We start from the raw sequence: 72,089 nt of genomic DNA on the forward strand, positions 1-72,089 counted from the left end.
TGTGAAAATAGCCAATTCCATACTTGGAATCCTTAGGAAGAGGACTGGAAATAAAACTGTTAATATTATAATTCCCTTATACAAATATATGGTGTAGCCAATTTCTTTCTTTGTTTGTTTATTACATTTTGTACCACCCCATCCCAAGGCTCTAGATGGTACTGTGTACATTTCTGGTCACCGTACCTCAGAAAGGACATTATAGAACTGGAGAAGGTGCAAAAGAGGGCAACCAAGATTATCAAGGGCCTAGAGCCATTTTGGAAGGGCGGTATATAAATCAAATAAATAAAAATAAATAAATAATAATAATAATAGATGCCTTATAAGGATGTGCGAAATGTTTCGGGTACAGAACGATCTGTACCCGAAAAAGCGAATTTCGGGTGATTCGGAGCCGAACCGAATCACCCTCTAAGAAATCCGAATAATTTCGGATTCGAAAAGAATCACCCCTGTTTCGGATCCAAAATATTTGGATGTTTCGGAGCTCAATTTAGTAGCCTTCTTCCCCCCCCCTCCATTTTGAGCAATGACGTCTATTTGAATTTCCTGCCTTTTTGCATCCCATTGACTTCAATGCAAAAAGGTCTGATGTGACATCTGCTCAAATTTCGGGTACCAGGGGCAAATTAGTGGGGTGGGGTGGTAGTGCCTAATGAGTGGAGGCTACCACCCCAATTGCAGAGTGATTGGGCAGAGGGCTGATTTTTGGTGAATTTCTGAAGTTTACGCATTTTATGGTTTTCCCCCTTTAGGTATAATGGAGGGTGTATCGCTTCACGTCGGGGGGAAAGGGGTGGCCTAGAGCAGTGTGGGGTTGGTGGTAGTGCCGGGTAGGGGCACGGAAGCTGCCTGAATTTTTTCAAAGGATTTGGGCAGAGGGTTGATTTTTGGTGAATTGTTGAAGCTTACACGTCTTTAAGGTTTTTCCTCATAATGTATAATGAAGCTTTCAGCAGGCCCATAGGTGAACTTCGGGGGTGCTGGGGTGGCCCAGAGCAAGTGATGGTGTAGTTCACATAGGGTGCCAACCACCCCCATGGGTTTCTAACCCATGGCGTACAGGGTTCTGTTGTTTCTGAGGTATTTTGAGTGTGGACTCTATGATAGCAAATGATTTTCAATGAGACACCATGAATCCACTCTAAATTGGCCATTTTGGGCGTTCCTGTGTGATAGGGCTCTGCAGTCTGCATGGCCCGGAATCAGAATGGAGTGGAATGGATTGCTATTTGCTACGAACAAGCCCCAAACAGAACTTAGCTCATTTGACTGTAGAGCTTCCTTTGGTATCTAGGCACCCAACAGGTTCATGTAGGGACACTGGTGATAACTCATTCTTTAAAACAACCAAGAGGTGAAGGAACTGGCTCCCCTTCTTCCCCCACAATTAATATGATTTCTCCCCTTCCTGATTTGAATTACGATTTGAAATTGACAGCCGCCTCCCACCCCACTGGCCCTTCAGTTTAGAACCAAAATCTATCCAAAGGAGGCATCCCTCCCCTGCTCCAACCAAGAGAATTTGCTAAAACAGTGAAACCACCTGGGTCCAAAAAGAGAGGCTGAGGCAGCAGGAGTCCCTGAATGCAATGGAGTCTTCCCTTCCTCCACCTGCCCACCCGCACAGAGGCAGATGTAAAGAACCTCTGCAGAAGAATAGCCCAGAGGGAATGGGTGGCACAGATCCTGTTTCCATCCCAGTAACATTTCCCAGCCCAGGGTGGATGTTCTGAGCACATTCAATGCCTTATGGTTCCAGCAAAAGTGCCCTCCCCAACCCTGGACCTCCATGCAAAGGGCTGCAGGAAATTCTGGTGAAGAAGGTGGGAGAGCCGCTGCTGTTGTGGGATCCCATTCCATGTATTTCTCAAACGTAAGACCCATCCTCTCTCCTCGGAACACACCAGTGGGGAAAAGAAACCTTCCCAGGCCACCAGGACCTTCCTGAACTCCAGTGCCTCCACAGCCTTTCCTTTGCCTCCTTTCCCAGCACATCTGGGGTGGGGAAGATAAAATTTCTATCTCTGTGATGGCAAAAGTTCCTGTTCACAGACAGGCATGGGCACACACTTCGCTCCTCTCTGGTTGCCTCTGATCCAGTTTTGTTTCTTTGTTGGGGGCAGAGAGAGGGTAGAGAGACAGGGCTGGCATGACTGGGGATTTGCCATTTCTAAATCTTCCCGTTCACTGGTCATCGGTACCAAACTTTCTTCTACCCCCCAAAATAGTGGTCAGTTTACAACTGGAGCAGATTTTATGTCAGAAGCGTATGTCTTTTGATGGGCGGGGAAGGGGCTTTGAAATGTGTATGTGTCTTTTTCCTTTCCTTTCAGCCGCTGTTTGGAATGCAAATTATGGGGGGCTTCAAACTAATTTGGCTATGAACAAAATCCAGGCTTTCTAAGATGCTGCTCTTAGAATTCCAGACATTTTTATCCACAGCTGCCTTTTAGGTGGGATTGTGCTTCTTCTTGGATCTATGTGATGTGCTGTGTTGAATCCAGTCTCACGATGAGACTCAGTCATGACAAGCCCCAGAATGTGGGGGCTACAGCTTTTCTCTTGGGTTGTGTCTTCTTTGCGCTCCAGAGAGCGGGTGCCACCTTCTATACTTTCCTCCTTTGCTCGCTGGTTTCAAGGATTGCTGATTTGTACCAGCCAGGTTTCTCTCTCTCTCTCTCTCTCTTTCTCTCTCTCTCTCCCTCTCTCTCTCTCTCTCTCTGTGGACCTGTCCATCTAAAAATTCTTCCTCCCGTTATTTGAGACTAAGTAATTTGCTTTTGAGTGAAATAATTGGCAGCTCCATTTGGAGTATTTTAGAAATAAACAAAACAAGATTTCTTCCTTAAATTAAACATAGATTTGGAGTCCCCCCCCCGCACACACACACCCCGCCTGATGTTTTGACATCCCTCCCTGTCCCTAATTCCTCTGCATTCTAATTTCCTTTAGCTTTAGCCTCTGCTTCTAGATGGAAAGAATTAGCCAGGGAAAAGGTGATCAATGAAGAAAAACAAGTTTCTGACCCCTTCTGAAATCTGTCTTAATCTTTACTTAGTATTTCTGTCCAGCACATTAAAAGAAATCACGTTTATGATAAACTTTTTTTAAAATGAAAAGTGTATATTCTTAGCAGGGAAGGGGGGGACATCGTGCAATCCAAGCCTATGGATGTTTACTCGGACATAAATCATGAGTTTGAATAGGGCTACTCCCAAGTAAGTGTGGGTAGGGCTTGAGCCAAAATCAGCCTTGCGGTAGCAATTGGGGCTCCAGCGGCAATTCTTCTGATAACACTGACTGCTTCGCTGCGCAGGACCCTCGCGTCTTCCTCCTCACCCTTCCCCAAACCTTCACCTCTTGGTGGTTTTAAAGAATGAGTTATCACCAGTGTCCCTACATGAACCTATTGGGTGTCTAGACACCAAAGGAAGCTCTATGCTCAAATGCACTAAGTTCTGGCTGGGGCTTGTTCGTAGCAAATAGCAATCCATTCCATTCCATTCTAATTCTGGGCCATGTAGACTGCAGAGCCCAATCACACAGGCATGCCCAAAATGGCCAACTGCTGCCAGGAGAAGGGTGAAAAGCAGCTTAATAGCTGGCAAGCTGGCCTGAGGGGGGCATAAGTAAAGCTGTTGGGGGCAAAGGGAAACCTCCGCGGACCCCACCCCCACCCCCGCCGCCTCCAGGAACTCCCCCGAGGGGACTACAAGGTTAAAAAAAATTAAAAAACTTTTTAAAAAAATTGTCGGTTCGGCAGGGATCCGCAAACTTTGGGGTGGTTCGGTCTGGGTTAGGATCAACGGCAGTGAGGTTCAGTTCAACGTCGAACCATCGAACCCCCCCAAACCAAAACCACGAACCCATGAACCGGTTTGCACATCCCTAAGGAACACCATCAAAGCTGAGTGAGGCTGAGGGTGTTGGAATAAAGACTTATTAATACCAAGGTGCTCCACAAGTCCTGAGCAAGAAAAAGTTTAGGGAAAAGTCTCCAAGCTTTTCTTACTGGAAAATAAAGCAAAGGGGACGCCAAAGGAGAAAAGGTGGGGAAGGAGAGAAAATGTCAAACGAGCGGAATTTGGAAGCTGATACCGATGAGTCAAAAAATAACTGTCTTAATATTTTAGGTTGGGAAAAGAAAAGTACCAGGTGTTTGTGTGGCGTTGGGTTTTTTTTTTAATGGAAAGAGAGGAGAAGGCAGAAACTGGGGCAGTAACATGGGTGTTGCAGCTTGATGGTTCTTCTCCCCACACCCTGCAAATCCTTGGAAGTTAGAAAGCTGAGGAGAGGTGCAGAAGGAGGAGGCAAGGGGTGAGATGAAGGGCTGGATGATGAGCAGGAATGGGGGGCAGCAGCACAAAGGCCAGGCTTGGCCAAGACATGCTGGGCACCGGAGACGGGGACGCCTCCCCACTGCGGCTGTGCCCCCCCGCCCCCGCCGCCACTGCCTCACCACCTGGCCGAAGGCAAAGTCATGTTCCTGCTGCTTTTCAACCCCTTAATCCTTAAGGAACAGAGGTTTCAGATCAAGACAACTTCACACAGAACATTAAAAGAAGTCTCAGTGAGCCGCTCCAGAAACTCCCTGCTTCCTGTCCAGCCCTGCTTTTGCCTGCCAATCTGCAGGCCTGATGGGCAGGAAATTTAAACAGATGTCATAGCTCAAAATGGAGACTGAGGAGAAAGACTTTGCTCAATCACAAAGTGGAGGTACGAAATGTTTTCCGAATAACAAATCTTTCGGCTCCGAAATAACGTAATTTCAGTTCGGAAACAAAACACTTCGGTTTTTAATTCTTTATTTTGTTTCATGCACAAAACACCCAAAAATGGCATTTTCAAGCACAAAACATTTTATTGCTGAAACGTTTCGCACATCCCATCTTTTTAGTTTACAAGAAAGACAACTGAAGGGAAACATGATACAGGTCTATACAATTATGCATGGTGAGAAAGTTTATTTATTTATTTATTTATTTATTTATTTATTTATTTATTACATTTTTATTCTACCCCATCCAAAGGCTCTGGCACAACAAGTAAAAGGCACAAGTAAAAAGACAAAAACAAACAACAATTAAAGCAAACTGCTTAAAACAATATAAAAACAAATTTAAAACAGTTCAGCACCATTTAAAACCAATTAAATATATTTAAGAACAATGTAAGTTCTTAAGTTGATAGAAATTTTCCCCCCTCTCACATAACACTAGAACCAGGGGTCACCCCATGAAACTGATTCCCAAGAAATTTAGGACTGGCAAAAGGCAGTATATTTTCACTCCACCGGTAATTAACCTATAGAATTCTCTGCCACAAGATAATTTGTGCTTCTGCTCATGAACTCTCGCGAGATCTGCCATGCATGGGATTAGCCACGGGTATGCCTTAGTGCATTATATATAGAGTTATGTACATACATTGTACACAAAGCATATAGGCATTGAACATAAGGTGTGAATAGGGCTTTAGCTGCACATAAGTTGAATGCAAAAGATTCAAATTATGTATCATAGAAAGCAAACTTCTACACTCAGCATTTCTAATTCTGGGCCATGTAGACTGCAGAGCCCATCCTTCTGCCCTCGTCCACCACTACTTCTCCACCCACAGGACCTCTGGACAGTTCGGCTGATGCTTTGAAGACCCCTCAGGCTGATGAGGTGAGGGGGTGACAGAGCAGATGAAGGGGGGACTGAGCAGTGAGGAGGTGGTGGCCAGACAGTTTGTGTAATCACAAACTTATCCCCCTTACCCTTCCACTTTTGCCTTTTTCCACTGTTCTACTTTTTTCCACTGCTGCCTCCCCTTGATTGAGTTAGAGGGAGTGGCAGGAACCTTCTGTATTGTATAAAATGCTATCTGCATTGATGACATCATTAGATAGACAGACAGACAGACAGATAGATAGATAGATAGATAGATAATCTCTCAACAGCCATGGTAAAACCAGGAATCAGGAATAAATTTCCATTTGTGGCTGGGTCTGTAATTGCTAGCAGGTAAAGTGTGTGCAATGCTTAATATAATGCATGGGTTGCTTTTGGAATATACAAAACATCGCATAAAGATGAGACAACTCTCATGGATAATATTACATCAGAACCATCTTTCATGCACTCACTCAGCACTAGACAGTATTGAGCTTGCCCAAAGGTACAAAAATCCCGGAATGAACTTTGCACAGAAACTCTTCCAGCCCAGAAAGCTGCTGAGTTAAACACCTGTGATGGGTCTATTAGCATAGTAAGTAACAGGGTTGCCAATGCCCTTTGTGCTACACTTTGGGATCCTTTGAATAGGAGCCTCTTTAGTAAACCTGCTCAGCCTGCATATATTAGCATTGAAAGGAGACCCCAGTGCCAAGGAGAGCACAGATGCTTCAGGAACAGAATCCTGGAACTGGAAGGGGAGGGGATGACTTTGAGAAGCTCTGCTCTCTGCTGTCACTCCAGCTTGATTTTTCTTTTGCAGTTGGCTTCTAGGAATTGGCGGGCGATTATAATGAAAGATGACGCACAGTTGCTGACAGTTCCTTTGAAGACAGTGCAAAGTCTTGATTCAGCAGATAACTTTTGGGCTGGCTGTAAAGAGTCAGAGACCATTGTGGAATTTATGAAGCAGGAAAGGGGAGAATTTCTAACATGCATAACTTAATGAAAATAATTCTTCACTATTGACCTGGGTGAGAAGGGGAAGAGGGAGAGAACACCAACAGTGATCACGTAAATAGCACTGTTCATTTCTCTCTCTCTCTCTCCCAGCACTTTTCATCTCTCTCTCTCTCTCTCTCTCAATCTCTCTCTCTCTCTCTCACACACACACACACGCGTCTTTCTGCTGCAGTCACAATCCATTGCATCTTGAACCTCCTCTGCCAGGAACTATAGCTCAGTGGTACCCTACATGTTTTGCAGAGGGGACATAGCTTAGCGTTAGCAGCCATACCTGCATATTGCAGGTCCCAGGCTCAATACCTGGCATCTTCATTTAAAAGGTCTCCAGTAGCAAGACTGGGAAATCCAAACTGGAAAGGTTCGGTGCACATTCTTTGACCACCACCCCCTCCTTACTATCTAACCATCTTCCTTGCTGTTCCATCAATGGTAGTGGAAGGGAGGACAGGAGGAAGATCTCTCTCTTTTTCCTCTCCCTGGCACCCAACTTACTGTGACTATTGCAAGCCAGGTGCAGATGCTTGCATCAGTATTCCCAGAGCTACTGACACTGTTTTTCATTTTCCAAAAAAGTTGGGTTGCACACATTTACCATGAAACATCATTTGACCCTAACTGAAAATTCCCTGCATCTGTTACAATGGGGTTGGGGAGGTGTTGCTCAAAGGGTGAAATAAAAGTATTGTGCCATATTCAGAGGTGTTATTAATATTTATTTATTTATTTATTTACACAGTCAGACAGGTGCAAACTCTAGGCCGCGCTTCCACCCCTGGCCTTCTCCTTGCACCAGCCGCCCGATTGCGGGGACAAGAGGGAGCGCCCGAGCTGGGCAAAGGAGGAGCGAGGCCTCTGTCGGGGAGGAGGAAGAAAGGCCTCAGAGCACACTCTGTGGAGCAGGAGGTGGTCCAGTCCAGCCGGGTTGTGTCCCGAGGCAAAACCAGGCAGACCCGCTTCGACCGAGCAGCAGCTTTGCAGGTTGTGGCTACGAGAGGGGAGGGGGTGTGGTGTCGGGAGATGAGCGGAAGAGCTTCGTGTGTAAAAAGACAGGAGGTGTTAGAGAGCTAGGCTGAATGTGCTAGGTTGAATATGTAAATACATGAGAAATGCTTAGTGAATGGAAGTATGGGATTATCCCAAGGTGTGTTTGTGTTAAAAAGGGGCAAAGGGCATGAATGTGGGGTGTGGTGGAATGCCATTTTCTCAGGTTCTTTGCATACATGGGGAGTAAGTATTTATGAGAAACAAATCTATATTGCCATTACTTAGTTCTGAACATACCTATAAGAACTCTCTTTCCAGGTTACCAGTGTACCTGACTCTGGAGAAGCATAGCCTAGCATCTCTTTATTAAGAAAAATATTTTTAAAAATCAAGCCCCACGGCCAGAGGAGGCGGTGGGCCCAGCCGGGTGGAGGCGGCGGCGGAGGTATGGAGGATGAGGAGACTGGCCCCAAAGGTCTACTTAACTTACTAAGTTACTAAACTTGCACCCCCCCACTAGAGCCCATTATTTAAACGGGCTTAAAAATACTAGTAAATAAAAAAATAAAATATGAAAGTTAAAACAATGCAACAATTTAAAAACAGCCATAAAATTAAAAACACAGTTTTAAAAAGCTGGGAAAGCTTGGATGAAAAGATGGGTTTTCAGGTTGTTGTTTTTTAATTGCCAGAGATGGGGAGGATCGCATCTCAGCAGGGAGCGCATTCCACAATCTCGGGGCAGCGACTGAGAAGGCTTGTCTCTGTGTAGCCACCAGATGAGTTGGTGGTAACTGGAGATGGACTTCCTCAGATGACCTCAATGGGCGTTGTGGGTCATAATGAAGAAGACACTCTCTTAAATACCCAGGGCCTAAGCCATTTAGGGCTTTATAAGTTACATCCAGCACTTTGTATTTTGCCCAGAAACCGATTGGCAGCCAGTGAAGCTCCATCAGCAGAGGAGTAATGTGGTCTCTCCGAGATTATTATTATTAATAATATTATTATTATTATTATTTATTTTACACAGTCAGACAGGTGTTATTGACTGGTTTGTTTTATCCAGACATCGAGTCCTTCCCAAAAACCTGGGATGCCAGAATTTTATTGTCAATGTTGTTGCTGTTATAGGTATCGTCGCGGAATATAGGCTTTTCCCAGTAAAGCTGCTTTTTGTAATTGGCTGATGGTGATTTCTGTGGCCCCTATGGTGTTGAGGTGCTCTTCAAGGTCTTTTGGAACTGCACCCAGGGCGCCAATTACCACTGGGATTATTTGGGTCTTTTTCTGCCACAGCCTTTCACTTTCAATTTGTAGATCTTTGTATTTGGTGATTTTTTCTATTTCTTTTTCTTCTATTCTGCTATCCCCTGGTATTGATATGTCGATTATTTTGACTTGTTTTTCTTTCTTTTTGACTACAGTTATATCTGGTGTATTGTGTGGCAGATGTTTGTCTGTTTGTAGTTGGAAGTCCCATAATATTTTTACATCTTCATTTTCTTCAACTTTTTCAATTTTATGGTCCCACCAATTTTTGGCTACAGGTAGCTTGTATTTTTTGCAGATGTTCCAGTGTATCATCCCTGCTACCTTGTCATGCCTTTGTTTGTAGTCAGTCTGTGCGATCTTTTTACAACAGCTGATTAGATGGTCCACGGTTTCATCTGCTTCTTGACAAAGGCGGCACTTGCTGTCTGTTGTGGATTTTTCGACTTTTGCTCTTATTGCATTTGTTCTTAGTGCCTGTTCTTGTGCAGCCAGTATTAAACCCTCTGTTTCTTTCTTCAAGTTGCCATTCTTAAGCCATTGCCAGGTCTTGGTGATGTCTGATTTTCCACTTATATTGTGCAAATATTGACCATGCAGTGGCTTATTTATCCATTTTTCTGCTCGGTTCTTGACTTTTTCTTTCTTTTAGGCCTGCTTTGTTTCATTGGTGTTGAATAGTTTCTCGCTATTGACCATCTGAAGTGCATCTTCTTCACTGTCCTTGATATATTTTTCAAGGCCTCTTTTCTCCTCCTCTACTGTTTGATGGACTTGCAGCATTCCTCTTCCACCTGAGCTGCAAGGGAGGTATAGCCTATTTATATCACTGCAGGGGTGCAGAGCATGATTGATGGTCATGATTTTCCTGGTCTTACGATCTAGCGTCTCTAGCTCTGCCTGGGTCCAGTCTATTATTCCTGCAGTGTATCTGATAACAGGTATAGCCCAGGTGTTTATGGCTTGTATGGTGTTCCCGCCATTGAATTTGGACTTGAGGATTTTTTGAACTCTCCTAATGTATTCACTTCCAGTTTTTCTTTTAACTTCAGTCCGTGCAATGTTATCAGCCTGGAGAATGCCCAAGTATTTGTAATGTTCTTTCTCTTCCAGGTTCTTGATCTTGCTTCCATTGGGCAGTTCTATTCCTCCTGTTTTTGTTATTTTTCCTCTGTTCATTATTAATGCAACACACTTGTCTAGTCCAGGCTTCATTGGTATATCGCTACTGAATATACGGACAGTGTTTTGCACTGATTCGATTTCTGACTGGGACTTTCCATACAAGTTCAGATCATCCATGTACAGCAGATGGTTTATTTTACTTGATGTTTTAGATGTTTGATATCCGAGGCCTGTTTTGTTTAGTATTTGTGAAAGTGGGGTCATGGCGATTACAAACAACAGAGGGGATAGTGTGTCCCCTTGGAAAATGCCTCTTCTAATGCTAACCTGTCCAAGTGTCTCGCCATTGATTGTTAACTGTGTACTCCACATGCTCATTGCTTTTTAAATAAATATCTGAATGTTTTTTCTGACACCAGTTGTTTCTAAACATTTTAGTATCCATTTGTGAGGCAATGAATCGAAGGCTTTCTTGTAGTTAATCCATGCAACACTTAGATTGGTTTTTCTTCTCTTGCAATTTTCTAAAATCATTTTGTCAATCAGCAGCTGGTCTTTTGTGCCTCTGGTGTTCGGGCAATTTCCTTTCTGTTCAACTGGAAGCTGTTTGTTAGTTAATAAGTGTTGCATCACTTCATCTGCTATTATTCCAGTTAATAATTTGAACATGGTTGGCAGGCAGGTGATCGGTCTATAATTACTTGGAACTGCACCTTTTGCTGGGTCTTTCATTGTGAGATGAGTTTCCCCAGTTGTTAGCCATTGTTCAGTATCACCTCCTTGCAAAATGTGATTCAACTGTTCTGATAGTTGTTTATGAAGGCTTGTTAGGTGTTTAAGCCAAAAGCCATGCAGTTCATCGTCTCCTGGTGCAGTCCAATTTTTAATTTTCTTTGCTCTTTCACTTATTAATTCTGGTGTTATTATTAGATCTTGCATTTGTTGGTTACATTTTTGACCTCTTTCATCCAGCCTGCTTTTTTACTATAATCTATTGGATTGTCCCATAATTTCCCCCAGAATTGCACTGTTTCTTCTTTATTTGGTGTTTCTACATTTCTCGCAGTTTCTGCATCTATGCTTTGGTAGAAACGTCTCTGATTCGACTGGAATTGGAGATTCTGCCTGTGTTGTGTAATTCTGGCTTTGTATCTGCTAATCTTCTTTGACACTGCTGTTATTTGCTTCTTCATTATTTCCAGGACTTCTCTAATTTTCCTTGAATCTAGGTGGTATTTTTGGATCAGATACTGTTTGGTGTTTTCATTCTTCAGCTTCTTGTCTTTCATATCTTTCAATTTACTAGCATCTGATCTGAGCCTGGAGATTTTATTTTCTAATCTAATCTTCCATTTAGGTGATGTACTGCTTTCTTTTTTTACAGGTCCATTGATCTTATATCCGAGCTCTTGTGTTGTTATTGTTGCTGCACTGTACATTATTTGGTTTGTTTCTTGTAAATTCTTGGTTGTTATTTCTGTAAGTGCAGCATTTATAGCTTTTAATGCCTGAGCAAGTTGTTTTTTGGCAACTGTTTTTAGAGCTGGAAGTCGAACCCTGGTGGTTGTTTGGTTCACGTGCTCAGTTATTTTTTGCTTTAATTCTTGTTGCTTTTCTGTCAAACAGTATTCGGGTTTTTGAGGTGAAGGCAAACGGGAGGTTGTTGTTGTTGTTGTTGTTGTTGTGCTATTTACACATTGTCTACCAGATATTATTAGCAATAGCAATAGCACTTACATTTATATACCGCTTTATAGCCGGAGCTCTCTAAGCGGTTTACAATGATTTAGCATATTGCTTCTTTAATTATCGGGCCCTTTCCAAGTGTCTAGGATAACTAAAGAAACTTTGAAGATAGTGTCATAGTATTCGTGCTGTCCCAGGTAATGTGGCCTTCTGTAGCCTTCTAAAGCACTTTGGAGTGCCATACCTGGTTTCCTCCTGTTCTCTGTATAAATCTTACCTTTGGCGTGGCAACTGGGCTTGTTGGCATTCTTGTCCTCCAACTCCATTGATATATTTGCTTTAAAATCAGAACCATCAATCTGATGTCGTTGATGTTCTTGCTGATATTCACTAAGTAATCCAAATGTAGACTTCCTTGGAAATTTAACACTTGTTTCCGGCAGGATCTCCTCCTTCCCACTGCTGCTGCCAACTTTAATTAGGGAGGCTGGAGAGGCATCCAGGCCCTGTTGCACTCCCAATGACATAGTTTAAGAGCACTAGTAGGACCAAATTCTTAAAATAGGCTTGTAAAAAAAAATACCCCAAGAATACATACACCTTGGTTTGCCAAAATGAATTTTGAATCAAACCATGGGGACTTCACCCCATCAGTAATTAAGATATAATGAGGCTATTCTCATGCCTGGCTAAAATCGGGCAAGGGAAGCCCAGCCCAGTTTTAGCCATGCATGTGTACCAATGGGAACCGCACAGCTCCCAGCGTTGGCTCGGCGGCAAACCCTCCTGGGTAGCCCGCCTCTTAACTCAGGTTTTGGGCATGAGCATGCCTGAAAAGTGGGTTCAGTGATCATGTGTCATTGTGGCACAGCTTAGCACCACACCAACTCACAAGTAGCCCACTGATGGGGAGGCTACAAGCCTCCTGTGATCGGGAGGCTCCCCAGAAGGCACCGCACACTCACGCGGCTCTTTCAGGAATTTCCGGGGGCTGAGAGGCCCCCAAACCCCACCAATCACACCGGCTACATGATGGAGCCAGTAGCCATCTAGGCAGCCAATCTGGCAACTCAGGGACAACTGAGTGATCGTCTGTGGGGAGAGCGGGTCAAACCCACTCTCCCCACAGACCCCCTTTAGGCTCTTCGCACTGCTCGTGTGGAGTGCCTCAATGCAAGTTTCATTCAAGAATAAATTTCCACAGAAGGCAAACCACAGAAACTTTCCAACACCCAATTTAGCTTAGCAATTGCTCTTTTTCTTGTTTACTATCACTAAAACACAGTGCAAGAATTCATTGCAATGGAAGTGGTAGTCTAGGCTTAGAGACAGCACCATACATTTATGAGAGGAGTCACAGAGCATGTATTTCATGTGCAGAAGGTCTCGTTTTCAATCCTGGACATTTCCTGGGAAAGACTTGAGAATGTGGGGAGTGACCAGTTGAGCAGTCTTGGTTTAGACAATACTGAACTAGATGTACCAGAAGTCAGCTTAAAAAGTATAATTCCTTGTTGTAGCCTTTGTAATATTAGGGCTGTAATACTTGCTTTCTTCTTGTGGTTCCCACTAGGGAGCCTTTTCTGCAATCAAGGTTAGAAAGCCCAAGTGGTTGTTTCACACCCTTCACGTCTGCAACAACATATGTTACACTATGCCAATTAGCTAATTGGCTGCTATGCATGGTCTGTACAAATTTGCATATTAAACGATAAGGCAGATTTCTGTCACATATGGACACTTTCCCAAAATAACTGGGTTGAAGCACTTGAAAAAATGGGATAAACTCTGTTACCACATTCTCTTCAAACTAGTGTGGCACTCTGCAGTGCTGGAGTGTGTGTGTATGTGTGTTTGTGTGTGTTAGTCTGAGGTCATATGGGGTGTAACAGATACACTTTGTAACATACAAAGGCCATTTGCTCATCCTAAGGTTGTTTACATGACTAAACTTACCCGGCCTGGGGAGAGCTGGAGGGAAGGCAGGAGCCTTCCTGCTTGCCCCCCACCCCCCACCCCATGACCAGTGCCACTCCTGGGCTTCCGAGTGCTGCGTGCCCACATGGCAGTAGAGCGAGCACTTCAGGAGCAGCAAGAGTGAGAGGGAAATGCAGGTTGGTTCCTCCTGCACCCCACAATGCACTGTGTGATGAGTGTGGTGCATTGTGGGATTTTCCAACTGCTGAGTGCTCCTTACGCCTGGCTCTATGGATTCTCAAGCTGCAGGCAGCCCGAGCATCCACACAATCAGGAGGGATAGAAAACCCAGGCTACTTGATCAAAGAGCACTGGGATTGGGACCAATCTCAGTGCACCACATGACCAGCCCTACCTAAGTAAGGCTGTGCAAGCTCAGGTAGGGCTGATCATGTGAATGACCTTCCTGTGTGTAGACCTTCTGGATGCCTGAGATCCTAACCAGATTGACAAACTATATGAAAGATCAGCTGTCTGTGCTTTGGGATACCAGTGTACTGGTTCTCACAGGCTGAAGAGGGGATAAAGCTGTGCTTGGACTGTACCGCATCAGGTCACATGGCTGACTTTCCCCATGATGCTCCTGGAGAAGTAATTAGAGGCCTTCTACCACCCTGGCAAGACTGATGGTGTGAGTCTCCCTCATGAAATTGGTGCATCCTCCTATTGGGGGTTAACCCTAGACATCTGCTTGTGGAACTTTAAATATTGCTGTACCACCAGAGGATGAACCCATGAAACCTTCCACTGTTGTGATCTTATTAACAACTGAAGAACACCTCATTTGTGTCCTAAAAGAATACACCTTTGTAAACTTCCTTGCCTGGTTCCTTAGAAGTGATTTTTAAAACTTTCCATAGGTGACCAGTGTGCAAACTTGCCTTTAACATTCTTCATTGAGTAGATGAAAAAACACCACACATCTCTAGTATTTTCAAAGCAAGAAGTAGTAGTACTGGCACAAACCACTATTTTTCTCATGCTCTTACTTTTGTATAAAATCTCAATATTCAATTAGTAGGGCTGTAGTCGCAATCGCAACAGAGTAGGGAAGCCTCCTACCTTCGATCAGGAGCTGGGCACGCTCCTGAGATTTGATCAGGTGTTAGAGAAAAGCAAGGTAAGAGGCAGGTGGGAGCTTGCTTTTATCTGTCAAGCCCCAGCTGGACATCCTCAACCACATCCTACCTGGATTCCATCCCCAGGTTCTGAATGGCATAGGTGGAAAAATCATGCTACCCAGCTGGGGCTTCAGAGATGAGTATGCTCTACCTCCAACCCTGCTTTTATCTAACACACTATCAAATATCAGGTGCTCACACAGCTCCCAAACTAGGGTGGACAGCTTCTCCCACCCTAATAATAATCATAAGAACAGCCCTAGCCTTTTGATCTCTTCAGGCATTCATTCTGAACCAAAGTCCAGAGGGAAGGAGAGCAACCAGGTAGCCATGTCCCTCATGCCTGTGTGCTCTGTGGCCATGCAGAGACAAGCACTGAAGCCAGGGAGAGTTTCTTTCTACATTCTAGAACTCCAACCATCCAGGATTCTATAATGCAGGGATTAACTCTCCTGGGTTTCTTTCAACACTTGCCTCTGCAGACAAGTGCTAAACACTAGAAGAGCAGGGGGCATGGCTATCAGCTTGGCGGTCATGGCAGTGTTCCCCCATTCCCCCTCTACTTGAATGCCTGATCAGGGCTCCACTCACTCTCTTTTTTAAAGCATGATACTCTATTGAATAATTCAAGAAAAGGCTAAAGAATTAGTGTGTAAATGAGATTTTTCTTTTTGTAGGATTTATATATCAGACAATAGTACATGTTCATCTAGCATACATGCTGGTAGTCAAATGGTCCTCTTCAGATGGGATTAATGCTGGTCTTCAAGCTGTGCCTTATTTTTTAACAGATGTGCTGCTAGGAATTCAATCGGATTTGGTGGTCTTTCTTTTGCCAGCACTGCTAGTCCTTCTAGTAAGATAGGCACAACTGTCTGATCCAGATAGGCGCGTGTAGGCAATGACTGAAGATCCACTGTCTGCTCTGATGTCTCCTCTATGCCAGCTTTCTCATTTTCTTTTTGCCCCTCTGTATTTCCTGTAAGGCTATCTTCTGCATGAGGATTTTTTGGAACCTGTGGCTGCCATTCCATAATCGTGTCCATTATTTGATGCGTAGAAGTAACCAGATACAAACTGGAAGAAGAGCCAGAACAACTGGGAGGGAATTAGGATAAGCCACGTCAAATGTTCTTAAAGGTTACCCAAACATGTATTGACTGGCTACTGTTTGATCTGCCCTTCCTCCCACCTGGGGGTGCCACAAGAAGGACACACAGTAACTGTGCTGCTTTCAGCTCCAATTACTCTTACAGTCGAGTCAGTTGCCATCTGTGACATCAGAGAGCATGTTAAGTTAATATTGTTAGCAGCTTGATGTAACCACTTGTGATGTCATAGAGAGTTTTGACCTAGATAGTTGACTCCTTGGGCAATGGGGAAAGCTTTGAATCAATGTTCTGTGGGTCATAAGTAGCTATTGCTAAAATAAGCAGCAAAATGTATGTATATATACTTATGCTGGATCAAAAGTACCTGCTTATTTTTGCTACCAAATTTGCTGATGGAAAAAATGGGGAGGACATTTTTAGGGTATTTTTGGCCAATGTTCTTACATGGGCTTGGTGGTTTGCTTCCATCAGCTACCTTTTTCTAACCTGGAATAAACCAGGGAATATGTGATCACGAGCACTAACATTCAGTAGCAAGAACCAGATTAAATTTGCAATGATTAAGCAACATTGAGATAAATCAGGCAAGTTAGTACTGACTAATTGAAGTCTGATTAATTTAAATGGGAGTCACTAACTTAGTCTGCCCAGTGTATTTGAAAAATGACCCAAAATGCCCCATTTTACCACTTCCCCTGAACTCCATTCATTCCTCTTTTCATCAAAAGCATTCACTCAAATGAATTCCAGTGAAAATGTTCAGCCCACCACTAATTCATATCAAGGGCTTTTGAATGACAGTTTCCTGGTGCTGATCAGTGGACTGCCTGGGAACTTTTGCTAGAAAGATGCAGACTTCACAGAGTGGCTCAGTCAAAAGGGAAGGACTAATGCTACCTTCATGCTTTACTTTTTAAATGCTCTTTACATATTTAAGGCTCAATGTCAAAGGTTATCTTCTTGTTACTCTACAATGCCTGCTGTCTCTGTGTGTATGCACACATAGAGATTCCAGTCTGTTGGAATGTTATCCTGTTGTTGGTTTGTCTAGGTAATTCACAGCACACTGAATTTCTGTATCAAATGTTAAACTCCATCCATCAGAGAAAACCTTGCTATTGCTCCCATCATCACTCATCCCATGAATCCCTGCCCTGATCTCAACAAGAGAGTCTTTCAACTCGCTTTGACCTCTAATCCATCCCTTGGAAGTGTAAACCAGGAATCCATAACTTACAACCTACCAAGCCCTGTATTTGCAGACTGTCAGATACCAGACAACCTCTCCGTTTTTCTTGCCCCAAGTAAGCAGCAAAAACAGGAGGTGCCACCTAGCCCTCATGGACTACCTTACATGGCTAGTGAGTTGTGTTTGGCTGTGGATCACAAGCCTCACAGATGTGGTCCAAACAAATCAGAGGCTGAAGAGAGTTCAATGGTTATTGTCTCAGTATATTTGCATGAGTAAGTAGCCTCTGTCTATGAACACAACTGGCTGCCTAACACTAAGTTGAAATATTGGTACATCTAGTTTGGTACTGTCTGCACTGACTGGCAGCTGCTCTTAAGAGTTTTAGAATTCGGTTTTCCCCAGACCTACCTGGAGATGCCAGGATCTGAAGCTAGGACCTCCTGCACCCCAAGTTTGTGCTCTTCTACTGTGCAACAACCCTTCCTCTGTGATAATTAGCAGATGACAATTTCTCCCCAGATATTATATGAAGACATGGACTGGGGAGAGTGAAGGTTCATGTGTGCTCAAGCTCCATATATTAATTACAAGGGTGTGAAGGGTTCTCTCCATGAAACTGGGGACACTGAAAAAGCAGATTTCCTGATTGCATGCGGAGAGCCTTCCATGTGTACAGCTGTACATGTGGAGGCTCTTTCACACCTTATAGTGAATGTATGGAAGTCAGATGCACATGATCCCACTCTCCCCTTCCACATATTAATTTACTGTCTGAATAGGTCTAAAATATATATCACCGTATGAGAAGCTCAGAACTTTCACCCAAAAGTCATCCCTGTGTTGAGATATCCTCCTTTGTAATTTATAGTCAGACTTACCCCATGTCCTGACCTCACTGAGCTGTGTGTTTCCCTATCCAGCCCCCTTCACAAAATGATTGGCTGCCACTGGTAAAGGGAGGGAAGTGCACAATGTAATGACATCAGAATATGGGGTAAGTTTTACTAGACATTACATTACAGAGGGCAAAAAGTGATCATGCAGATGCCATTTTAAGTGTAATGTGTAGTCCCACATGTGTCTTGTAGCAACAGCAACTTGCTACAATTTGCTACAAGAAAACAAACTTTTCTTTCTTAAAGAGAACAATACCCTATGTAGATTACACAGAACTCTTGAGGAGTTTTACGTTTGTCTTTTGCACTTGAACAGTTTGGGTATCTAAGCACTTTTATGCAGCACTGGGAAAGTTTCCTCTTTCAAAAAAACTGCTTCTATTTAAATTTTAGTACCCAATAAACAGCCTGACCTGCAGCTCAGCTCTTTAATGCAGCAGATGGAAGTCATTCAGAGTGTCAGCCCTTTGAAATTTGTGACTGTGAGAGTGAGAGGAGTGGGTCCCTCTTACTGAATTTCTTGCTTTGGGAGAGAAAGGAGGGTGAGTATCTGAGACTGTGCCACATGAACATTGTGGATGAGTGATTTTAGAATCAGACAGGGTGTGAGTGATGGCTTACTGTGAGCTAATCTTGAAAGCATGAATGAGTTTTTGAAGATCGAGCATTGTGGGTAGGTGTGTGTGTGTTTTTTTTAAATGGAGTCAACATGGTGGGGGGAGGGTATAAGAATTCCCATGATAAAAATTCCCAGCCTCTTCTGTGACTGAGCAATCAATTTCCCCAACAATACAATCAGTCAACACAGTTGGCGATGGGTCTGTATGTAGCTCAGCTCGTGGAGTACATGTGCTTTGCATGCAGAAGGTCCCTGGTTCAATCCCTGGTGTTTTTAGATAAGATGGGGAAATACTCTTGTTTGAAACCCTGTAGAGCTCATTCCCTTTAGTGAAGACAGTACTGAGCTAGATAAATGAGGGGTTCTGTGGAAAAGAGAATGAACCAGTTCTGGATGGGGATGTCAGAGTTAATTTTGGAGGGATGAGCCAATGGCTCCTAGACACATCTGAGAACAAGAAGCTGCTGTGGACAGAACTGTAAGACAGCTACTGTGGTTGTTTTATTTAGTGGCTCTGGGAGCCATTACTATGGTTACCCTGAAAAATAATCGGTTAGTTTTCTCCACATACAGCAGTGATGTTCCTGTGGAAGTTTGGGACATCTCCACACATTTTACAACAGACATAAGGAAGCTTCATATGTTTATCAGGGAAAGGCAATTCTTTCTCAGAGATCCTTAGGAGTGGACTCTGATTATCTGCTGAGATCTGTGGTAATAGCCTTCTTGAATGTCTAGCTAATAAGTTATTTTTCTGGTTCTGTCATTTCTTTTATTTTTTGTGTTTTATAATGTTTGATTCTTGTTTTAACATACCATATGGGTTTTTAAAATTGATTTTAGGTTTCTGAGCCATCTTGGTCAATGTTTAGATCCCAAGGTATGATTAATATGGTTTAATAAATAAAATATTATAGAAACACACTAATAATAATAAGAACAATGTATTATGATGCATCTTTCACAAGAGATTCAATGTCCAACATTGAAAAGGAGCATTGGTCACTCACCATGAAGGCTTCTTCTTGCTGCTGGTGTTGAGGACATCTCATGTGGGTTTGAAACCCTCCCCAGCATGCTCCAGAGAACAGGACATATTCAAAGTAGGCAGAGCCTTTAAGAGGCCCGGGAGGATAGCCCCTCCCAGTTTAGTTAGGTAAGCCAATCTTCTAGGAAGGAAAAGGACTCTTTGCAGGAGACAACAGTAAGCAAAGATAAAACACAAGTTAAACAGGTACAGAACAGTAGCTGTGGATGCTCTGGATGGGTTGAGATGTCCTCAATACCAGCAGCAAGAAGAAGCCTTCACGGTGAGTGACCAATGCTCCTTTCCCAGTTGCTGGTTGAAGACATCTCATGTGGGACATGCCACAGCTAACGAGACCCTGGGATGGAGCGCGACCATGGCTACTGAGGAGGGAGGACATGCTGAAGGACATGCCTGCTGAAGGCAGCCTCAGAAGAATGCATTAGGTCTAGCTTGTAATGTCTTGTAAAGGGGGGTGGAGAAGACCACATTGCTGCTCTGCAGATGTGGAGAGTTCATGGAGAAAGCTGCTGAGGTGGCCGCCGAGTGGGTGGAGTGGGCCATAAGTTTCAATTGAGTAGGAAGGTTTTGTATTTCATATTCCAAGGAAATACAGGCTTTGATCGACCTGGACAAGGTAGACAACGAAACTTGTTACTCCCATAGTGGATGGTAGGAAGGATATGAACAGTGCTTCGGTGGAACAGAATGACGCAGTCCAGGATAGGTAAACCTTCAGGCAACAACATATGTCAAGCTTGTGCCAGTCCCTTTCTCTCAGATGAGAGAGTTTAGGGCAAAACGATGGCAAAACCAGGTTTTGAGATCTGTGGAATACTAAAGCCACTTTTGGTAGTACCGAGGGGTCTGGGCTCTGGGTCACCATGTCCGAGGAAATTATACATAACTTGAGGTTGCCAGGTAAGGATCTGAATTCAGAAACCTGTCTAGCTGAGGTTATAGCTATTAGGAAGGCTAGCTTCATTGATAGGATGAGAAGAGGAATTGAACGTAGAGGTTCAAATGGAGGAACATGTAGGACCCTGAGAACCTTGTGGAGATCCTAAGAATGGAACCTGTGAACTACTGGTGAGGATGATAAAGTGGCCCCTCTCAGGACGCATTTCAGGTGTGGGTGTGAGGTCAGGACTTTCCCCTTGAAATGCAAAAGAAGTGATCCCAGAGCAGCTACATGCCATTTGATGGTGTTGGCTCGCAGTCCTTTGTCTAGACCCTCTTGGAGAAATAGCAAAAGCTCAAGTAGGCCAGATGTCATAGGTGAGAGGTTGCATTGTCTACACCATCTAAGAAAAACGTACGGGGTAGATGGATAAATCTGGTAGATAGATGACCTTCTGGATGCCAATATCATATCTAGAACACTCCTGTCATACCCAAGGCAGCCGAGTATGTTGCATTCAGTTGCCAGGTGGCAAGCTTGAACCAAGTGGGGTCATGGTGAAGGATTGGGCCCTGGCTTAGGAGGTCGTTCCTCTGTGGAAGGAACCATGAGCCATCTACAGGCATGTAAAGAATTTCTGTGAACTAAGGGTGGCGAGGCCAGTAGGGAGCCATGAGGATGGCCTGTGCTTTCATCAGGCAGCAAAGTAGCCTGCCAAGAAGGGCAACCGGTGGGAATGCATATAGTAGTTCCCGGGGTGTTGGTGCTGCCCCGTTGTAGCATGGCATCCACCACTTCTGCCTGGTGACATGGGAATCTGGAGAAGAAGCGAGGTAGCTGAGTGTTGAGGTGAGATGCAAAGAGGTCCACTGACAGCTGCCCCAGAGTCTTTGAGAGGAGATGGAAGACCTGCGAGTGGAGTTTCCATTCTGCTGGATGTAATTCCTGTCAGCTCAGCCAGTCCACTTGGGTGTTGAGGGAACTGCTGATATGGTGTGCTATGATGGAAGACAGGTACGTCTCCACCCATTGCATCAGGAGATTTGATTCCTGGTAAAGGGATTGGGAATGGGTTCCTCCCTGGTGGTTTACATGAGCCTTTGCTGTTATGTTGTCCGTGCGTATCAAGACGTCCTTGAAGCAGATTTGGTCCTTGAAAGCCTTGAGTGCTAAGTCCAGCAGCCCTGGGCTGAAAGCAACAAGGCAATGTGCTCCCCAGCCATGAAGGCTGGCGTCTGTCATGACAAGTATCCTGGGTGGATCTAGAAAGGGTCTGCCCTGGCCCAGGTGGGATGTGTTCATCCACCAGAGTAGAGATTCCTTGACTGACTGAGATAATGTGAGTCTTATATGGCGTTTCCATGCGATCACCCCCTAATGCGGTAGAAGAAACCATTGTAGGAGGCGGAGATGGAAGCGTGCCCAGGGTAAAGCTTCTAAGGTGGATCCCATGAGACCCAGTAGTCTGGCTAAGGTAATGACTGAGACCTTCTTGGAAGACAGTACAGATCGAGTCAAGAGAATTATCTTGTCTATCTGCTCCCTTGGGAGGAAGAGTCTGTCTTGTGTTGTATCTATGAGCACTCCAAGGTGTTGGATTTGTGTGGAGGGATTCAGGTGACTCTTGGTGGCATTGACCAGAAATCCATGAGAGCATAACGCAGTAAGGGTGGTGTTTTTATCCTGTGTTGCAGACTCTCTGGATTGAATGAGGAGATTGTCAAGATAAGCAAAGAGTCTGACCTTTTGAAGTCTGAGGTGGGCTACTAGGGGAGCCATCACTTTCATAAAGATGCATGGGGCTGACGAGAGTCCAAATGGGAGTGCTGTGTATTGATCGTGGCATCCCTCATAGGAGAAGAGTAGGAGTTGGCAGAAATGTGATAAGCCCAAAGATAAGCCTCTGTGAGATCGACTGATGCCAGAAGATCTCCATGATGCAGAGTTTCTGCGGCAGAGTGGAGCGTTTCCATTCAGAATTTTCTGTATTTGACCCACCTGCTGAGGTATTTGAAATCCAATACTGCTCTGAAGGAACCGGGTTTTTTTTGACACCGTAAACAATATAGAGTAAATGCCTCTTCAAAGCCGGTGACCAAGAATTGGTTCTATTGCTGAGATGTTGAGGAGGTGAGTAATCACTTGTTGCAGGGCTACATGTTTTAGCTGAGATTTGGAGCAGGGTGAGAATAGGAATCTGTCCTGGGGATGGGCTATCAACTCTATCTTGCAGCCATGGAAAATGGTGTCTAAGACCCATTTGTTGGAAGTGGAGGCCTCCCAGGAGTAGAAGAAGTGAAATAGGCAGCCTCCCACGCTCAGTGAGTCAGGAGGATTGTTGACAGAGTGTTGTTGTCCAAAGGGTTGCTTCGTGGTGTTGGGCTTGGAATTGGAGTGAGGTCTGTTCCAGTAACCCCATTGTGGCCTTGCATCCCTGTCTCTGGGACAAAAGTGGGTTAAAAGGACCGAAAGGACTTGTTAAACCTCCGATTAGGTTGCCTGTTGTCCTTGTGGGTGGAGGAAGGGAGCTACTTCTTCTTATCCTTTTTCTCGACCAATATCGCTTGTAAGGCCTCATTGCTGAAAAGTTTAGTCACTGTAAAGGTGGCTGATGATAGATTAGAACGTGAAGCCATGTCTACTTGCCAGTGTTTTAGCTGCAGAGTACATCTGGCCTCTTCATTGTTGGCCATGGGCTCCAAAATGTACAGTCAAGTGTTGTGTCTGCGATGAAAGCTTGGGCTTTTTGAATTTTTAAGATAATTTGTCTCTGTCTAGTTCGGTCAGGTGGAGGCGATTGGAGAAGCTCATCCATCCAGAGTAAGGAAGCTCTGGAAATGATAGAGGCTGTTATAGATGCCCTTATGGATAATGCAATGAATTTGTTCTTCCTGTGTTGGAATTCAAGTTTCTTTTCAGTGGGGTCTTTGAGCATGGATTCTTCATCTCGGGGGAGGATGGCCCCAGATGTGAGAGCGACCACGTGAGTGTCGACAGGAGGTGTTTGGAGTAAGGCTGTTGCTGTAGGAACAAAGGCATAATGTTTGTTAGCCAGTGTAGTCATTTTCTTCTGTACAGATGGAGCCTGCCATTCCTGTCACATCACTTCTGCAGAGGTTTCTGGGAGTGGAAACAACAGGTTTGGTGAAGAGGTGGTGGGAAGGACTAATGATTCCCTATAAGGGGCAGTAGTTCCTTGTAAGCCCTCAGTTTGCAGCCCCAAAGTACGTAAAGCCTTTACAAACTGATTAGAAAAGTCTTCTGATGGAAAGAGCTTCCATGAATGGGAAGAGGGCTCTACCTGTTGACCATCTGACCATTCCCCGTCAAGTTCCGTAAGAGTCTTCTCTGATCCTGAGGGGGTGTTCCTGAGGAAGCAGAGGCCCCTGAGGAAGCAGGGGGTCTACCGGTCTCCTTGGGTGAGGGTCAGGAGAGTCAAATTCAGAGATCAGGGAGGAATATTCAGAAGAAAACAGCTTATGTTTTTGATTGGATTTTTTGTATTTTTTCCCCTGTTGACATGTGGGGAAGTTTGTGCTTATGACTTCTCTTTCTCTTTTTAAGAGATGTCTCTGAGGATGTGGAAGAGGAATCCAAGTCCCATGAAGAGGAGGTGGAGTGATCCCTGCACCTGCTGTGCTTTTTACCTGGGCGTTTTGGCTGTTGGTTTGCAAGGGTCTGCGTTATCAGGGAGGAAAACCAAAGATGCCAGGGCTCTGGTACTTTTTTGGTGGGAGGAGGGGCTGGAAGGGTGGGTCCCGCAGGTGCTTGGGAAGGCACTGGACCTCCCAGGGCTAAAAGCCCACTCGGTTCAGGACTCACTGGAATCGCCAGCATAGGGCTGGTCAGCACTGTCAGTGGCTCTCTCGGGTTGCTCTCAGGCAGCACGGCTGGTGGCTGGAGAGGTATGGCATTTGGAGCTCCTCTGCCCCTCCCTTCCTCAATGAGTTGAGGGGAAAGCAGTAGATTGTGCAGCAGCAACTCCGGGGACAAGGCAGGGCTCATCGGCAAGGAGGAGATCATGGCCGCATCATACCTCCGATCTTCAGGATTTGGATTTGCTTTTTGCAGTGTGGGCATCCCGGCATCCTTTCCAAGGAGAATGGGCGGCTTGGAGGAGGGAGGCATGGGCCGTGGAAGATCATGAGAGCCCACCTGAGAAATGGGAATGTCCTCCTCCAAAATGACCAGGTTGGGGCCTTCGGGCCTGATAAGGGGGCAGACTGAGCGGTTGCGCTTTCTGGCGCATTGAATCGCCGTTAGGTGGGCGCTGTGGTGTCCCTAAGGTGTGTTGTGGCTCTTTCATCCCCCCGATGCACCTGACGAAGATGCTGTGGTCTGAGTAAGGCCAAAATGGTAGTGGAAGCAAGGCAGTGTCGTCCTCTCTGGAGCTCTACAGGACAAACTAAACTGGGAGGGGCTATCCTCCCAGGCCTCTTAAAGGCTCTGACTAATTTGAATATGTCCTGCCCTCTGGAGCATGCTGTGGAGGATAACCCACGTGAGATGTCCTCACCCAGGAGCTGAGAACTAAGGTTTCTGCATGTGCTATGTGAGATATTTATTTATTTATTTACATTTTATATCCCGCTCTTCCTCCAAAGAGCCCAGAGTGGTGTACTACATACTGAAGTTTCTCCTCACAACAACCCTGTGAAGTAAGTTAGGGTGAGAGAGAAGTGACTGACCCAGAGTCACCCAGCAAGTATCGTGGCTAAATGGGGATTTGAACTCAGGTCTCCTTGGTCCTAGTCCAGCACTCTAACCACTACATCACACTGGCTCACCTGTGTGCCCATGTAGAAGATGTGCCCATGTAGCAGAAGAATTCCACTAACTCAGCTATGGCGATAAAGTGTGCAGGGGTTAATTTTGCCAATCTCCCCTTCCCCCAGAAGTGCCCTATGCCACCCAAAAATATGTCCATGAGAATTGCACAGCTTTCAGGGACATATTTTTGGGTGGCACAGGGCCCTTCAAGGGTAAGCAGAGAGTGCTGTGATAGTTGTGAAGCCTTGCACAGCATGGGTGCTTCTTTGTACAGTGTGCACATAACCTTAGTCAGGATGTCAGCCATTTAAATAAACAAGCAGTAGCTGCAAAATCCATGACAGAATATCTTTGAAGGATACTTCAAATTTTCCCAATATAGTAGGTCAGTTTAACATCATTAAAGCTGGAAGAACTGAATTGCACTGAAAATGCTGCACACATTTTGACCAAAGTCTTCCCCAGCAGCTATTCTTAAAGACACTACATACCTATTTTTATTATTTATCTATTACATTTATATCCCACTCTTCCTCCAAGGAGCTCAGAGCAGTGAACATGGTTAGGTTTATCCATATATAACTATGGATTTTAATCACATATATGGTTTTTAACCATATATTATCTGTATAACTATATGGATTTTAACCATATATAACTACTGTATATGGTTATATAGTCTCTTGACAACTGATCGATTAAGTGCCGTCAAGTTGGTGTCGACCCTTAGGAACTACATAGATAGATTCTCTCCAGGATGATCTGTCCTCAACTTGGCCTTTAAGGTTTCTCATGGGTGTATTCATTGCTGTCATAATCGAGTCCATCCACCTTGCTGCTGGTCGACTTCTTCTTCTCTTTCCTTCAACTTTTCCCAGCATTATGAACTTCTCAAGGGAGCTGGGTCTTCGCATAATGTGTCCGAAGAATGATAGATGAGCCTGGTCATTTATGCCTCGAGTGAAAATTCTGGATTGATTTGTTCTATGATCCATTTGTTTGTTTTCCTGGAGGTCCATGGTATCCTCAAAAGCCTTCTCCAGCACCAAAGTTCAAAAGCGTCAATACTTTTCCTATCCTGCTTCTTCAAAGTCCAGCTTTCGTATCCATAGTGTGTCATGGGGAAAACCATTGTCCGAAAGATACTGATCTTTGTAGGTATCGACACATCATGGCATCTAAATGTTCTTTCCAAGGCCTTCATTGCAATTCTACCAAGTGCTAGTCTATGATGTATTTCTTGACTACTGGATCCTTTTTACTGTTGATGGTTGGTCCTAAAAGGCAGAAGCTTCAATGTCTTCATTATCAATTCTGAGGCTGGTTGCTGTACCTGTTGTCATTACTCTATTCTTCTTTATGTTTAGTCACAGTCCCATTTTTTGACCATGCTTCTTGACTTTCATTACTAAAACTTGCAGATTGCCCCTCCCCTTGGCCTTGTGCGGAGGGGAGGACGATTTGTCCCAGCCTCACTCTGCACGAGGCTCAAAAGCAGAGCCCATTGGCTGGGGGTAGAGTCGGGGGCAGGGCCTTGGGCCGTTAGTAGGCTGGCTCCCGCCCAGATTTCTCAGTTCAGTCCAGGCATCATGGTTGATAGGAGCTCCTTTACGGTACACCTACTTGGGCCTTACTAAGGGCCCACTGGACTGTGGTGGCGGCGCAGCACTTGGGGCTGCGGCGGTGACTTTCTTTGGGGGCATCGGCCCCTTGGTTGCAGCGTCGGTGGTGCTCCTGGCAGTGAGGTGGCGGTGCCTTTCTTTCAGGGCATCGGCCCCTTGGCTAGTGCCAGTGGTTCAATTGTTACAGTTTCTAGTCCAGTTATGGGGAGAGGGCCGGGCTGTTTTCACTTTAGGCAGTTATCTGTCAGCTCTATCTTTTGAGGCTCAGGCCAGAGGGGTGAGGGATTGTACAGGTGACCAGAGGGTTAGGAGCATGCTGGAGGGTTGGTCCCCTGGACTTCCTCCAGCCAGGGATTGCAGGTGGCCGTTTACCTTGGACCTGTTGGTGGCCCTGGGTGGGCAGTTCCAGGGATGCTATGGGTCCCTGTGGGACGTCATCCTTTTTCAAGCAGCTTCACTTGTGGCCTTTTCTGGGGCCTTCCGGCCCGGGGAGCTGTTACCTAGGAGCAGGCTTTCCCCCAGGGGCTGTTGTTTCAATTCTCCGACCTGTCTTTGGGGAATGGGGAGGTGCGTTTTTTCCTGTGCTTCTCCAAGACAGACCAGCGTGGTAAGGGGCACATCATCAGGCTCGTTGCGGCTGGCAACTCCACACTTTGCCCTGTAGTTGCCTTGTGGCGCTATGTGGATCTGGGGCCCTTTGTGAGGGGAACCCTTTATGTTCATGAGAATGGGGATCCCTTGACACAATAACAGTTCTTGACAATTTTGCAGAAGGCTTTGGCTACAGCAGGAGTCCTGACCACGGGTCTGACTCTGCACTCCTTCTGCATTGGGGCTGCCACCATGACTAGCCGTCTGGGATTTCAGGAGGATGAGGTTCGAAGAATTGGTTGCTGGAAGTCCAAGGCTGTGCGGCGTTATGTGTGCTAATTGGGAGAAGTGATGGCGATCGCTGACGTGTTTGTTTTCTTGGCAGGTGCTGGTGGAGCAGCAGCTCCAGTTCGGGTCCTTGTCTGTGACCATTCGTTGGTCTTCTGGGCATTCAAGAGAGCCAGCACCTCCCAGTGGGGCACACAATTTGGCCTGGGAAAGTGGGCCTCGGTTTACTGGTTGTGTATGCAGGGTATTGTATAGAGCCAGCTGCTTCCAGCCATTTGGGATCACTTAGCTAGGTTCCCTAGGCCAGATGTTCTTGTTATCCACTTAGGTGAGAATTATTTAGGCAAGTGAACTGGCCTCTCTCTCATCCAACAAGCCTCCTCCGACTTTTCGGAACTGAAGGGCTGGCTCCCTGGCCTACGCATCATGTGGGTCAGCTGGCTGCAGCATAGGGTTTGGTGGGGGGTGCAGTGCGTGCATGGAATAGAAAGAACACAGCACAAAACCTCGGCTGCCATCGGCAGGTTGGTGTCGGCTGATGGGGGGTAGTGTTGTGTCAACCCGGGCTCTGTCCCCGTTCCCCCCCAACTGCTTTGACCTGATGGGGTACATTTGTCAGAGGCTGGATGCAACCTCTATCTTCAAAAAATTCAGAGGGGGCTTGTGGAGGTTTTGGAGAGGTGTGGGGCAGGGAGGTCAAGCTAGGCTAACCTCCCTGTGTGGCAGGAACAGTGCGGGCTGGGTGGTATCTTGAGGGAAAGACATTGGTGAGCACCTTTGGATATTTAAGAAGTGAACTGGTCAATCACTCCCTTGTGGTTTGTGAGGCCCAGGAAGAATTGGTTGGCCAGGAAACCAACTTCACGACTTCGCTAAGCCTTGGGCTGAGCGGCGTGAGCAGAAGCCTAGAAGTATCCAGGCCCTCTTACTAAGGGGGTTGGCTTTGAAGGGGATGGGCAGACTCCACCTACCTGTTTCCTGAGCCAGGGTGTGTCACCCTGAAAGGTGCGGGTAGAATAGTGGACTCCTTACCCAGCCTTAATAGGCCCGCACTGTTGTTGATTGGTGATTAATCACCTGTTTTACAGTTCGCTATGCCTTTGTTTGGTTAATAAAAGTTGTGGCCCTTTTCACCCAAAACTATGTCTCTGTGTCTCTTTTGGGTCAGGATCTGGGGACATCATCCACATTCTCAGCTATCAGAGTAGTGTCATCAACATAGCACAGGTTATTGAAGTTTCTTCCTCCAACTTTAAAACCGCACTCCATCTTCTTACAATCTAGCTTCTTTCAGTATATGGATTGGATTGTATGTTTAATTTTGGATTTTCAGTATATGTTCATCATATAAATTGAATAAATAAGGAGAAAGTAAACAGCTTTTTCTTACTCCTTTGCTGATCTGGAACCAGTCAGTTTCACTGTGTTCCATCTGGACTGTGGCTTCCTGTCCTGTGTATAGGTTTCTTAAAAGAACCATGGGATGTTCTCATAAGAGCAATGAGGTGCCCATTTTCCTATTCCACAACTTGACATGGTCGACACAATCTAAGACTTTTATGTAGGCAAGAAGCACATATTGACTTCTTTTTGGTATTCTTTGGCTTTCTCAATTATCCAGCATGCATAAGCAATAATATCTCGTGTTCCTCGGTCTTTTCTGAAACTAGCTTGAACATCTGGCATTTCCCTTTCCATGTAGTGCTCTAATCTGCATTAGAGGAGCCTGAACATTATTTTGCTAGCATGTGAAATTAAGGATAGTGTGCGATGGTTTACTCAAGTCTTCTTTCTTTGGTATGGGTATGTAGACTGACCACTTCCAATCTGTTGGCCAATGTGTTGTTCTCCAAATTTGCTGGCATAGTTTGCTTAGAGCTTTGACTGATTCTTCTTCTGTTGCCTGCCATATTTCTGTAGCTATGCCATCAGTTCCTCAGCTTTCTGACTTGGTAATGTCCAGAGTGCTGATCTAACTTCATCTTCCCTCATGGAGGAGAGGTCTATCAATGGCTACTAGTCAGAGGGCTATAGGCCACCTTCAGCCTCAGAGTACCAGCTGCAGGGGATGCCTCACAGTTGCAGGGGATTAACAGTAAGAGAGAGGGCAAGCCCTCAACTCCTGCCTGTAGGCTCCCAGTGACATCTGGTGGGTCACTGTGTGAAACAGGATGCTGGACTAGATGGGCCTTGGGCCTGATTCAGCAGGGCTGTTCTTATGTTCTCGTACTAGAGATAGGTACTGCAGATAGGGAATATCTTCTAGGGTGTCTTGGATGCTGACATCCCTGCTGTACAGATTTTCAGTATACTCCTTCCATCTCTGTGTGATCTTCTCTGAATCAATTACTATCTATCCTTTAACATACCAATTTGAGGTTGGGACTTCCCTCTGAGTTCTGAGATCTTTTGGAAAACCTTCCTCATTTTTCTGTGTCTATTTCCCTTCTCAAGATCTTTACAGATCTCATTGTAGTACTGTTCCTTGTCTCTCCTAGCAGCTTTCTGAAATTCCCTGTTAAGTTCCTTCATGAGGTCTTTGTCTTTCTTGACTTTGGCTTCTCTCCTCTTCTTGCCAATTTCCACCATCTGTTCTACCATCCATTTCGCTTTTTTCTGTTTCTTGGTCTAAGGCAGTCTCTTTTCACGTTCATCCTTAACAACTTCTTTGATCTCATTCCACAGTCCTCTGGTTCCCTATCAATGAGGTTCAGAACTTCGAAGCAGTTCCTGATGTTTTCCTTTAAAATGGTGGGTACATTCTCAGGGTCATATTGTGGAAGCTGGATCGCTTTGTTTTTCCACTTTAGCTTGACTTGGAACTTGCACATGAGCAGTTCATGATCTGTTCCACAGTCGGCCCCAGGCCACATTTTTGCTGTTATGACTGAGCTCTTCCACCTCCTTGCACCAACAATGTGATCATTTTTATTTCTGTGTACTCCATCTGGTGATGTCCATGTGTATAGGTGCCGTTTTGGTTGTTTGAAGAATGTGGTAGCAATGAAGAGATCATTGACTTGGCAGAAACTAATAAGTCATTCTCCTGCTTCATTTCTGTTTCCTAGGCTGACTGTGTTTTCCTCCTTACCATTTCCAACTTTGGCATTCCAGTCTCCAACCACCACCAGCACATTTCAGACTAAACTTGAGCATAAAACTCATCAACTTCCTCTTCTTCTGCATCAGTCGTTGGGGCATAGACTTGAGGAACTGTCATGTTAAAAGGTTGTCTTCTATATCTAATTGATATTAGTCAGTCACTGACCTCATTGTACCCAAGTGCTGTCATTGCTATACCCTTCCTGACTATGAAAGCAACACCGTTCCTTCTTTGTCCTTGGGGTCCTGAGTAGTAAACGGTATCATTTTCTGACTGAAAGTGTCCCATTCCAGTCCATTTTAATTTGCTGATGCCCAAGATGTCAATCTGTAGTCGATTCATTTCATCTTTCACTATGTTGAGCTTCCCATATGCATGCTTCTTATGTTCCACATTCCCACTGTAATTCTGTCTCTGCAGCTTCTGATTTTCTTTTCCCACATGGCAACACCAGCAGCTAGATATCCAAAAGGCTTTAACCTAACTGCATCATAAACACCATTGGTACTCTAAGAGATCCTCAGCTCTTCCTGAGTGGCATGTTGAGTGCCATTCGACCTGAGGGGCCCATCATCCGGCACTATATCAACAATCATTCTATCTTGCCTGTCCATTTGGTTTTATTGGTAAAATACAGGAGTAGTTTACCATTGCCTTCTCCTGTGCAGTATGTCATTGTCACTGAAGTGATTGTCCACCTCCAACACCTTTGTATATCGCTGCTGTCCAATATAGGTGCCTGCATGTTTTAGCTGGACAGCTGGATGACCTTTGCACCTTGGGTGACTCCACTGGGTGTATAGCTCTTAGCATACTTTGCTCATCCCTCCCAGGAACACCCCCCCACACCACGATGAGGCAGCATAGCAAGACTTGGGGCGGGGGGTCTCTTGACAATACCAAGGCTGAATATGGTACAGGTATTTTGTTGTGAATATTGCCAAGATACATGGGCCCAGTTTAGACAATGCAAAACCATGGGTCCATGGGACCCATGGTTCCATGCCCCTCTCCCCCACTCTCCTGTCCACATTTGGAAACTGTCCAGCGAGACTGCAGAGAGGCATGGGAGCTGGCTGTGCTGGTGGCTTCCTTCTTTACAGAAGGACAGCCCGCATAGCCAATCAGGCTGGAGGGAGGGAGGAGCTTCCTCCATCAACTCCGGTTCCATGGGGCCCAAACTGTGGTGCCAGCATTAGGATATAATGCTGGCACCACAAAACCAGGGTTAAGGGTGGTGAACCTCCACTCTGGCTGAAGGTTCAGAGTTGAATTTGGCAAGGGAAACTTTAGGTCCCTTTTCACTCTTAACTCCATTTTGCCAAATTCAGATGTATGGCTTCGGAAACCAGAGGTGAAGGGACCTCCGATTTCCAATTTCATCTGAATTCGGCCTTTGCATTGCCTTTCGAAATGACGATTGTCATTATGACTTTGGCCAAATCACTTTTGCACATTTCTAGTTGAATTCAGTGTTTGCAGTTGTATGTATGTCCTATATGGGACAAATTTGGATTTTTCCTTCTGGGCAGTTCTAGGATGGGTATGGCAACTACAGTTTCTTAATTTCACTGGAAGTATTGCATGCTATTTTTCACAAGGGCCATAAGCCATACTTCTTCCCTCACACTTTTAGCTGATTTTGTTCACTGTTTTTTTGTTGGTGGTGTCATGCTAATGTTATATTGTTGCATTAAATATTGTTATATTAAATGGTATGTTTGTGACTGTAACCTCTGTATATATAGATCTTAATAAGGAAGTAAAAGTAACAAGGTGTTTGGACAATAATAAGAGTCTACATCAGATGTTCAGGCTAACTTTTTGTTGTCTTTCTTCTATGAATTTGTAAATTGTAATACACTGTCTGTGTTTTTAAGGTTCTGTCTGCAACAACAAATGGCAGAAGGAAAGAAAAAGCATCTAGAATCAAGATTCTACAAGCAGTCAACACATCCCACAACAATGCCTGTGTTATACTTAATGTTATGCAGTGCTTTCCTTCATTTCCCTGTCCTAACAAACTGTGCTGCTAGGGTGCTTTTCAACAGATGCTGGGTTTCACTCTTGGTGTGTGTCTGCTGTTCAGTAGAGAGTATGAATTCCATATTCATCATTTCTACTTGGAGCCTGCTGCAAAGACCAAGGCAAGTGTGGAGAATTCTGATCAAAAACAAACTTCCTTTCTGAAACTTCCTTTCTGCCTGCCATGCAACTGTTGAGAAGGGAGCTGGTCTTGTGGCAGCAAGCATGACTTGTCCCCTTAGTTAAGCAGATAAGCCCCCATGTGCAGATAAGCTCCCTGTTGATTAATACCAAGCACTCAGTTCCAATATTGGTTCTCCAGCCATCCATGCCTCCTCCCACAAGCCTATGGAGCTAGCTCATAGATAGGCTTGTGATAATAATCCCTCTTATTTCCCTGTAACGATATCCCTGTGACATAATTGTCACAGTGAGTGACATCATCACTGACAACCCAGTCAGTTCCTCTGACAAAAAGGCTATTCTGCTATTAGGGAGTCAAACTTCTGCTTCTAAGTTAGGATACTTCCCACTTAAAGTAATGAGCCATAGCAGTTGTGAATACTTTCAGGCAGCACGGTTGTGCATTGTTTAGTTGAAGGGGGAATGACATCTCCAATGTCTTCCCTCCTTTGCCACTTGCTGATTGGCTCTTTAAATGTATTGGTAGTATGGGGTGTTGTTGTAAATGATGTCATGAATTGTGAGTGCCAATGGTATTGTGTGGGATAGCAGTCACCATTGCTATGCTTTTTTAACTTTTAAAAATGATTCATATTTGATGAGAGCATAGAATGACAACCCATTACACCAGGGTAAATTCATGCTTAGTGGTGGCCATTTTGAATTGGACCATCAGATCAACCTGCCCATAATCGGATTAATCAACAAATTTTTCTTCAATTGTTTGACAGTTCAAATAAGAAAGAAGAGAGAGCTGCTTTCTCCCTAGCCTTGCAGCAGTCAGGGTCACTTGGATTATAAAGTTGCTAGAAGAATGGAGATGAAGAAAATTATTGAAGCTGATCCTGGTGATACTTGAAGAATTGGCCACTTATCTATTTAGCACAATTGCTTTTAAACCTGTCTAAAAAGATTCTTGTTGCTTTGCTTTTATTTCTGTTTTTAATTTCATTTTAAAATATTGCAACTATGTTGACTGACCCTGGTGTCCCAGGATAACAGTGAAAGGGAAGATTGTTCAGCTGATGTTTGCATTTATAGAAAACTTACTTCACATTATTATAAGTCATTAACATTTCTATATAAGTTAATGTCATTATTCCACAATAACAGCTAATTTGTTTTTATAGTTGGCATAATTTGTTGGTCGTTTTGTCTTTTGAGATATTCTAGTAAATGCTTTAAAAAAATACTTGAACAATATTTGACCAAATCTTTTTTTCTGATTGGCCCAATACCCAACTCTGCATGAAATTGAGAAGAATTGCCAGGGTAGAAGTGACCAGTCTGAGGCTCTCCAACTTGTGGCAGAGGATGATGGGAGTTGTAGTCCAACAACAACTGGAGAACCTCAAATTGGCCACCTCTGTTCTAAGGGAAATAATGCTCAAATTGTAATACATGCAAGGATAACAAACTGATTAAATTCATATTCTGAACCAATGAATTATGAACTTTGGTGGCATCATTAGACACAAATAAGGAAAAGTAACATCTAGAGCAGGGTTTCTCAACGTGTGGGTCCCCAGATGTTATTGGACTTCACTCCCATAATCCCCAGCCCCAGTGGCCTTTGGTTGGGAATTATGGGAGTTGAAGTCCAATTACATCTGGGGACCCACACGTTGAGAATCCCTGATCTAGAGCATCCCTTACTGGGAAGAAAAGGTGCCCACCTAATAAATGATTACATGTGACAGATTTGCCCCTCCTAGCTTTCAATGAGTCACAAGGCTGGTGGGGTTCAATGACTGGATAAGGAGTCTGGGTGGGCAGAGTAAGACAGCCATTGTGATGTAAGTCCACCCATCCCCTACCTTGGCTTTTGAGTGATATCCCTCCCTCTCACCCTAAAATGCAATGTGGGCTTTGCTGGACATTCTTTTGGGGGCCTGGTAGGAATTTTTTTTAACCTTTCTTACAGTTGGCCTTAACTGGGGAGGGGAGAGGTTGCCTACCTCACACTGCTCTCCTTAGTTAGTTAGGTCTTCCTGCTTACAACAAACAGGTACACTGTGGGCCTGAGGATGCATAGCACAATTTAATGGTGAATGCACCCTAAGGGACAAGTTGGGTGTAATGAAGAGTTCTAGTAGGGATGTGCAGAACAGTTTGTGGTCGGAATATTTCAACTGTGAACCAGGCCATTTCAGGGCACAGAATGCTCTTCAAGTGAAGGGCCTGTTTTATACTCAGAATGGAATTACTCCATTCCAACTCAGAAGTTCCGAGTGTCGTTTTGAACTCCAAAAATGGGGCTCTTCTGGCCTCTGTGCACATGTGGCACCCACTTGTGTGGTCAGCACCACCACACAAATGGCTTCTGCACATGCACAGAGGCCAAAAGAGTGCCATTTTGGAGACCAAAATGGCACTCAGAACATTCAAATTGAGAACGAGGTCATTCCGTTGGAACAACCAGCTTGACCGGTTGTTCTGATGGAATGGTCCGGGGCATTCACATTCCGTTCCAAGCTCAGAACGAAATGCAAAAGCTATCCCGTGCACATCCCTGAGTTCTAGTCATTCTCTAGAAGCTGTCTGGCTCAAAAAGACATGGCTGGGACTTTTCTATTTGGGGGAAACTTCACCAAGCTTAAATGCTGCCCAGCTTGGCCAGGGGAGAGGCTTCCTCCAATACTTTGACCTTATTGGTTCAGCTAAGAAGAGCACCAAGTGGTCTTGATCAAAATTCAGGCTAGAGACTAGCAACTGTGCCAGTTCATTAGGTGAGATCTTGCACTGTAGTGGGGGATGGAGCACCAATCCCCTTCTTTGCTAATAACTGGCTTGTTATTTAATCAAGTTGTGGCCCATTTCTTCCAACTTTCACTTCATGACTCATGGTGAGGGGGCAATAGCTCTTCTCTTAAAAAGTTTACTCTTTCCTCCACATCAGTAGATGGAACCAAAAGCAGACCTTAGCAGAGACTTGTATGACTCATGAATCTTGTTTCCTTGCTTCCAGATTTTGCATGAACTTATGAACTTGGGAAAGGAGTTCTCCCTTTACATGATTCACTGTATGTGTAAACAAATGTGCAAGTCATCCACATACATTATTTCAGTGTCAGTGCCACATGCAAGACCACTCTCAGAGACCTTCCTGAAAATTACACAAGAGGCCAGGGCCTCACAGAGTCCATTGCACATGAGTAGTGGCAGCCCAAATAGCCGCTGTGCTGTGCTACGGAAGTCCAGCCGAACCGGCTGTGGCAGTGATTATTAAGACCTGTGGGGGGAGGGGGAATCTCTGTGGAAACCCCCCCCCCCCCACACACACACACACACACCACCACCACCTTCGGCAACCCTCCAGAAGGAGTTTAAGGTTAAAAAAAGTTTGTTTAAAAAAGTTTTAAGGCAGTAAAAGGCTCGCGGAACCAACCCACCCCCCCGGACCGCTGGGTGTGTGGGTGGGTGTGTGTATTTAGCTCAAAGTCGAGCCTTCAAACAAAACCAGCTCAACAGCGAACCATCAAGCTGGTTTGCACATACCTATTTAGGATCTGGGACCTCATATCATTTTGTAATAGGCAAAAGATTTGATTGGCCTTTGAAATTCTCCCCAATTTCTAACAAGAAAATTAAGGGACTAACTGCCTGATTCAATGCATCTCTACTAAAAGATAATACAGTAAATCTCACTAGTTGTTAGGGATGTGCATGAATCAATTTGGTGTGGCCCACTGAATTGTTTTTGGCACAGCAGGGAGCGGTACCTTTAAGCAGGAATAAAGCGGGTCCTTACCTGCTCCTCCACCACCCTGCTGCTTTTGTGGGTGTGGCGCCACTCAGGTGTCCACATGTGGCCACAGGGCTTCACCTAGCAGCTGTGCACGGTGGTGGGATACCCATGGCTGCTGTGCATGCGTGGCGGCCATGTGCATCCTGCCACCCAGTGCAGGCTGCTGGATGAAGTCCCGCATTTGCATGTGACTTCTGAGCAGTGCAGCGCTGTGCTGGGAAAGCGGCAGGGCAGCGAAGGAGCAGTAAGGACCTGCTTTGTTCAGGCTTAAAGATACTACTCCCCACCCCGCTGAAACATTTGAGCACACCCTTACGAGCTGAGAGAGGCTTACTCCCAGATAATTGTGCACAGGATCACAGCCAACTTATTAAACATTTTCAGGCGCATTGTAAGTATCATGGATTTGTTTTAAATTTGAATGTGTTTCTTTATAAGATTTTGCATATTATTTTTGCATATTATTCACACTCTGGTTTAGTTTTTGTTTTCCTCCTGCTGAATAATTTACTGTGAATTATTAAGGTTACTTCTAGCCAACTTCCTTGGTTTTTTTACTTCATTTCTCAGGACCTTGAATTGTCAACACAGTTTTAAATGACTCATCATTTTTAGAACAATTTTCTCTTTAGGAATTGCTTCCTTTTAGTTGCTGTAGAACAGGCAGAGCATTATTTCAATGGAATTTCATTCTCTGTCTGTGCTGATATTGCTAATCAGGGCAAAAGAAATTTTTATGGGTTGTTTTCCCCCCCCCAGGCATTCAGTCTTTTTTCAGGCTGCATGATAAACTCTCAGGAAGGTAGTATACTATTAAAAACTCCAGTCTGTAAATCTTCTGAGCCTGGTTTGAAGACACTGGCCGACATACTGCACAGGGAGTTGCTTGTGCAAGATGGATGTGGGCTCACTGCTTCTGCGTCAGCCAAAAGCCCATCCATGTAGCTTGTGAAGGCAGCGGCTGCTCCATGTCCCTGAAGCTGTGCGTCATCACTGCTACACTGCTACTGCTATTGAGAATAATGACAGTGGGGTGCAGCAGCGATGACATCATTCCAGCCACTGTATGTATAACCTGGTGAATACCAGCCCATGCACCTTGGGTTAATGCCTCAGCAGGCTGAGCAAACAGACAAAGAGGCAGCCAGGACAGGGAGAGACAAGTGCGAATGAGTCACACATGTGGCTCATTTTCCACACACCCACTCCCAGCCTCACCCTTACCGCCCACCACTGGATGGGTGACATCAATATATAGTATATGTCTCAAAACACCTGGCACTCCACACAGGTCAACATAGGAACATAGGAAGCTGCCAAATACTGAGTCAGACCCTTGGTCTATCTAGTTCAGTATTGTCTTCAGAGACTGGCAGCGGCTTCTCCAAGGTTGAAGGCAGGAATCTCTCTCAGCTCTATCTTGGAGAAGCCAGGGAGGGAACTTGGAACCTTCTGCTCTTCCCAGAGCGGGTCCATCCCCTGAGGGCACTATCTTACAGTGCTCAAACTTCTAGTCTCCCATTCATATGCAACCAGGGCAGACCCTGCTTAGCTAAGGGGACTAGTCATGCTTGTTACCACAAAACCAGCTCTCCTCTCCCTCCAGTGTTGGGACCAGATCCCAGCACTGCAATGTGTAAAAGTTACTGAAGAGGCCATAACCATAAAGTTACTGAAGAGGCCATATGTGACAGAGCACATATGTTACATTTTTACATTTTATATCCTGCTCTTCCTCCATGGAGCCCAGAGCGGTGTACTACATACGTAGGTTTCTCCTCACAAGAACCCTGTGAAGTAGGTTAGGCTGAGAGAGAAGTGACTGGCCCAGAGTCACCCAGCAAGTCTCATGGCTGAATTTTGCATGCGGAAGGTCCCAGGTTCAGTCCCTCGCATCTTTGGGAAGGATTGGGAAAGATCCACCTAAAACCTTGGAGAGCTGCTCCAAGTTACAGTACACCAGCAGTAGGCAACCCTTGGCATGTTAGCAGTTGTTGAACTACAACTCCCATCATCCCCAGCCACAATAAATTGTGGATAAGGATAATGGGAGCTGTAGTTCAACAACACCTGGAATGCCAGATTGCCTACCCTGGAATAGACAATACTGAGCTAGATGGATTAACGATCTGACTTGGTATGAAGAAGCTTCCTCATGTGGTCAACATGCAGGAATATACTGAGGCACTTCACACAACTAGTGCTAACCCCTGCTAAATGGGCAAAGAGGCACCTTTTAAATGTGGTGATTCTCTTTATTTAGCAGAGGGAGAGTAACTGGCTCTATCCACACCCAGCACAGTACCTCCAGTGGCTGGTCTATATTATGTTTCTCATTAGATTGTGAGCCCTTCCGGGACAGGGATCTATCTTATTTATTTTTTATTTCTCTATGTAAACTGCTTTGGAAACCTTTGTTGAAAAGCGGAATATAAATAGTTGTTGTTGTTAGATGGGGTTTGTGTGGGGAGAGTTAACCCGCTCTCCCTGCACATGAGCAGTTGCTGCATCGGGCACCCAGAAGACTGGCTGCTCCAGTCGGGAGCTCCAGGGGAAGGGGGATGGGAAGCACCGCGTGAGTGCATGGTGCCTTCCTGGGGTCTGCCCTCCCATCTCCCCCCCACCCCAAGTGTGTCACCCTGAGTGTGTCAAATGAGGTTAACACTCACTCCGTTAACCTCGTTTAGGGGTAGGGGTTTTTAGGCGGGCTAGCCACCAGAGAACCACCAGGCTCACCCATGAGCCTGGTAGTTCTCAGGATTGCTCAAAACCAGGCTGGACTCCCGTAGTTCGTTTTTGAGCAATTGCGTAAATAGCTTCATTAAGTTATTGCAGGTACCTGGGTAGGAGTTGTTGATCTTTTAACATCAACAACCTTTATCACCCAGTGATGCCACTGGGAAGAAGCAATGACAATTCACATTTGGATTTAATCATGTCAGGCACGCGGCCAAGCATAAAAGTGCAATGGCGAGCTTCATTTGCAGCATGAAGAAAAGCCAAAGTGCTTTATTCAGGCTAATCCTCATCCATCTTAAATCTCTCTGCCTGAGCACTGCTTGTAGTGTACAGCCAACAAATCCTTCTCACGGGATGGGCTGATCACAGACAGTCCTTGGTATGCAAATGAGACAAGGCCTTCGAGCACATAAAGCTCGCAGGAGGAAAACAAGCAGAGCCTGAACAGCTGAAGAATCTGTGCGGATTCTGGTTTTAACCTTCTCTGTATTGTAAAAATGCTCTCTGGGGTCCTGAATCACCTCATCTGCACATTACTTGCTGTTCTTCCATTCACCCTGCAAATTTGACAGTTGGGGGACATTCACAAACCACTTAATGCATATTAGTCAACACACCCCTTAATGCATTTTCATTGCTTGCTTTGTTCACTGATGCTTTTCAGGGTGGTAGAATTCTTCCAGAGGCCTTTGGGGTGTGAATTGGAGGCACATTTGCAGTCATGAGGAAATTCCATGCTAATTATTCCTTAATGAAGCACACAGATTAGCATGCTCTGGTAAGAATGTTCCCATGAAGATGTTCTAAAGGGAGGAGGAAAGAAATCCTTGTGAGTGTGTGTATCGAAAGGAAGTTAAAGCATGCTAAACAGGGCTTGCTTGGAGCCAGTGCTCAGCCTGGGGACCTGCTTTCAAATGCCTGGCACATGTGAAGTAATTAAAAGAAAAGTGAACGGGTGCATGCTGCATTTCCCTCAACATGAAGCAGTTCTTCAGCCACACACACCCGGAGACTGTGATCCTAGACCTTGGAATGTGTGTGACTCCATGGAATAGCAGTTTGAGGCAATATGAAAGTACTATCTGTGATGTTGAACCTGTGATGGTGTATTCACATCTGCAAGTCATAACTGAGAATCAGAGAGCTGGAAGGGGTCTTACAGGTCATCTGGTCCAATTTCCTGCTTGATGCGGGAAATCTAGAGCTGCAACATCCCTAACAGATGGCTATCCAGTCTTTGCTTAAAGACTGCCAGCAAGGGAGAGGCCACCTTCCGCAATTAACCCTCAATTAATTCCTTCACATTCATATTCATTCATTCATTCATTGAATTTATATACCGCCTAATATAGAAATCTCTAGGCGATGTACAGAGTTAAAACATAATATAAAATATAAAACATTTAAAATTCATAGAAAGATTAAAAGTCATAATAGGTAAAAACACATTAAAATTTTAAAAATTGGTCTCAGTTGAAGGCCTAGGAAAATAAGTATGTCTTCAGGGTCCTCCTAAAAAATAAACAGAGAAGGAGATGCTCTTATTTCAGCGGGGAGCACATTCCAAAACCCTTGGGGCAGCCACAGAGAAGGCCCAGTACCGAGTTGCCACCAAATGAGTTGACGGCAACTATAACTGACCTCTCCAGAAGATCTTAATAGGCAACAGGGTTCATGACAGGGAAGGTGCTCTCTTACCTGAGCCATTAAGGGCTTCATTAGTAATAACCCATACTTGTTATTTTGTTCCGAAACATATTGGCAGCCAGTGCAGTTCTTTTAGAATCGGTGTTATATGGTCCCTTCGGGTAAACCCAGAGACCAATCTGGCCTCTAATTGAGAGGCCACAATTAATTGAACACATTAATTATGTTCAATTAATGGTAATTGAACACAATTAGTTCAACTGCCATGAAGAAGTTACTACTGCATTGCTACAAATATTTATATTTTGCTGTTCAACAGATATTCTTAAATTGGTTTTCAGAGAGAAAGAGAGACAGACAGACAGACAGACAGACAGAAATAATAGGGTTGTGCAATGTTGGGTTGGGAACATTTGAAATGGCCTGACAGGAGGTCAGAGAAGTTCCCAATTGAAACTAGGGAAACCCATTTCAGACTGGACTTCTCTGACCTCATTCAGGAAAAATCGGAACTTTCTAAAGCTCCAAATGGTGGTGGGAGAATTCTCTCTCTCTCTCTCTCTCTCTCTCTCTCTCTCTCTCTCTCTCTCTCTCTCTCGGATGGCAACCCCCCCCCCAAAAAAACCCAACAACAACCCAACTTCTGCCATCTATCTGCCAGCCTGCCTGTGCATTTATCTCCTTTTAAAAAGGTTTTAAGCCTATATTTAACTCATGCTTTACCAAATAAAGTGGTCAATTTCCAGGTTTCCCTCTGAGATTCTCTGAAGTTATATCACTTCACCTGGGATTCTCTGGTGTTACTTTTCTTTTCTTCTGGGTTTCACAGTGAGTACAATCTCTCGGTTACATTTAAAAACTAATTTAAGATCAAAAGATGGTTGGGATCATTTGTAATTAAATACACTGATTCTGGCCATTCTTACCTATTCACGGGGCAGCTTTTAGTAGGGGTGTGTGTGTGTGTGTGTGTGTGTGTTTTAAAAAACTTTTGCCATAGACTTCTATGAGGATTTTCACTGGGGGGAAACCAGTCTCGACCCCCATCCTGACCATGACATTTTGAAGGGTCCAAAGGACCCCGAACCAACATTTGTTGGATCAGATCAAATCGGGTCAGACCCAATCCCAACATTTACAAATGCACACAGGCGTAATAGATAAGATGGTGTCCTGTCTCAAAAGGGGCTCAGAATCTGCAAAGGAACATGATAGACCCCAGCAATAGCCATTGGAGGGATGCTGTGCTTAGATAGGGACAGTGCCTTCCTCTCTGCTAAATATGAGAATTACCACTTTCAAAGATATTTTTATGCTCAGTTAGCAGGGAAGTTTCTCCTGATGTTCAAGTAAAATCTACCTTCCTGTAACTTAAGCCCACTAGAGCACTAGGCCATTAGTGCCCTCTGCATTAGAGCAGCAGAAAACAAATGGAGAACAAATTGACACTGCAGTGATCAAATGAAGAACAAGCATGTGCAAAGCCTCTCAAAATGACACTGTTCTCTAGTGAACTGGACCTTGATTGGCTCAATGAATGGAGACGGAGAAAGTTTTCTGAGCACAGACACATTATTGGCCTGACCTGCAGGAGGGGAAAAAATTAAATGGAAACATCCATTCCTCATTACTTTCTTCTGTCTGGGGACTCATGTAGCAGTTAAAATGACACTATCACTGGTAAAGGGATCGTTCTTACTGGAAGTCCTCGATGGCTATCTGGGGAGATATCATCAACCCATGAAACCAAAATTCCTATTCTAAGCAGTTCATAAATCATCTAATCACCTCCTCCGTTTTCATTAAAGCTATCCTGATCATTTCAGTATTTTAATGAAGATGAAGGATAACAATTCTCCAGGCTGAAGCTTGCCCTAGTTTTTAATCATTCTGCAAATAAAGGTGGGGGGAGGGTTAGAGGGGGACACCATCTGAAAAAGAAGCAAAGGGGGTAAAATACCAGACATTTACCTTCCCTGTTATTAGTTCTTCCACTGAGCTTGTTTTAACTTTGTAAAAGTTTTCCACTGAACACTGCAGATAGAGAATACATCTTCTTAGACAGGAATCTTGGTCAAGCTTAACTCCCATAACCATAATGCTTGAATCAGGGCTGTCCTTAGGGCATGGTAAGCAGGGCAAGTGCCCAGGGCCCCACTCTTTTAACCTCCATTCGAATTAACTGGAAGGGGGCCCCACACTGGCTGATTTGCCGTGGGCCCTGCACCCCGCTATGGGGTCTCTAAGGACAGCCCTGGCTTGAATTATGGGGGAAGAGAAGAACCTAAGTTCTTTAATGAAATCCACAAACCCCACCTCCTTCACTCCCTCCAACTTTAGCCAAATCATGTCCCCTCATAACCTCATAACCCAGTACCTATGGGGGCACACCACCCAAGTCCTGCTATGCTGCCTTATCATGGGGGGGTGTTCCTGGGAGGGATGAGCAAGGTTTGCCAGGAGGTATACTCCCAGTAGGGTCACCCAAAGTGCTAAGGTCATCCCAGCTGCCCAGCTAAAGCATGCAAACACCTATATTGGGCAGCAGCAATATAGCAAGGTGCTGGAGGCAGACGATCACTTCAGTGACAACAAAGGCATCATTTGATACTGTGTGGGAGAAGGCAGTGGTAAACCACTCCTGTATTTTACCAAGAAAACCACATGGATAGACAAAACAGAATGATTGTTGATGTAGTGCCAGATGATGTGCCCCTCAGGTCGGATGGTACTCAACATGCTACTGAAGAAGAGCTGAGGATCTCTCAGAATACCAGTGATGTTTATGACATGATTAGACTAAAGCCTTTTGCACATCTAGCAGCTGTTGTCGTGCAGGAAAAGAAAATTCAAAGCTGCAAAGACAGAATTACAATGGGGACGTGGAATGTAAGAAGCATGAATATGGGAAAGCGCAACACAGTGAGAGATGAAATGAATCGACCACAGATTGACATCTTGGGCATCAATTAATTAAAATAGACTAGAATGGGACTCTTTCAGTTGGGAAATCATACTGTTTTTACTACTCAGGAAACGAAAAACAAAGAAGGAACGGTGTTGCTTTCATAGTCAGGAAGACAAATATGAATACGACAAGTATTTATATACCGCTTTTCAACAAAAGTTCCCCAAGCAGTTTAGATAGATAGATAGATATCATTCCCTATTCCCAAAGGGCTCACAATTTTTTTTTTAAAAAAAGATAGACACCAGCAACAGTCACTGGAAGTACTGTGCTTGGGGTAGATAGGGCCAGTTACTCTCCCCCTGCCCAATAAAGAGAATCACCATGCCTTTTTGCCCAGTTAGCAGGGGTAATTTCATACTGCTATATATAGGATATAGCAATGACAGTACTTGGGTACAATGCGGTCAGTGACTGACTAATATGAATTAAATTTCATGGACAACCCTTTAACATGACAGTTCTTCAAGTCTATGCCCCAATGACCCATACCAAAGAAAGGAGACTTGCACAAATCACCGCACAATATCCTTAATTTCACAATATCCTTAATTTCACATGCTAGCAAAATAATGCTCAGGGTCATCTAAAGCAGTTTAGAGCCTTATGTGGAAAGGGAAATGCTGGATATTCAAGCTGGTTTCAGAAAAGGCAGAGGAACAAAAGACATCATTGCTGATGCACGCTGGATAATTGAGAAAGCCAAAGAATACCAGAAAGAAGTCAATATGTGCTTTATTGACTACAGAAAAACCTTTGATTTCATTGACCATGTCAAATTGTGGAATATCCTTAGGAAAATGAGCACCCCAGAACCTCATTGGTCTCATGAGAAACCTATACACAGGGCAGGAAGCCACAGTCCAGATGGAACATGGTGAAACATACTGGTTCCAGATCTCCAAAGGAGTAAGACAAGGCTGTATACTTTCTCCTTATTTATTCAACTTATCTGCTGAACATATACTGAGAGAAGTGGGATTTGAAGAAGATTAGTGTGGTTTTAAAGTTGGAGGAAGAAACATCAATAACCTACGCTACACTGATAACACCACTCTGATAGTTGAGAATGTGGATGATCTGCAAGCTCTAGTAATGAAAGTCAAGGAGTACAGTGAAAAATGGGGCTAAATGACTTGAAGTCATTTCTTCTTGACTAAATGTCAAGAAGGTACAACAATCAGCCTCAGAATTGATAATGAAGACATTGAAGTGGTGGATAGCTTCTGCCTTTTAGGATTGTCCAACAACAGTCAAGGATCCAGCAGTCAAGAAATACGCCACAGACTAGCACTTTGTAGAGTTGCAATGAAAGCCTTGGAAAGGATATTTAGATGCGTGATGTTTCTATACCTACCAAGATTAGAATTGTTTGGACAATGGTTTTTCCCATGATACTCTAGGGATGCAAAAGCTGGACTTTGAAGAAGCATGATAGAAAAAGCATGGACGCTTTTGAGCTATGGTGCTGGAGAAAACATTTGAGGATAACATGAACAGCCAGAAAAACAAACAAATGGATCATGGAACAAATCAATCCAGAAATTTCACTCAAAGCACAAATGAACAGGCTCAAACTATCATACTTCAGATACATTATGCAAAAGCCCAGCTCCCTCAAGAAGTCCATAATGCTGGGAAAAGTTAAAGGAAAGAGAATAATATGACATCCAGCAGCAAGGTGGTTGAACTCAATTATGACAGCAATTACTGCACCACTGAGATACCTTAAAAGCCAAGCTGAGGACAGATCATCCTGGAGAAAATCTATATATGTGGCTGCTAAGAGTTGACACTAACTTGACGGCACTTAATCAATCAATCAATCAATCAATCAATCAATGGGGGCACCTGTAAAGGCATGCAGCTGGGCCATTTCTGGTCCCTCTGTAATTCAAGCACTATAATTCAAACAGCCCCTTTTAGGCTTCAGCCTTCCCTGTTCCTTACCACCACTTCCATTTCATTCCATCTTTATGTGTGTGTTGTCAAATGGACAGCCAAATGCAGGCTGTGCATTTGCAAGAGTTGGAGTTATGGGATGGGGCTGGAGTTCACTTGTAGTTCATGGGCTTTGCATGCAGAAGGTCCTAAGTTTCTAGGTACCCTAGCAACTCCAGGTAAGGCCAAGAAATGCCTCATTCATATGTAATGGGAAACCAGAGTTAAATGGGGCTGAGGTTGGATTTTGTGTACATCTGAATGCATGCAACCTCGGCCCTTTGAAAAAGTGACCCAAGGTTTCCCTCCCCAAACTCCAATTTGAACCCTCTGTCTGTAGTGGGTTTAGTGGCTCCTACCTGAGTTTTGCAGCCGGCTGTGGTATGTGTGAAGTCTGAATTGCAGGCTGCTCTTGCTGAAACCGGAGTTAAGGGTGGAAACTGCTCCCTAACTCTCGCTGTAATTGGCTGCCAGGGCTGACCTTCATGGCAGAAAGAAGCCCACACAATCAATTCCCCCTCCTCTCTGCAGCCCCACAGACTGTTGTTCAGATCCTGCCCATTACCTTTGAAGATGGATAAGTCAGCATGCGGGGGGAACTGTGGGTCTGATGGACCTCTGGTCCCACGTTACGTGTGAATACAGCCCCAAACTCCTTTTTGAAACCTTGGAGAACTACTGCCAGTCAGTAAAGTTAATACTGAGTAAAATGAACTAATGGTCTGACTCAGTATAAGACAGCTTCCTATGTTCTTATAGAAACCACAAAATGTCCTGGAAGTATCTTGGGGAATGACTGGAACCTGACTTTATAATTAGGGGTGTGCAATTTGGGTTTTCGATGATTCAGTTCGGGACCCAAACTGAATCACCCCCGTCCTGTTCTGTGCCTGAATATGGGCTACCCGAATCACCCCTGATTCGGTTCGGATTCGGATTAAATCCGAATCTGAATCAATCCAGGTTAGAAAAACAGGTCCCAAGGGCAAAATAGTGGGGTGGGGTGGTAGTGCCCAATGGGTGGAGGCTACCACCCAAATTTCAGGGGGATTGGGCAAAGGGCTGATTTTTGGGGAATTTTTGAAATTTTTGTGTCTTTGGGGCAGATAGGGGGCATAGCGTGTGATCTGGGCAAAAAGAGTGGGGTGGAGTTGTAGTGCCTAATGGGTGGAGGCTACCACCCCAATTTCAGAGTGATTGGGCAGAGGGCTGATTTTTGGGGAATTGTTGAAGTTTACGCGTCTTTAAGGTTTTTCTCCATAAAGCAGCATGGAGCTGTCAGCAAATGTATAGCTTCACATCGGGGGCAAAGGGGTGGCCTAGAGCAGTGTGAGGTTGGTGGTGAGATTTTCAAATGAGACACCATGAATCCACTCTAATTTGCTATCATAGAATCCACACCCAGAATACCTCAGAAACAACAGAACCCTGTACGCCATGGGTTAGAAACCCATGGGGGTGGTTGGCACCCTATGTGCACTACACTACCACTCGCTCTGGGCCACCCCAGCACCCCCCGAGTGCACTTACGGGGCTGCTGAAAGCTCCATGTACACCTTATGAGGAAAAAGCTTAAAGACGTGTAATCTTCAACAATTTACCAAAAATCAGCCCTCTGCCCAAATCCTTTGAAAAAATTCAGGTAGCTTCCCTGCCCCTACCTGGCACTACCACCAACCCCACACTGCTCTAGGCCACCCCTTTGCCCCCAACGTGAAGCTATACATTTGCTGACAGCTCCATGCTTCTTTATGGAGAAAAATCTTAAAGACGCGTAAACTTCAACAATTCCCCAAAAATCAGCCCTCTGCCCAATCACTCTGAAATTTGGGTGGTAGCCTCCACCCATTAGGCACTACCACCCCACCCCACTATTTTGCCCCTGGGACCCGAAATTCGAGCAGACATCAAATCAGACCTTTTTGCTTTGAAATCAATGGAGGCAAAAGGGCGGGAAATTCAAAGAGACGTCATCCCAAATCACCCGAATTTTTCGGGCACAAATCAGGGGTTATTCGGCTGGGGCACAAAAAATATCGGGGGCCATTGGGGGTGATTCGGCCCGGCCCCGAATCACCCGAAATTGCTCGTTTCGGGCACAGATTGATCTGTGCCCGAAATGTTTTGCACATCCCTATTTATAATCTCTTTAGAATATTGGTTAATCCAACTCTAAGTAAATTGCACTTTGTCTCTTTTCCTACCCCAACCCATTTCTTTCCCCTTCATGCCATCAATCCACCCTTTTCACTATTTACATCCATTACCAAACCAAAAAGCCCTATGTATTTGGAAAAACAATCTAATACACAACCAAATAAAGAACTTACTTCCATGCCAAAGGCCAGGGCTGTATGTTTCAAACAAGTCCTACTTTGGCACCCAACAATCCTAACGTCTAACATTACCTTTGTTTAGATTTAGTAGATATACACACAAATTTGCCTCTTGGAACAATGAGGAAAGGTGAGACGATAGCCTTGGCAGCACCTGAGGGTGACAAGCACAGGCATCCTGCCTACCACCACCCTTCCATGGCCATCGCCTCATCTGCCTGTCACCACTGCTTCCTGGCTCTTTGCCACTCCACCATCCTTCCTTTATGTTTCCCCTCCTTGCATCCTGGACCCACCCCTGATGCTGGCCTCACACACCTTGCTGGAGCTGCCCTATTCTCCATCACATTTACTTCTAGGCATGCCTCTGTTTTAAATAGTGAATCAGCAGCAGTACGGACAGGGGTTCTAGCATGGAGCGTCAGCCTCTTCTTATTGCTGCTGCTTCACTAGCTCCAGTGGCTGGAACCTTTCACTCTCTTCCTCCCACCAACAGACTTGTGGGCATTGTCTGCTCCACTTTGAGAGCAAAGTGCAGCACACAAGTCTGTTGGTAGAAGACACCGGAGGAGGAAAGTGAGAAAGCAAATCCTACCTTGGCACCCCTGCTAACTCCCCTGCTAATTGAGCAAAGAGGTGCCTTTTAAAAGTGATTCTCTTTATATACCCGGGGGAGAGCAACTGGCCCTATCCATCCCCAGCACAGCATCCCTCCAGTGGCTGTTGCTTGGTGTCTATTGTTTGTTTCTTTTTTAGATTGTAACCCTTTGGGGGACAGAGATCCTCTCTCTCTCTCTCTCTCTCTCTCCCACTTTGGGAACTTCTTGCGGAGAAGAGGTATATCAATATTCATCATATTTGTATTTGTATTTGAAAGTGAAGCAGAAGAAACCAGGAGAGGCCACCACTCCATGCTAGAAGCTCTGTCCTCCTCACCCCTGCGGCTGCTGACCTGCAATTTAAAACCGCAGTGTACTAGAAGATAAGGTCTTCTTTATTATTTGTTTGTTTTTCTATTTAAAGCACTTTGCAAACTTTGTTGAAAAGTGGTATATAAATATTAGTCGTATAGTATATAGGGTTATCTGGAAAAGGGCTGGAGTCAGCATCAAGGGGCAAGGCCAAAGGCTTCTTGGTTTTTATCTCTAGGAACAGAAGCAAACAAGGTGGTGCTGTACACACAATTATTCACACGTGCACTCAGCCTCGGACGGGCCCACAGGGCAACAGGGCATATTCCCGGTGCGCCCCGCCACACTTGGCAGCAGGGAATTCTCCCACCCTTAAGTACTCTTTCTGCTCAAAACCCAGCACCCTCCCCACATACATTCCACCACCTTCTCAGTGCCCCCAGTCTGGCCCGGTGTGCACTTTGTAACTGTTTCCTGCTTTTGAGCGGACCCCTGTGCCCAGGTTCCCTTTTTAAGTGAACGCAATCATTCACAGAAAAAAATGTACTTCTTTGGCCACATGAACGCAAGTGCCCCATAATGTCTGAATAGGGCTGTTATGAGAGCTGTGGCAGAATGTTTTGCCAGCACTTAAGATCTCACTCTGCAATTCGGGTTGGCACAAAGGCTCATCTGGTGAAAGGAGACCTGTCCAAGATATTTTACTGCCACCTCAGGAAAGAACTTCATTTCTCACAATCACATATCATTATATGATATGATTACAATCTTGGGGGAAGTCCCCCACCCCCACTCATCACGGGCAGGAAAAGCAGCTCTTATCTCAAAGGCTAGTGGAGTCCGGTCCAGATTATTCACAGAGGAAGAACAACAGTCACTAAAATCTCGAAAGTGCAACAGCCTTTTGCATTCCAAAAATTCAATAGGAGTAGTTAGAAGATGTGCTTTTCCAAGCTGAGCCAAGCTGAGGCAGGCTTTAATGGGTCTGGATTGCTTAAAATCCCCCTCCCACCCCCTGCTGTTGTTCTATCACCTTTGGGAAGCATTTTAAACCCAGCGAAAGCATTTCCTTAAACAAATTATCAGCAAACCCCAGGCTGTGAGCCAAAAGGAAGGTTTCTAACTTTCCGCTCCCCACCCCCACCCCATCGCCCCAGTGCAATTAGAATGAATGGATGAATATATTCTCTATTTTTTTAAAAAAAAATGCTGCTCTCCTGCGGCTTTTTGTGCCATTGTTAAATGAACTTTTAACTTGAGAAGGAGAGCCATATGGGCATCCCTGAAGGAAAGCTGAACAAATGTTGCAAGGACCCACACTGAATGTAACTAGTGCCTCTTAGAGAAGGTGAAGGTGGCTAAAATACAATGTTTCTCCCCCCCCCCCACCCACTCTGCCCCCCTGATTTGCTTATATACCTTTACTTCAGTTCTGGAAATCTAAAAACAAGAGTTATTTGGTTCTTCTTCCTGACTTGTAATGTTCTACACCTTGTTTCCAGATCCTGCCCTTGATCCATGAAGAAAGTGGAATGAAGACAGTTGAAACAAGTAGTTTAGTAGTTATATTCATTCAGCTCATGTACTCAATTGTATTAAAAGCAAAAAACAAAACTATTACAAACTTCAGATTCAGTCATATGCATTCATATTTCCCAATAACATTCATGGGACTTGCCAACAGGTATTCATGCACAGGATTGCATGATTCATGTTGCATCGTAAATATAAACTGTTTGGGGGTATTTTAATTGGTTTTGAATGGTTTTGAATGGTTTTAAATTGTTTTGTATTGTTTTAAGTAGTTTGTTTTAGATGGTGTTTGTTTTATGTCTTTTAAATTTATTGTGCACCACCCAGAGACTTTGGATGGAGCGGTCAATAAATGTAATAAATAAAAAAATGGCAGGATCACTCTATTCATATTGTCGTACTTTCAGACTGAGCAGTGGACTAGTAGCAAGACCTTAGCTCTGCCCTATTTAGCAATATGTTTTTAAAGCAAAGTCACCCCCCCCCAATTAAGAAGCAACTGTTTTGCAAGCCATGTTTACAAGATAGTAGAAAGAGAGTAAGCAGCTCAACAACCCTTTGAGGCTGTTCTCACAAGCAGCCTAGCCCAGGCTGTAACCTGATGTGAAGTGCTGGGATCAGTGTTTCCACCAACAGGGATTCCCAGATGTTGTTGACCACAACTCCCATAATCCCCAGCCAAGGCCATTGCAGCTGGGGATGCTGGGAGTTGTAGTCAACAACATCTGGAAATCCCTGTTAGAGGGAACACTGGCTGGGATCCACACAAATCCCAGCGCTCCCACCCAGCCTAACCCCATTCCTAAGCCCGGCTCTTAGCTGAGGTTAAGGGAGCAGGCGCTCCCTTAACCCAGCTGCTGGGCTCATGTGCCTCCTCAGGATCCACTGAGTCCAGAGAGACACAGAGACTGGCACCTAGAGCACCCATCTGACGCTGCAGCCATGTACAGTGGAGAGAAGGGGGAGGAAGTTCCACCTCTGCCACATCAGTCACCCACACAATGGTGGTCACATCTGTGATTGCCAGCCTTCCATCACGGGAAGGGCACTTCCCTCTTCAGACAAGCCCTGTTGTAATTGTAAGTGGCAGGGTGCATGGGGGAGTGATGTGACGGGGATGGGACTTCCTTACCCTTTGCCCTGCTGTATACAGGGCTACAGAAGGGCTTTTTGATAACATCTGCTCTTGTCTCCTTATCCTTATTTGCTTTTGTAGGAATCACTAAGAGATTATCCAACATTGATTTATCCAAGGTTACACTGCAATACAATTTATCCAAGGTTACACCACTACACCATGGCAAAAATGAGAACAGAACTGAGATGTCAAAGCTCCCTAAATCCTTCAATGTCACTGTTAAAAACTATTCTCAATAAGATAGGAACATTTGAAAACTGCATGATTAAAACCTCAAAGTGTACCTTAGAATGTACTTAATGAGAATCATGGCTGTATAGTATGAAATGCAAGTTATTGCTGCTGAGAGACATTTCTATCCTCTTTCTTCTTTTGCATCACTGATTAGGGTAATGTTACGCTGCTATGGTTGCTCCACTTCCCTGCATGGCAAAAGTTTCACTGGCTTATAGCATGCCTTGGATTCTGGTTTCTTTGAAAGGAGAGTCACCACCCCCTTATGAGCTGTGTAATATTTGGTTTATTTACACAAATATACACGTTTAACATTAGATATGTTGGAAGCTAGCAGAACAGTCCTAAAAGTCAGCAACAACTTACATTAATTCCCAGAGAGCAGACGTCCTGCATTCTGAAGTGCATCAGCTTTCTTGCTAGCTCGTGCACTTTCTTGGCTCCCAAAATCCTTTCTCAGTCTGCCTCTGCTCGAAACTGCCTATAGTTTCTTTCACTGAGGCCCAATTCAGAGAGCATACTGTACAAGTGTACATATATCTGTAAACTTGTGCGTACATTTGTGTGAATGTAACTATGTTCATTTTAAAAGTGAACCTGGGTAGAGGCACTTCAAATGCATAGTACAGATAGAAAGTGTACTTCTGTAACTGCATTTGGCATAATATGTGAATGACTGTACCTGTGTACCTATCTGTACCCATCTATTATATTAATTCTCATAGACGTGCCTCTGTGGGTATCCATCCTGGCAACCCAGTGGATTGGCTGGGCAGTGGGAGCTCATGTGCGGTAGGAGGCCATTGAGTTGAGCTGCTGCGGGTGGGGGGGGGAACGGTGGCAGCCATGGCAAGGAGGCGGCGGTGGCCTCAGCCACACGTGAGCTCCCGCTGCCCAGCCAATCCAGCTGCTTATTGGCCCGGCCGCTGTGAGGAGGCAGTGGCCGCAGGCCTAGCCCAGCAGCTGTTGCGACCATCGCAGCTGTGGCCTGGGCTGGAAGGAGGCAGGAGGCAGCGGGACAGACCGGCCCTGGCAGTGCCAGCAGGGCTGAGTGGAGAACGGGTGGTAACGGCAGCAGCAGGGCCCTTTTTGGCTGGCCGCCACCCAATGAGGCTCTGTGTGGGGGAGGGGGGAGGAGTGGAAGGGGGAGGGCTAGAGAGCGCGGGGCTGGAGGGAGGGGGGAAAGAGAAGAGACCGGGGCAGGTGGGAGAGGGAGGGAGAAACTGCTGGCCCCAAAGCACACAGATGCTCTGTGTGGGGAAAGCTAGTGTACACTGAACACTCATTGTACAAGTGTTGAACATAAATGCCCCATTCACTCATAATGTGAAACTTGAGTTGAAGGGGCCAGAAGTTACCAAACCTGTATATTGGCATAATATGTGAATGCAGGACACCCCATCCAAACTCCAGTTCCACATGGAGAGTGAACCAAGGTTTTGCTCTCCAAACTCCAATTTGTACCCTCGAGTTGTAGTGAGTTTCACCACCCCAACCCAAGGTTGAACTCAGCCTGTGTTACATGTGAATGTGGAACTGCAGGCTGAGTTCCCTGTAGCCAAAGTTGAGGGAGGAAGCTCCTCCCTCTCTCCAACTGTGATTGGCTGTGCAGCTGTCCTTCAGGCAAGAAGGAAGCCCACACAGCCAGTTCCCCATCCTCTCTGCAGTGACCCTGACTACAGAGCGCCTGATCTCTATTACATAATTTGGACAGGAGAGCGGGATGGGATGGGAAGTGAAACCATGGGTTCATTGAACCCACGGTTCCATGTTACATGTGAATGCTGCCAGAAAGTGCATGGGCCGTGACTCACATATATCTTCAGGGAAGGAGGAACAAGAGATGAGGTAAGCTTGTCCCTTCTCATGAGACCAGAGAAGAGTAACAGTTGCAAGACACCTAATGGTGGCTATCTTCAACATCTGAACCATGAGGCAGTGATTAACTTACAAAAGAGCTGGCCAGCCAGATTACTATCCTAAACTCACAGCTGTCATTTATTATAGAATTGTAGGTGGGACAGATTATGGGAAAGTGTTATGCAGCCATCATTATATCTGTTTCTCAGCTTCTCACATGAGGACATAAATGTGATACACTGAAATAAGAAAAGTTATAATAAACAAAAAAAAAGTAAGGTACATTTGCAAAGCAACACCAGTGCACTGTTTAGCTGGAAAGAATATTCTGAACAGTCATAAATATCAAATGTAAATCTGAGGAAAAGACTAAATAAAATCCATCCCTGTTGGCAGGCATTGCTATACAATATTCATTTTTTTCTGAGTTCATAAAGCGAGCTTTGAAAAGAACCAGGCAATCTTGTTTCTTGTAAGCTGCAAGTCTCTTTTAGTCATAACACTTGTGATAAAGTAAGGGCTCGATAGGTTGTTTTTCCCCCTTTGATCACTGTTAATAATGGAAACTTCACTTTGATGGAACTCCAGGCTAGTGCATGCTGGGATCATGGGAACCCAAAGTAAGAACAAAATTGCCTGCAGTGGATTTTCCAAGTCCTGGACCATTTGTCAAAGAAAAAGAAAAAGGATGGCACTGATATGGATAGTCTAACATGGATACAACAAATAGACGATCAGTCTTTCTTAAAAGAAGCACAGGGGAGATAAAGCCAAATACGTGTGAAGGAGACATCCTGTCTCTCATCTTTAATATCTGCATCTATCTCCATCTGCAGCAAAATGAAACAAAAACCCACCATAACCTGTAGCAAAGCTCGGAACTGCCATGTTTATTGCCCGCAATATAAAGGAAGTTTACATCCTTCCATTTGGCATTTTCTGAAGTCTGAATTAAGAGGCAAAAGTTTCTCAGCTCCAAATGGAGAAATGTTTATAGCCCAAGATGATCGCACAAGACCACAGCTGATCAGCATGTAGAAGAAAACATTCTCTGACCCCTCTAGAACTGCTCTCTTTGCGAATGAATTCCACATTAAGGTCTACACTCCTATGCATATCTGTCTATTGAAGCCCAACTGAATTCAGGTCTGTCTGCATATTATCTACTAGCATTAGTAACTATGCTATGAGATACCAGGGATTCCCAACATTGCGTCTCAAGATATTGTTGGACTGCAACCCCCATTAGCCCCAACCATAATGGCCTTCCATCATCCCCAGTCACAATAGCCAAAGGCCATTGTGGCTGGGAATGGTGGGTGTTGTAGTCCAACAATATCTGAAGACCCAAAGTTGGGAACGCCTGGTGGTGATTTGGAACTGGGCCTTCTCTGTAGCTGTTTCTGGCCTATGGAATGCACTCCTGGTAGATATCCGCAGTTTAAGCTCGCTGTTGGCCTTTAAGAGAGCCCTACTAAACTGTCTTGAAAAACTGAAAGCTAACAAATCACCAGGGCCGGATGGCATCCATCCAAGAGTCCTCAAAGAAATCAAATGTGAAATTGCCAACCTCCTTGCTAAAATTTTCAACTTATCCCTGAAATCGGAGGAAATTACAGGCCAGTTAGCCTAACATCCGTTCCAGGCAAATTGATGGAAAGCATCCTCAAGGATAAAATTGTAAAGCATCTAGAAGAACAGGCCCTGCTGGGAGTGAGCCAGCATGGATTCTGCAAAGGTAAATCTTGCCTCACCAACCTTTTGGACTTCTTTGAGGGTGTCAACGAGTGTATGGATCAAGGTGATCCAGTTGACATAGTATACCTGGACTTCCAAAAAGCTTTCAACAAAGTTCCTCATCAAAGACTCCAGAGGAAACTTAGCAGTCATGGGATAAGGCAACAGGTACATGTGTGGATTGCTAACTGGCTGTAAGACAGGAAACAGAGGGTAGGTATAAATGGAGAGTTTTCACAATGGAGGGAAGTAAGAAGTGGGGTCCCCCAGGGATCTGTACTGGGACTGGTGCTTTTAAATTTATTCATAAATGATCTAGAAGCAGGGGTAAGTATTGAGGTGGCCAAATTCACAGATGATACCAAACTCTTCTGGGTAGTGAAATCCAAAATGGATTGTGAGCAGCTCCAAAAGGATCTCTCCAAACTGGGGGAGTGGGCGACAAAATGGCAAATGCAGTTCAATGTTAGCAAGTGTAAAGTGATGCACATTGGGATGAAAACCCCCAACCTCAAGTATATGCTGATGAGATCCAAGCTGTTGGTGACTGACCAGGAGAGGGATCTTGGGGTCGTGGTGGACAGCTCTTTGAAAGTGTCGACTCAATGTTCGGCAGCTGTGAAAAAGGCAATTCAATGCTAGGGATCATTAGAAAGGGGGTTGAAAATAAAACGGCTAATATTATAATGCCCTTATACAAAACTATGGTGCAACCACACTTGGAGTACTGCGTATAATTCTGGTCACCACATCTTAAAAAGGACATTGTTGAACTGGAAAAGGTGCAGAAGAGGGCAACCAAGATGATCAGGGTCCTAGAGCACCTTTCTTATGAGGCAAGACTACAACACCTGGGGCTTTTTAGCTTAGAAAAAAGACGACTGCGGGGAGACCTTATAGAGGTCTATACAATCATGCATGGTTTGGAGAATTTGGAGAGAGAGAAATTCTTTTCCCTCTCACACAACACTAGAACCAAGGGTCACTCCATGAAATTGATTGCCAGGAGGTCTAGGACCAACAAACGGAAGTACTTTTTCACACAACGCGTGATCCACTTGAGGAAGTCTCTGCCACAGGACATAGTGACAGCCAACAACCTGGATGGCTTTAAGAGGGGTTTGGATAACTTCATGGAGGAGAGGTCCATCAATGGCTCCTAGTCGGAGGGCTGTGGGCCACCTCCAGCCTCAAAAGGCAGGATGGCTCTGAGAACCAGTTGCAGGGGAGTAATGGCAGGAGAGAGGGCACGTCCCCAACTCCTGTCTGTGGCTTCCAGTGGCATCTGGTGGGCCACTGTGAAAAACAGGATGCTGGACTAGATGGGCCTTGGGCCTGATCCAGCAGGGCTGTTCTTATGTTCTTATGTCTGGCCTTCCAAGGTTTCTAAATTGTTTTTAAGTATTTTAATTGGTTTTAAATGGTTTTGTATTGTTTTAAAATTGTTTTTAGATTGTTTGAAGTGGTGTTTTAAATGGTGTTTGTTTTTATGTCTTTTTAAACTTGTTGTGAACCACCCAGAACCTTTGGATGGGGTAGTCTATAAATGAAATAAATGAATAAATGAATGAATGAATGATATACTATCGAGTCTTTCCTGGTCCTAGCCTGGCTCTAATTTTCTTGTTGCCAGTTTTCCTATATGCCAAGCAGCCACAGATTCGCCACAATCTTGGCCATATAACTGATCACTCAGTCACAATTGTTTGTGTTTCCAACTTTTAGGCTTTCAGATTAGCTTAGCACACTAATTGAGCTAACAACTGGTATATTGTTGATTACTTGTCCTTTTGAAACAGCCCTAAAGTCTCTAGCTCCATCAGGCTATGAGGGCAATGAGCTTTAGCTTCTCCTAATCTATGTGTATGTCTAGATAGTTTTCTGCTAACCCCAAACAAGCAGATTTCACTATCAATCATTTTCTCACAGACATGCAGCTTCTTTCTACAAATCACTGAGACAGCAGCAAAAGAGCGGATTTCACACAAAGGGATTTTGGTACTAAACTTCGTTGCTGCCATCTTGATTACAGAGGAGGATATACAGCTAGGGATTATTAGGAAAGGGACTGAAAATAAAACTGCCAGTCTCAGAATGTCCTTATTCATTATGTATGTTGCTCCTCCACTTGGAATACTGCATACAGGGGTGGTTGCCCGACATTAAAAAAGATAGTGGGTAGTATCTAGACCGGTATTTCATGAATGGAAAACACTCCAGTCATGCAAAGGGTGGGGAGAGGTGATTTCTGCTGATCTGCCCTTCCCTTTGCTGCCCCCTGTACCTTCCCCAATCTGCCCCTGAAGGCCCTCCAACCTCCATATATTTTCAAGGGGATGAAGAGGGAATGGGAATTGGCAAAAAATCACCCCTCCCTCCTTGTACAAGTTGGATTTTATTATTTATTTATTTATTATTTATCAAATGTATACCCCACCCAAACTTACATCTTTGGGTGGCCCCAAAATGGCAAAAAATGGAAGAATTTCTCCCATTTACAAAATCACTGATCTGGATGCTACACAACTGACCAGTTTTGACAATTTCATCCAACTGGTCATCCAATTCCATGAGGAGAGAGTGTGTGGTTAACTCCCTCTACTATCTGTGTAGGGAGTACTGCATAGGGAGTACTAGGGAGTACTGTGTATGCATAGTCACAGAGGGGCAGAAGGTCTGAATCGTCCCTACTTATTTATTTATTTATTTATATACCACTTTTCATTAAAATAATCTCAAAGTGGTTTACAATATAATTAGACAAAGCATAATTAAAACACAAAGGTAGAGATGATCTCAAAAATTAAAATACATAATACAAAAGTACAGCTAATATAAATATAAAAACAATCTCTCTATAAAAATTTAATAACCCATAAAATAATAATAATACCTATCACAAAGCAGCAGCAGTAAAACATACAATACTCTCATTCAAAAGCCTGGGTGAAGAACCATGTCTTTACTTTTTCCCTAAAAACTGTCAAGGAGACTGAGGAGTGGATTTCCGCTGGGAGAGCATTCCAAAGCCTGGGGGCAATGACTGAGAAGGCCCCGTGTGCTCGACAAGCGAGCCTCTCTCACCATCGGCAAGTGGAGCAGAGCCCCCTCTGAAGATCTGGTCAAGCGGGCAGAAACCCTTAGGAGCAGGTGGTCCTTCAGATATCCAGGGCCCAAACTATTAAGGACTTTCAAGGTCAAAACCAGCACCTTGAATTGGACCCAGAAACAATTTCACAGTTAAAATGCTACTGCTGTGTAATTATGGTTTCCTCCCTCACATGACTATGGAAGAACATAAAAGAATGCTGAGTTGGGAGAAGATGTGTGTTCACATACTCTTCCTCATACAATTGGGTGGCTAGTCAGGCAATATCATTCAAACAAGCTGACTGCTGAAAGAGCAACAAAATTATCTGGGTACTGGAGCACCCAGGAGTGCAGATTCCATCCCCCAGCATTTGAGGAGTTTCTCCCTCATGCTACTGAACTCCGCTCACCAAACCTAATAACCCATATCTTCAATCTCCAAAACATATTTTTCTCAAAGTGTCATTCCACTCCCTCCCAAAAAAATTAAGTGAGGAGTTGCTCCTCACTTTTTCCCTCTGTCTGCATCCCTGAGGGTAGCTTCCCTATGAGGAAAAGCTGAAGCATTTGGGGCCCTTTCATTCTGCATCCCTGAGGGTAGCTTCCCTATGAGCAGGGGCGTAATGAGGGTGGGGCAGGCAGGGCACGTGCCCTGGGTGCCACTTGAGGGAGGCGCCGCTGCCGCCACTCCAGTGCCACTGCTTCTGGTTCACCACCCGCAGGCAGCAGTCGCCACTCACCGCCACCTCCAGGCGCCCTGCACCACTCACCGCCACATCTGAGCACCCCACGCCGCTCACCACCACCGCCTCTGGAGCCGGCCGGGCGCCCCACACTGCTCACTGCCGCGCCTCCGGACGCTCTGCCTGGGCTGCTGAGCTGGCCGGCCAGACCTCATTTTCAGCAGAGAGAGCTCCGCCCGCCTTTCCCCTCAGCTGCTGTTCCACTTCCTGGGGCTTGCTTTAGTTTCTCCCCCACTTTGGGACTGAGCTGCTGGGTAGCTGCGAAGGAGGGCAATCTCTGAAGACATGGTAAGCTCGGAAGGGTTTTATTCTGATGATCAAACTTCTTCCCCTCCCTGCTTTCCATCCCTGGCGCTTTCCTCTCCCTCCCCATTTCAGGATTAAAGAAGATCTGCCCAGATCTCTCATGGTCTCTAGCTCCCTTCCCCCCATTCCCTGATCATTCTATGCTGCAAAAGAATTGTTTTTTTAATGGAAATGATCACCATCTTTCTCAGACGTATGGATTTCTCTTTGCATTGCATTGCATTGGCGACGGGGGCTGTGGAGGGGGACAGAGCCTCCCTCCCCCTGCCACAGCCCCCTTCGCCTATGCAATGCAATGCATAGAGGGAGGCAACAAGCCTCCCATCAGTGGCTTCTCACAGTCTTTTGCAATGGCTTGCATCTCTTCTGATGGGGGGGGGCAGTCTCCAGTACAACCCCTATCCAAGCCTCTCCTCTTGCAAACACCAAATGCAACTTCTTGGGTTCAATGAATCGCAGTGCTGTTTCACTGAAGGAGGCAGACGGTGGTGCCTGCTCATGAGTCTCCTACTGTGTAGACAGGTACAAGCATGCCTTCAGGAAAGCTGTAGTTTGCAAACCTGGATGTGTGATGGGGAAAGGGTGACCCCTTTCGCTTTCCAGTCATTCTGGAGAGGAGGAGGAGGAGGGTGGCGGGACCCAGCCCCTTGGATCTGCGGTGGAGATAGGTTAAGGAGGACCAGTTTTGCTAATAGATCAAGAAGTTATTTCTAGCAGAAAGCTAGAGGGAAGGGTCCCCATTGTTCTTCCTGCTCCACCCAGCTCTTCCTACCTTAGGGGTCATCCTCCCTCCTTCCCTTTTACACTATCTTCTCCTTCTTTTGGTCTCGTGTTGGTTCTGTTTACATCTGGATCTGTGTTGGCTGAGACCCTAGTTAGCTCTGGCTGCAGTCCTACTCACAATTTCTAGGGATAAGTAAGCTCCATTGAACTCAGTGAGACTTACTTCCAGGGAAATCATGCCTGGGACTGGGCTCCACAGCACATTTTGTTTTAAAACAGGGTAGAGTCCGTGTTTGTTTGTTTTTTAAACTAAAGGGCTGTGCAGAAGCTTTTCCAGGGGTACAACTTAAAAGGGAGGGAAAGTAACCTCTATCCTTCTGTTCGTCATGTTCCCAACTTCTGGCATTTTTAAAGGTTATTTAAAAAACACCAACAACCTCTGTGTGATTTCCCCACCCCCACCCCATGTATGTTTAAATTCAGATTGATTTTTTTTTTTAAATGGGGCTCATTAGTAGATGGCAGAACAATGGATCTTGTATTGCTACATTAATTTTTTATTTGTTGGTGGGGAAGGTGGGATCTAATTGTACTAAAGTAGCTGGGATTTCAGACTTGGAAAGTGCCTGCCTTTAACTTGTGTGGTGCTTTTAAAAAAAAACAACACTTGTAAGAATTCACCCCCAGAAATGTTGCTTGACTTGTATTTTTAAGCTGATATTATAGCAAATTTATCTGAAAGATGGGTGTCAGATGTTTGGACAGGGGCGCAATTTCAGTGCTTGCCCTAGGCGCTATTTTCCCTAGATACGCCTCTGCCTATGAGGAAAAGCTGAAGCATTTGGGGCTCTTTAGTTCAGAAAGAGGCAAACAGCAGAAAATGTGACCGAGGTCTATGAAACTATGTATGGCATGGAGAAAATAGAGAAACATTTGCCACCCTCTCTCAAAGTACTAGAATTGGGGGTTATCCGAGGTGACTGATTGGCTGAAAGTTCATGCTGGACAAATGGCAGTACTTCTTCACATAACACATAGGAAGCTTTTCACATTGCTTAAAAGCCTAGTTTTTAACATTTAAAAAAATAAATGTATGCTGACAACAGAACTTCATGAAAATTCAGTGCACCACTGGTACAATTTAAACTTAAATCACACTTAATATTATTAGGGAGAGGAAGATGGGAAAGAGATAATACACAGAGAGTGTCTTATTCATAAATGACTTAGAGGTCCATGGTAGAGACCTCCCTGTAGAGACCTTTTTAATTATCTCATGTTGCAGCAGGCAGTTAAGACAATTGCGGTGACCACTGAGGGCATGAATTGTTCTGTTCTGAATATCTTTGCTTTTCGGTGTTCAAATTGCCATAGCCATGACCACGGTATGCCTTACTTTGTTTACTAAATTACAATAATGGTAGCAGTTCAGCCTTTTCATTCCTTTTCATTCAGGGAACTCACTTTTTAGAAAAATGGCAAATATAAAATAAGCGATGTGCGTCATCAGGCACTTGGGAATCAAACTGATTTGGGTCTAAAGCCCAGCTGTCTGTGCAGGCAGGTAGTGACAAATCTTCTAGCAGTAACAAATGAGATCAGTAGCAGAGTTGGCTAGCTTGATAAACATACAATAATACTTCTATATTATTTTGACTCTCTTAACAGATGGTTACAAAGATAGATCCCTTCCACACTTAGTGTTCTGTACAGCTGCTCTCTGATCTTACGTGTGATATATAATATCTAACATAAGATTTTAAGAGCTGCCTCCCATGCTACTTCTTTGAAAACAGTGATGCACTGTTGAGAAAAGAGTCATACTCATATCAGAGCAAACTGAGGGCTCAGAATGTAATTTTCAATTTTCAATTTTTACACACACACACACACACACACACACACCCCAAAACACATGTTAATGCTTATTACTCAAGTTAAGGAAGCAATATTAAAAAGTCTCATTCAGTGCCTCATGGAAACCAATCTCAATGGAAGACTGCAATCCTATGCCTACTTAGAGGAACCCACTGATTGCTAACTTCAGAATAAATATGCAAAGAACCAGGCTAATAAAGTCTCAATTGTCTGTGGCCTTTTTTTGCTTTTCTCTCCTTTCTTTAAAAAGATCTATCCTGCTTTTCAGCTCATTACCCTCAAAGCGTCTCACTCCACCCCCACCCTTCCACCCATGCTTGGGCAAGAAGAAAGGCAGGATGGGATAGGTTGGAGGGTCGTAAGTTAGATTGGCAGGGTTAATAGAACAGTTTTTATTTGAAAGAGACAGAAGAATGTGACATGTGCAGCTGTTTTAACAACAGGCTGGTTCAGATGTCATACAGAACCATGATTAAAACTTGATTCCACACAATATCTCTGAACCTCAGGAGCATCCTTGTCCTCTGCCCACATGATCCTCCCAGGAATTCTACTTCTGATTTAGATTAGAAAGGAACTAAGATCTGTCATAACATCTGAACTGACCAAGCTGGTTTTTCTCTCTCTAAACAATGTCTTTGAAATCAAGCTCGATATGAACTTCAGGTTTGAAGTGAGTTGTATACAGTAGGGTCATTCACACAACCCACGAGCTGGAACTGGGGAGGGCTGGGAGGGGGAGAAAAGAGTCAGACTGCCTTCCCTCACACGATCTTCACCACCCACATGACCAGTGTGAGAGTGCTCCAAGAGCAGTAAGAGTGAGGAGGAAATGCTGGCTGGTTCCTCCTGCATCCCTCAATGCACTGTGTGAGGAGCATCTAAAACATCAAGTAAAATCAACCATCTGCTGTACATGGACAATCTGAAGTTGTATGGAAAGTCCCAGTCAAAAATCGAATCACTGCTAAACACTGTCCGTATATTCAGTAGCGATATAGCAATGGAGTTTGGACTAGACAAGTGTGCTGCATTAATAATGAACAGAGGGGAAATAACAAAAACAGAAGGAATAGAACTGCCCAATGGAAGCAAGATCAAGAACCTGGAAGAGAAAGAACCTTACAAATACTTGGGCATTCTCCAGGCTGATAACATCGCACACACTGAAGTTAAAAGAAAAATTGGAAGTGAATACATCAGGAGAGTTAGAAAAATCCTCAAGTCCAAACTCAATGGCGGAAACATCATACAAGCCATAAATGCCTGGGCTATACCTGTTATCAGATATACTGCATGAATAATACACTGGACCCAGGCAAAGCTAGAGATGCTAGATGGTAAGACCAGGAAAATCATGACCATCAATCATGCTCTGCACCCCAGCAGTGATGTAGATAGGCTATACCTCCCTTGCAGCTCAGGTGGAAGAGGAATGCTGAAAGTCCATCAAACAGTAGAAGAGGAGAAAAGAGGCCTTGAAAAATATATCAAGCACAGTGAAGAAGATGCACTTCAAATGGTCAATAACGAGAAACTATTCAACACCAATGAAACAAAGCAGACCTACAAGAAAGAACAAGTCAAGAACCGAGCAGAAAAATGGAAAAATAAGCCCCTGCATGGTCAATATTTGCGTAATATAAGTGGAAAATCAGACATCGCCAAGGCCTGGCAATGGCTTACAAATGGCAACTGAAGAAAGAAACAGAGGGTTTAATACTGGCTGCACAAGAACAGACACTAAGAACAAATGCAATAAGAGCAAAAGTCGAAAAATCCACCACAAACAGCAAGTGCCGCCTTTGTAAAGAAGCAGATGAAACAGTGGACCACCTGATCAGCTGTTGTAAGAAGATCGCACAGACTGACTACAAACAAAGGCATGACAAGGTAGCAGGGATGATACACTGGAACATCTGCAAAAAATACAAGCTACCTGTAGCCAAACATTGGTGGGACCATAAAATTGAAAAAGTTGAAGAAAATGAAGATGTAAAAATATTACGGGACTTCCAACTACAAACAGACAAACATCTGCCACACAATACACCAGATATAACTGTAGTCGAGAAGAAAGAAAAACAAGTGAAAATAATCGACATAGCAATACCAGGGGATAGCAGAATAGAAGAAAAAGAAATAGAAAAAATCACCAAATACAAAGATCTACAAATTGAAATTGAAAGGCTGTGGCAGAAAAAGACCCAAATAATCCCAGTGGTAATTGGCGCCCTGGGTGCAGTTCCAAAAGACCTTGAAGAGCACCTCAACACCATAGGGGCCACAGAAATCACCATCAGCCAATTACAAAAAGCAGCTTTACTGGGAACAGCCTATATTCTGCTACGATATCTATAATAACAGCAACAACATTGACAATAAAATTCTGTCATCCCACGTCCTTGGGAAGGACTCGATGTCTGGATAAAACAAACCAGTCAATAACACCTGTCTGACTGTGTAAACAAGAAATAATAATTCGATTTCTATACCGCCCTTCCAAAAATGGCTCAGGGCGGTTTACAAAGAGAAATAACAAATAAGATGGCTCCCTGTCCCCGAAGGGGTCACATTCTAAAACGAAACATAAGATAGACACCAGCAACAGTCACTGGAAGTACTGTGCTGGGGGTGGATAGGGCCAGTTACTCTCCCCCTGCTAAATAAAGAGAATCACCACGGTAAAAGGTGCCTCTTTGCCCAGTTAGCAGGGGTAACCGGGCTGTGAGGGTCCACAAAACTGAGCATGTGCCCTGCTCCCTCACCTTTAGCCTGGGTTTCGAACCTGGGCTACACAGCTGAGGAGCACCAGGATTGTGATTGATCCCAGCACTTCTCATGATCTAGTCTACCTGACTAGGGCTGCGCTTAGGGTCACCAAGTCCAAATAGTGGTGGGAGGATCAATATCATTTGCCAAAAAAGTGGAAATAGAGGGTGTTTTTCACCTTTTAAAAGGTCTCCAAAAAGTCTCCACTTTGCATAAAACTTGCATATGTTTATTGGTATTATATGTGCATATTTTGATTAAAATATTGGATAATTTGAGAATAAATATATCTCACCACTTTGAAGCTGATGACCAGGTGAGCTGTATGTCTGCTAAGTCTGCAGACACCACATCTTTTAAAAGACATTGTAGAACTGGAAAAGATGCAGAAGAGGGCAACCAAGATGATCAGGGGCCTAGAGCACCTTGCTTATGAGGCAAGGTACAACACCTGGGGCTATTTAGTTTAGAAAAAAGATGATTGTAGAAAGACATGATAGAGGTCTATAAAATCATGCATGGTGTGGAGAAAGTGGATAGAGAGAGATTCTTCTCCCTCTCACATAACACTAGAACCAGGGGTCATCCCATGAAATTGATTGCCAGGAAATTTAGGACCAACAAACAGACGTGTTTTTTCACACAGTGTATAATCCACTTGTGGAATTCTCTGCCACGAGATGTGGTGACAGCCAACAACCTGGATGGCTTTAAGAGGGGTTTGGATAACTTCATGGAGGAGAGGTCTATATCAACAGCTACTAGTCGGAGGGCTGTGGGCCACCTCCAACCTCAAAGACAGAATACCTCTGAGTACCAGTTGCAGGGGAGTAACAGCAGGAGGGAGGGCACGCCCTCAACTCCTGCCTGTGGCTTCCAGCGGCATCTGGTGGGCCACTGTGCAAAACAGGCTGCTGGAATCGATGGGCCTTGGGCCTGATCCAGCAGGGCTGTTCTTGTATTCTTATTATGTTCTTAGTAGAAGAGATTCATCACTTTAAAGGGTACCTTTTTACTCAGTTAGCAAAGGTAACTGCTTAGTGAGTTAGCTAACTGCTAATTTCTCACTGTCACCATCACCACATGAAGGAAACAGGAGACATTTGCTGGGCCCACCTATCCATGCTCCTGCATTAAGAGGCTCTGAAACCTGCCCTCTGCAGAAGCCAGAACCCTCCCCTTATTCAGCTACTACAATCATCCTGGAAAGCACTGCACTAAACATTCCATTCAAGAAGTATAATTGTCATCTGTCTATTTTGCTGAATGGTCTCCCCCAAGAAATTTCCTGTTTATGTTCCTCCTTCTTTGCTTTCAGGCATGTTTACCAAGCTCATTTGTTTAGAAAGGCCATTTAACAGAGAGTGGTGGAACTTACACCATTCTTTGGTTGTAGGGTGGTTGGACTGCTGAGTTTTAGTTGATGTATTCATGTGTTAAGATGGTTTTGTTGTGTTTTACTGTACAAAAATAGATACAGACATATGTTGTTTTCTCAACGATGTAAGCTGCCCTGAGCAATTCCTGACAGGGTGGGATAAAAATGTTTTAAATAAATAAGTTGTGGGCACAGGACCAGGAAATAAAGCTGGCAAAGGAAGCAGTTACTCACCAAGTTGCCAAACCAAAGTGCACCTTGAACAAGAAGAACAGAACCATCATCACTAGCCCCCTCTACCAATGCCGTGGGGATTTAATGCCTTTTAAAGCAGTTCAAAGGGGGCCCAGGGCTGTAGTACTGGGAGACAGGAATGGTGTGTAGAATGCGATTGTCTGTGTGTGTCTAACAGAATCCATCTTCCTTGGAGCAAAACACAAAAGAGATCAGCACTGGCTCCATTTCAGTAAATGAGAGTATCTTGTGAGCAGCTTTAGGCATGCTCCAGGCACCTTCCATTTCCAACACACACAAAAGCAAATCCTTTCTCTTGAAGAACTGGCATCTTTATTTGAGAGGCTTGATGTAGCAGCAGAAGTGCCTGAATTGGCTGCTTTGAAGTAACTTGAATTTAGATCTCTGCATCACAACCAGACCCCACGACATACAGAAATAAGTCTTCCTAGGCTCTGCCAGATGAGGCCCTCATTATAATTACAAACAGAATGGTTTTATTTTGGTTACTCTGTTGGCAGGTCACTGTTGTCTGAATATTAAATAAAGTCTACCTTACACTGGTGCAAACAGAAGTATTGTAGCAGCCATCTTAGCTGAACCATAGAAGTGGGTGCCTAACTCACAACTTTGCTAGTATGTACTGAACTTTGTGTTTCTGAACGCTTTATGTATTATTCATTTATTCTAAATTTTTGTGGTCTGCTTTCCTTAAAAAAAACAAAAAAACCCAACCCTCTTGTCCCTAAATTAGGCATCCATTTACTCTTGCCCACCTAAGTGCCCTTCCAACGGCTATTACGGGTGGTAGATATAAAAGGATTCCATTTAATTTAAGGATTTGCCCCTGTGGAATGGGTGCCATAGAAACTACCCCGCATGTTATTTTATATTGTAAATTTTATAGTGATGTTCGTTTAAAACTAATTACTCCTCTTTGGGGGAAGTTTCCAGGTCACTCCGATGAATTTTATTTAGAGTTTTTGTTATCTAACTTTTGTAAAGAGATCACTTTCAATGTGGCTAGGTTTTGTTACATTGTTTGTATTATACGCTCTAGTCTTATGTAATGATTTTTATTGTACAGTCTGATGTAGGGATGTGTGAACCGGTTCAAATTCGAACCTGTTCAAAGGTTCGAATTCGAACCAAACCAGCCATCAGGTTCGAGCTGCAGGTTCAAATTCGAACCGAACCAGGGGGTGGTTTGGTTCGAACTGGTTTGAACCAGTTTGGACATCCAAAAATTTGTAGGATGGTAGCTGGCACCCAGGGGTACCTGCCACCCAAACCCCAAAGCAATCGGACACTCGTACGATTTTTTATGAATTTTTGAAAATTATTTTTATTTTTTCTCATAGGGTATAATGGGACTCGAACCAGGCCATTATACCTAACTGTGGAGCACCCATGGGTGCCAACAACCACCCAAACCCTGAAGCAATCAGACAGTACTACAATTTTTTTATGAATATTTGAAATATTTTCAATTATTTTTCTCATAGAGTATAATGGGACCAGAACCAGTCCCTATCCCCTATTGTGGAGCACCTAGGGGCACAAAAGCAGAGTGGGTGGTAGACAGACAGGGTTGCCTACCACCCACAAAACCCCAAGGCAATTGGACACTCCTCTGATTATTGGTGAATTGTTAAAATATTTTTGAATTCCTCATAGGGAATAATTAGGATTGCAGCAAATGTATAGCTTCACGTCGGGGGGAAAGGGGTGTCGTAGAGTGGAGTGGAGTGGGTGCTAGTTCCCAAGGTGGGCAAGGAAGCTATCAGAATTATTTGAAAGGAATTGGGCAAAGGGCTGATTTTTAAGTGATTTTTGAATTTTACACGTCTTTAAGGTTTTTCTCCATAAAGAAGCATGGAGGTGTCTGCAAATGTAAAGCTTCACATCGGGGGCAAAGGGGTGGCCTAGAGCAGAATGTGGTGGGTGGTAGTGCCCAAGGGGGGCCAGGAAGCTATCAGAATTATTTGAAAGAAATTTGGCAAAGGGCTGGTTTTTAAGTGATTTTTGAAGTTTATGTGTCTTTAAGGTTAGCAATGAGAGTGGATTCGTGGTTTGTCTTATATATCTTATATGCTACCAAAGAATCTACACTCAGAACACTTCAGAAACAACAAAACCCAGTACCCCATGGGTTAGCAACCCATGGGGGTGGTTGGCACCCTCTTTGCACTAGACCACCACTCACTCTGGGCCACCCCAGCACCCCACAAGTGGCTTTAAGGTTTTTCTCCATAGGGAAGAATGGAGGTTTCAGCAGCCCCATAACTGCACTTGGGGGGTGCTGGGGTGGCCCAGAGCGAGGATGCCAACCACCTCCATGGGTTGCTAACCCATGGGGTACTGGGTTTTGTTGTTTCTGAAGTGTTCTGAGTGTAGATTCTTTGGTAGCATTTCGGTGTTTAGATTTAATTTTTGAGGTTTAATCAATCAAGTGTCGGCAAATTGTTATGTTTACTCTAGTAGGTGACCAAAATAATGATTCATTTATCTAGAGTGCCACAGGTTGGGAACCCCTGGGGTAGAGTTTTTTAAAAACCCACAAAAAATACAGCTTTAAAATAAGACAGTAACAACAATCAGCCATTACCCAAAAGTCTTTCAAAAAAAAGTGTTCACTAGTGGGTAAAAAGCGAGCAGGATGGGACCAGGCCTTCCCTGAGAAGGGCATTCCACAACGGTGCCCAAACCAAAATGTTTCTGCCCGACATCCTAACAAATTGTGTTTTGTTACAGCAGTGTTGCTGTAAAGCTGTGGCAGCATACACAAGGTGGGAAATTTGTCTTGAGACTTGGAGAAATATTTTCAGGTGTGCAAGCAACTGCGGAAGGAAGGGGAGATCATTTGTCCTCCCCGTGCTTGTGCCACCACAGCCTTAGCTTGGAATGCAACACTGTTGCACCAGCTCTTCATTAGTCAGGATGTTGATTCCTGTCTCTTGTGCCCCCTACCCACATATTGAACCTCAGCTGGTAGTGGGATACACAGCAGGACTCCCTGATTTTGATCTGAGCAGAGGCACCATAAAGCTTGGACTTCAGGATGCAAGTCTAAGGCCTCACCCACTCCACTCACCTGGAGGGGCACAGCAGCACGCCTACCAGTGACCAGGACCAGGACTTTACTCCTCACACAGCACCGGTGCAGGCTCCATGATGCCTCCTCTGCTCCACCCAGCACACTGGCAGGTTGGCACTTGCCTTGGGAGGCTATCTTCCTGTGTGCGGAGGTAGGCTACTGTTGCTCCCCACATACACACCCCTCACCCAACCATAAGCTGTTCAGCAGGTGGGTGGGGCTAGCTCAGAGGCCTCTGTCTGCCTCATGGCTCTACAATAGCATCAGCTGGAAGGCTACCCAGCAGCAGAGGGCTGAGTTTAGAAGTCAGGGAGTCATGCCATTGATTTTTGATACATCTTTGAATTTAAAAATTAAAAAAAACAACCCACCTTCTATAAGTGACTTTTTTCATTGCAGAAAATATCCAAAAATTCTGGAACTGAAGCCCCCTCTTGGACCATCATTTCCACCCCCATGTGGAGAAATCTGCCTTTTGCCTTCATAAAAAAGGGTAAATCACCCCATTTTTCTGCCCAACCCCTTAAAACTTCTGGAGTAGCTTGACATGGGACTTTGAAACTGGGCACAGATATGGGGTAGGGTGAGAGGGCTCTATATATTCTGTCTGAAGCAGACCAATTGATCCATTGATTTTTTTAAAATTTCTTAAGCTTTAACAAAAGCATATATGTGGCTTGTTTCATGGCAGAATATTTTTTTTTGGGGGGGGGGGCATAAGCCCACTAGGTCCAGGCTCCAAAATTACCTAGCTGTACCTCTGGATATGAGTGTATAGAAGGGCACAATGCACGTTGTCACCCAGTGCCTCACTCCAAGTAAAAGCCTGCAATTCTGTGGAATATGAAATGCACTCTAAATAAGAAAATGTCCTTTTTTGATTGCAGGGGAACTTAATATTGCAAGAATGTGAATGTAAATGGGCACAAGGCATAAAGGAAGCGATCTGCTCACTCCCATACTGTGAACCTCTTGTATATTTAATAGGAAGCACATTTCCCCCCTAAGTATAATACTGAAGGTCTTGTAATGCTGCAAAGAAATAACTATTAAACATTTGACCCTAAACTTTGATTTTGAACTATTCAACTGAGACTTTAAACATTCCAGGGACTGGAGGCTAATGTCAGAGTGAGGCTGGAGTGGATGATCACTTTTAAGAGGGGTGAAGGTGATATGTTTAACCTTGTTCTCACCTTCAAGGAAAACATGGAGGGGAAAGTGGGAATCCTTCCACCAGCTTTGCCACCACAATCTCCATAGCCTCATTCAGATGTTAAAAATTGCCCAGCTGTAGCCAAGTACAGCGGGGTGAAGGGGGAGGAGGTCCCCCACCCTGTCACTCATTGCTTCTCCCTGATGCTCACACTTACAACAGGGTTTGTCTGAAGCAGGAAAAGCCCTACCCATGATGATGAACACTTCTGTGATTGCCTGCCTGAAGTAGGAAGAGCCCGCCCCAAAGCATGATGGTGGGCACTCCCATGACTGAGAAGCTGCATTGATCCAGCCTTACAGTCATGGAAGGCTGTCATCATGGTTAGGGCTCTTCCTTCTTTAGACAAGCCCTGCTGTATGTGTGAGCAGTGGGGTGCACTGCAGATTGACGCGGTGGGGACGGGACTTCCTCCTCCTTCACCCCTATGTGCTTGTACACGGCTACAGCAGGGCAATTTTATAACATCTGCATAAGGCTCATATGATTAGCCAAAGGGGTGAATGGGTTCTACACACATATCACTTCCATGTAGTCCAGAGTCCTATGAAGTCAGGTTTTCTATCATAGAGTTATACTGTATGTGCAAAGAGCCTTATTCACACCTTAAGAAAAGAATTCAGGGTGAGGCCAGTGGGTGAAATCCTGCTCCAAATCCCCTTGTCATGATGTGACAA

At 44.6% G+C, this 72,089-nt stretch overlaps 1 protein-coding gene and 1 long non-coding RNA gene across 4 annotated transcripts; one reads left to right on the plus strand and one right to left on the minus strand.

Moving 5' to 3' along the window:
• Positions 1 to 15,499: 15,499 nt before the first annotated feature.
• LOC128339532 (protein dpy-30 homolog) lies at positions 15,500 to 40,305 on the minus strand. 3 transcript variants are annotated; one of them, XM_053283628.1, is made up of 2 exons: positions 40,288 to 40,305; positions 15,500 to 15,952 (listed from the first exon to the last, which is right to left on the minus strand). In XM_053283628.1, the coding sequence occupies exon 2, from the start codon at positions 15,898 to 15,900 to the stop codon at positions 15,607 to 15,609; it is 294 nt and encodes a 97-aa protein (XP_053139603.1). In that variant the 5' UTR covers positions 15,901 to 15,952; positions 40,288 to 40,305; the 3' UTR covers positions 15,500 to 15,606. The 3 variants fall into 3 exon arrangements, with proteins under 3 accessions (XP_053139603.1, XP_053139602.1, XP_053139604.1); XM_053283627.1 differs by lacking the exon at positions 40,288 to 40,305 and adding an exon at positions 18,037 to 18,086; XM_053283629.1 differs by lacking the exon at positions 40,288 to 40,305 and adding an exon at positions 17,956 to 18,051.
• LOC128339533 (uncharacterized) lies at positions 16,239 to 33,116 on the plus strand. Its single transcript, XR_008313074.1, has 4 exons — positions 16,239 to 16,296; positions 18,448 to 18,596; positions 24,166 to 24,214; positions 32,856 to 33,116. It is a non-coding gene; the product is annotated as an uncharacterized LOC128339533 (long non-coding RNA).
• Positions 40,306 to 72,089: the final 31,784 nt, after the last annotated feature.

Source organism: Hemicordylus capensis, chromosome 1, assembly GCF_027244095.1.
Source record: "Hemicordylus capensis ecotype Gifberg chromosome 1, rHemCap1.1.pri, whole genome shotgun sequence".
NCBI classification, from domain to species: Eukaryota; Metazoa; Chordata; class Lepidosauria; order Squamata; family Cordylidae; genus Hemicordylus; species Hemicordylus capensis.